We start from the raw sequence: 72,089 nt of genomic DNA on the forward strand, positions 1-72,089 counted from the left end.
GATAGAATAATCCAACGCTAAGTCGAGAGAGAGAGAGAGAGAGAGAGAGAGAGAGAGTGAGCATTTTGTTTAAAAGGTCACCCACCTCATGAGGAGGACAAACCAGCGAGGTTCCCCCTGCTCCTGTAGCAGCATGGCAGCATCTTTCCTTCCTCGAAGATTCCACCAGAGACAGCAATGACAGAAAATCAGTAGCTTCCAGTAACAAGTCAGGAAAGCAGCACATTTATAAAATGGTTGCTTGTTCACTTCCCTCATTATTTTACCACTGAATGTCATACTCTCTTATTTGTGGATTCATCTTGTTTATAAAAGATCATTATGGTCAACCACTTTCTAATAGCAATAACAAATCTTTAGAAATATTACTAAACAGATTGGATGTTATTATACAATTTCACAGACAATATGAGAACAGTTTTAATATCCAAAATCATGTCTTAAATGTTTTATTTTACTATTATCATTATTATTGTACTACTGCAAGAATGCAAGCTGTGACACTGATGGAGGTTGACATTGATTTAATGTTGGTTCCTGATGACTTACATCTTGACTATGACCTTTAAGATAAGGATGTGTACCTGAATCTGTGGATTATACACACACGCAAAGTGCAGGCAGCAGTCTGAAACCAAGCTTTAATAACTGTCATCAATACTGATTTTCAGTATTCATTATCCCAGACAACACCATCATTACACCCACGCAGATTTAACTTGCGACACTACGGGGTAAATATTAAAATAGTATTACTGTGAGTGTGAGTCTGCTGTATAAATATACCATGTTTAACATGCTGAAGAAGTCAAGTCCTCCACAGGCCTCAAAGCACCGTCATTATCTCTCCTGAGATACGCGCTCGCATTTGAAATGTAACTTGCAGAGTAGCAATTATGTGTAGAGGAAGAGAGAAAGTGAGTGTGTTGTTGATGTAGCTGAAGGTGCTTCTACATTTGTTTGTTTGTGTTGTTTCTTGAGTTAATGATGAGTCACTCAGTGTGGGGATGAAGTGTCATTTATATAATCATTGTTTAAGGGTTGTCTTCCTCTCTTTCTCTCACTCTCTCTGTGAATGATTAATGAAAATGAGAGAATTTGGCTTTAAACGATAATGACATATTTATGAATAATTTTGTGCTGAATTTTTGATAAAAGCTGGGGGGACGTTTTTGCAAATTATCATTCGATGGTTTCATTTTGATGATGATAAAGATCTGTTGGAGCGAAGCGATGCAGCAGTGGAGAAAGCCGTCACTCATTACAAAGAGGGCTGTGATGGTAAAAATGTTGAAAAACTTAAGAAGTAGAAACCAGAAAAGGCAGATTTAGCTAGTAAACATGTCACTGATGCAACTTTTTGGAGCATGACTGTGAATCCTGTATACAGCCTGCATACTTATATAATTGCGGTTCTAATATACTGTTTACATTGAATAAATATTGAAATTCTTTAAGACTGTAGGGCGTTTTTGATTTGTGCGTACTCATGGTCTGAGGCAGTTATAAATTTGTTTGCAGAGTAAGAACAAATTCAGGTAACAGCAGTTTGATGAATCCCGGATTTGTGCTTAAAGTGTTGGAAGACACGGTTTAAGCACAGATTTGTGAAAGAGGCCTAATGGGACAGGATCTGAACTGATTAGATTTAGAGCACACCATAGTTAGAGCTTCTGAATAAAGTGCAGCAACATAAATCGTGCTGTTGTATTACTAAGACGATTCAGATCAAGACAAAAACAAATTCCAGTAATAGGTGAAGTTCACTAATGAGCGAGGACAGGATTGCTTTTTTTGGGGGTATGAAAATAATTGCCAGAGGGAATTCAAAGACAGGACTGGGCATGTTTAGTCTTTCACACCTTTTCATAGTTACTGTGCAGAGCTTTAGGTGGTCTGGCAGGGGAACACTGTAACCGAGAGGGTCACTGAGACCATCAGCAATACTGAACACACACAGCAAATTTAGAACTGCAGATAAAAATTCGGGTCTTACTTCTAATAGATGGAGGATTATTTTCTTTAGTTATAGTATTATTAAAGTGTACACTTCTTTATTACCCTGATTTCATTTGTACGCATATCAGTCTTGTCACTAATTGTAAAAACAATAGTAAGAATGCTAATATATAAAAAATAAGGCATGCTTATTTGTGTAATGTAGCACCTTTCAGCAACAAGACAGTTCAAAGTGCTTGACATTAAACATAATAGGTATTAAGTCAGGATGTAAAAGTAAGACTAGACATAAAAAGACACATTTATACAGGTTTTAAAAGAGTAAAAAAATTAATAGAAGAAGAAGAATATACATTACAATGATCAAATCAAACAAATTCAAAAACACAACAAGAAAAAACAATCAATGTACATGGAGAATAAAGAGGCCTAGTAGATTTATTGATTACCTGAGTAATATACATACATAAATACAATATAAAAGAAAAACAAAGTCACACTGTTAAGAAAAACTAATGGGATTCAACAGCAAAAATGTAAACCTTATTAAAATATGCTCAAAAGGACCAATACTCAAAGAAATTGTAACCCAATGAAAACGATAAATCTGAATCTGATTGAAGATGGACTGATTGAGTAAGAGGGAATTAGTGTTTGTCTCATGATGAGGGCTAAAATTATCTGGAATGAATAAATAATTTAATAAAAGGTAATGGACAGTCTTCAAACAGCATGAAAACACACCAATAATAACATACATGTCTTGTCATGGTACCGTACAGTTAGGAGATTCACTGAAATTCATCACCAGCATTACACCTAAAATCCCATCGTATCACTCAGCGAAAGCTCATATCAGTCATGTTGTGCATGCAGTTACTCATCCTCCATCTTTGTCTCATCACCATCACCATCACATATCCCAATGCTCTCAAGCTCTGGCATGCTTTCTTCACACGCACGGTGCCAGCTGGTCTCCCGCCCTGCTCCTCTTCCTCCTCCCCCGTTCACCGATCAGTATACGGACAGATCGGAGTGTGCACACATCTCCCCAGCATCAGACTCATCCCTGTTGTTACATAAGAGCCATGCAAAGGCTTACAAATCAGATTATAATAGCCACAGGCCACACACTCACAGAGGATAGAGGTCAGTGAAGCAACATGGCCAACCAGTGGACTGATGCTGGCATGAATCTGGACAGAGGAAACGCTGACATCCTGTCCTGTCTGGGTTCTCGACCGATCAGTCTGTGTTTGACACCTACCAGTCGTATAGGATGGAGCTGAGCAGCCAGTTTAAGTTTCCACTTTTAGGCTGTGTCGACTCCTGTCATTGGTTGTCTCTCAGTTGTTTTGTACCTTTGAAGTTTGTCCCTCCTAATTCTGCCCCAAGTCTTGATGCTGTGCAGGATTACTGTCATCCTGAAACAGCTGCAGTTGGAGCAGGAACCAACCACCACCCCCATGTTCACTCTGAATGCCAGGATTTAAGAATAACAAATGGTTTTCCTTGATTCCACCAGGTCGATTCTTAGGACAGGCAGGACGATTACAGGTTAGGTACTCGATAGGTGTTCACATCCATACACATTTTGGCCTTTGTGGTGCTACATTGTGTCCTTAGAAATCCTGGTCAGCCGAAGTCACGGTTTCCCAGTTGCAGTGAATGCAGTCAGGCATATCGTTGAGTCACAGTCCAGCAGTGAATGTACTTGCCACATGAAAAACGTGACAATGAGAACAGCAAAGCCCTGAGAGTATTTGGAGGTGAGAAGAGGAAATAAAAAAAGGGAGTCATGAAGACAAACAGGGAAGGGAAAAGCAGAAAACAAGCTGAAAAAGAAGACTAGACAAAAGACTTTTGGGCATTGTTATGCAATTGTTTTTGCCTTTTCAAGATTTGGCAGTTTACTGTCATATTCCCAACTGAGCCATTCTATTCCCTATACGTCTGTCCTCCTTTATCGTTCCTTTTCTTGTCTCACAACACACAAGGTAAAAATGAGAGCTGGAAGGGGGAAAATGTATCTGTAAAACCTGAGCACAGACTAAATGAGAGGGAGAACATGTTACCTCTCAGATCCTCCCCTACAGAGAGGGTAAAGGGCAGTTAAGGAGCAGATAGGTAGAGAAGGAAGTGTATTTTAATGCTGCCAGGAAGAGTCAGATCCTCCTGTTATTGTCCAGCAGCAGGGGCTGTCCTACTAATAGCCTCACTAATCACTCTTGTCATTTTTAATCTCCCTCTTCCACCCTGGGCGTATTTAAAGCAGGGGCCTCCATGTGCCCGTCCAGGATTAGACTAGTGAGCAGGAAAGGAGGGTGGATGTGTGGGAGGGCGGGGGCAGAGGGGAGCAGCAGCAGCAGCACGCTCACATTGGGCGCCATGTGACCAGTCCTAATGCTAACAGTACAGTTGTGAAAGCTAACAGTGCTGGATAGTACAAAGATACACCCACTGATGATGTACTGAAGAGGTGCAAACAAGCTGAGAAATTGTCTCTCAGCAGTAAAGGAAAACTGTGCTTCATTATTACAGTGTGGACAGTGTGGGTGATGTGTGGATGTACTTTGTTCATGCATGTATCCTGAACATATAAAACCATATTAAATTAGCAAATTAAAAACTATCCTGTTATTACGCTTTTTAAATCCCATTTAGTTTTGTCTTGTCATATCACAAAAAAACATTTAAACCATCATATTCTGTTACAAAATTCAATTTATAAACTACTTATTTGCATGTGAGAGAAAAGATAGAAATGTAATGCTGGTTGATGTTTTTATAAACACGCGGAGAATATGTTTTGAATGACCACAAAATTTTCATATTGAATGCGTCAATCAAACATTCAATGATAACATGTCTTATTTGTTTTCACTTCAGCTGCCACTCATCGCAAATAAAGCATAATTAAACAACATTATGTTTTAGCAACCGCAGTATTTACCCAAGGTTATGTCTGCCCACCCAAACCACCCGCCTACAAGATTTTAGAAAAAATCATTTAAAAGGTGCCAAGGGTGCCAAAGGTAATCAATTACACTTAGAGGGAATTAATACATTTACACTTAAATTAATAAATGAGGAAATTATTGATGGTGCACAGTCTATCCAAATGTTACTTAAAGGAACAGTGTGCAGGACTTAGCGCCATTGAGTGGTGAGGTCACAGATTACAACCCATCACCCCTACCCTGATCTTTCAACCTTGTCCCTGTGGTGGCTGCGAAACTTTCAAAAAATGCAAAAGGCCCTCCTAGAGCCAGTGTTTGGTGTATCTGTTGTGGACTACTGTAGAAACATGGTGGTGAAACATGGTGTTTCGCTAGATGGCCCTAAATCTTACATACTACACCTTTAAGACATTGCTTACTTAAAACAAATATACTTCTTGTGTTTGGGGAATAAGCCTGATAATCACTGGAGTTTTCAAAAATACAGCAAATGTACATGTGTGTCTACATATTTGGCATACAGATAACAAAAGGAGAAAATGTATAAAGTAAAGCCAAAATAACATTATATTAAAAGTGTTAAAGATGCTACTGTTTTATTTAGAAGTAATAAAAAATATATTAAGACACAGGTACTTTCAGTGGAGGAATTTAGAGTTCTGTTTTGTAGGGTTTGATTCAACCTGTCAACATGTATTTGTCTACTAAAATAATTCAGGGAAACACATGAAAACAGATAGACTAACAACCCCAGGATATCCATCATGGCGTGTGTGTGTGTATGTGCAGATACAATATTGTACAGTAAAATTGATCACACCATGTTCTGCAGCGAGTAGCGTAATCTAATCCCCAACTTCCGTTTAAAAGCAGCGGCAGGCGCTTTATTTGTCAGAGCATGTCTCAGGTTGGTTTCCTAGTTAACCATTTAATAGTATTAGCTCAGGGTGTCGTACACAGGTGTAAAACCCTGCTGTTTAAACTCTGCTACGCTGTTTGCCAGAAGTGTTTTCATTAATCTGTTTGGACAGCTCTCTTTATAGGAAACAAAATACCTTTGGCCTGCAGGCGAATTGTTTCTGCTGATTAAATATAGCAGAGAGGGATCCAATACCTGGTAATGGTTTGTTATTTTAGGAAGAGAAGGAGAAATTACAACATTTGGCAGTGTCAGATGAAACTAAAGAAGTTTGGGACAAGTAATTCTTCAAATCATTAGGCCATATACTTAATCATTTTCTATTAAAATCTATTGTATTTGAGTATTTCCTGATTTTATGAGTAAATACCGGGTTGAGAAATTTCATTGAGATCCATTTGGGTTCGCAGAAAAGCTGCATAAGTTGTTTGTTTGTTTTTTTTCTTCACCAAATGCATGTCAGCAAAATCCTTCTCAGCGGTAAATCCACTGTAAATTGACCTGTTATGTCATGCTGGTTTTCAGCTTTACTACACCTCACTTTTGTCACCTGAAGCCCTGTGAACACTGATGTACTCTCAGAGGCTCTGCTGTGAGAGCACGCCAGGACACACCACATTGTCTGACCTCTTGCAATGATGCAAGAGATTTTGGGACGATAGAGGGAGGGAGGACGCCCTGCCTGGAGCCTTTGGCAAGATTGCTGGGCTATTTTCCTCTAGCCGTTTAGCATATTTAATCTGGTCTGATGTGGTTGACATGGGTGCAGGTTGGAGAGAAATGCTGTCTGAGGAGAGAGACCTAAGGCTGTGAACTACACCTGAGGGTTTTTAGTTAGTACCCTGTTATGGCTGAAAGTTCCCTTTTTAAATTAATTTTCCACTTCACTTTAGTATAGATGGACATTTCTCAACATCTATTAAATGGATTATCATGAAATTTTGTACAGACATTTATTGTCTCCAGAGGATGAGTCTTACTGACTACTAGTAATCCTCTGACTTTTTCCTCTGGCACCACCACATTTGCCATTTTGAGCAAAATGTCTCAATAATTATTGGGTGGATTGTCATAAAAAATAGTTAATACATTCATACTTTCCTCAAGATGAGCTACAATCATTTTGGTGTTATCTTAACTGTTTGTTATGTTTTGTGCTAATTGGTATTCTTACACGCTAAACTAAGATGATGAACATGGTAAACATTATACCTGCGTTAGCTTGCTGCTCAAAGCCCTACTGTGACTATTGGATTTCTTACAACTGAATATCCTGTCACATATTTAACTAATGTTTGCCACTTCCCACTGTGTGAGTTTCATTCACACATTCACATTGTCATTATAAGCATGTTAACATGCTGATTTTAGCATTTAGCTCATAACCTTACAGAGCCGCTAGTGTGGTTGTAGGTTCTTCTTCATGTACTTATTTCACCTGGTCTTGATGTAGTCCACTGTATGTTAATGTCTACACTTGATTAAATTGATGAGGTTTGGGGGGTTTGAGACTGAGGAAGTGATGTGACTTATTTCCCCCGATGCACTTATCCATTTAGTTTTAGCATTGTTTGTCTTTTACAATGATTTAGAGCTGCAACGATCAGTCCATTAATCAATTAGTTGCTAAGTATTAAAATAATCACCTATCACCATTTTGAGGATTGATTAATCATTTTGAGAACAAATTTGTAAGAAGAAACATCAAATTCTCAAACGTGAATATTTCCTGGTTTCTTTAGTCCTCTGTGATAGTAATTAGACATCTGAGGGCTTCATCTTGGGCTCTGGGAAAAAGTGATCAATATTTTTCATCATTTTTTAACATTCTACAGACCAAACAATGAATCAAGCAATTGAGAAAATAATTGCCAGATTAATCAATTATGACAAAATAGTTAGTTGGAGCCATATAATATGCTAAATAATTGCCAGATTAATCAATTATGAAAAGATAGTTAGTTGTAGCCATATAATATGCTAAATGAAATGGTATCAAAGTAGAATAAAAAAGCTGCAGTGTCTTAGAAATAATGCAGCCCAAGTTCTGCAGTGAAACCTTATCCCTGCAATGCTTCTTTATCCAGAGGCATCACGACTCATACGTTTCTGTACGACAGTCTTCACTACTACTACAAGTGTGTGACGTCACAGGTTACATATCATCTACGCCAATGCTGTTATTTCCCCAAAGCCAACTACGCATTTTACTCAGCCATGTAAGGTTCACTTCACACTGCCGCTATTGCTGCTCAGTTCACCTTGTTGTGTCCTTTCCCTGCAGGGAGAACAGGGAAGTGGAGTGGGAGGGCTGAGAGAGTGACGGGTGATGAAAGAAAAAGATGAGATTGGTTGTTGAGAGAGGGACAGATTAAGGGGACAAAGAGAACAGTTATGTATGAAAGCACAGTGACATTGCTGGTTCTCAGAGGGGATTTTAGTTTGCCTGCTTCCTGGCCACTAGGTGAGATTGGTGGCTCGGCTCACATTTACATAGTGTGCAGAAAGTCACTGGAAGTTAAGGATCAATCATCAGTCCTGCGGTTATTATCGGTGACATGCTATATAGTCCTTTAGTGATTCCCAGCATGTCTACGTGTGCCTTCATGCATGTGAGGGCTTTCTGGCATTCGTCGCCTCTCCATCACTGCATTAAATCGCTGTCTCCTCAGCTTGCAGCCATCAAAGTACAACACAGTCCCCGTCTTTGCTCTCCACTTTGTAACTGTCTGGGGGTTGAACATGCGATGACAGCAGCACTGCTCCACTTACAGCCACTAACAGTTATTCATTCAGTTGCACTTCCTCTGCCTAGCTATACGCAGGTCCCCACAGGCACAGTTGTTTTTCATCCATCTAACCTAAGAAATAACTGACTTCTATTGACTCCCTCACTCCCTAACAACTAAGCCAATAACAAACCCAGATATGGTTGAATTTAGAGCTCTGTGTGTAGTGTTAGGTGAGTGTCTGCATCATCCAAACCTACCTTCAATGCCCTTAATACTTTCAAACTTGGTCCTCAAAACTCAAAGTAATGCTGGCGTTATCGTCAATCAGGGATCAGATGTGTAAACCAAGAGCTCACTGCTATGAAGTATCAGCACATTGCATTTCTGTTCAGCTGAGTGCCATCACTTATTACTCACCACTTCCCCTTTATAATGGATGTAAGTATTCGTTGTGTAGCTATTGTTCATGTTTCCTGCTGAAACAAGCCATGAGTGCAGTCAAAATGTGCAGCTGTGTGAGCCATAATAGGTGGTCTAATTTACACAGCCTGACAGGTATCAGGTGTAAAAAAAATTTAGGTTTTTTAACTCACCTAATTTATCACTTAAAGTACATTTTATTTCTTCATAGATAAAATATTGTTTTAGTTACCCTGAAATGAGTCATTCTAATGCACAGTTTATAATTCCAAGCAGGCTGCTTGTTTAAAGTGCTTGCACCTTTTCTATTTCAATGCAAGCACTTGTGTAAACGTCTCTGTATATTCAAGGCGATTATGGACTCAGAACTAAGAAAACATACTCTCCTCCTTTTATTAAACCGTCATAAACAAGGAATTGCTCTGTCTACCTTGAAGCAGTTGTTGCACATGAGCCTGTTAAACCTGGTTTGGACGTTAACACTGATCATCATCATGGGTCAGAATATCAAACAATATCAAATTGATGCTGTAGAGAAAAAACAATTGGCAGCATCCTCTGATAGCACCAAAACAGTGACTGCATCATGAAATCAGATTCCTTATTTGATGCTATCCTTTTCTGACAATTCAGGATATATGTATCTCAGCTCATTAAAGTATGTGTGTACTTGGTAGCCTCATTTTTTTTAAATACAAATTCCAGTTTCTATTTAAAAAGAGGCATGGGCTAATCTAAAACCAGGTAGTAGTTACATGTAACTGCCTTCTTACTGCAGCCCAGGTGTAAAACTGTACAGTGTGTGATTTGATTGCATGGATCAACACCAAAAGTGTCACTACGTACATTGCTTATGCTTGCACAGCTGTGGCTCACAAGCACATGAATCAACTCAAACATATACATATAAACATATGTGACACGCACACGCTTCCATTTTAGCAGCTCGGTTCATCATCGTCTCCCTAATGGCGATGAATCATGAAGTAGGCGTCCCCATTAGTCTTTGATCAGAGCAAAAGTAGCGAGAAATAACAGGAGGTTAACGATATACATACACACACACATACACCATACCTGATAAGCCTGGTGCGGGCAGGTACTTGTTTCCATGGCAACCACCTCAAGGGGGATTTGAAGACATTGTAGTGATGTGCAGGTGAAGCTAGTGACAGGAAATGTGGCTCGCTGCTAGACTTTCCACTCTTTGTGTGTGTGTGTGTGCGTGTGTGTGTGCGCGCGTGTGCGTGCGTGTTTTGCATTGCTGAATATTGAGCTGTTTCACAAGTGGGATCAGTGGAGACTTTGCCGAGATGAATCATAGAGCACCAATCCTCAGAAAGTCCTACACTGCATGAACTGCTGTCACAGGCTTAGTGCTATTACACCCCCCATCCCCTCATCGTGTCTGTCACAGATAACCCCTGTGCGTTTTACCCCAGGAAGTATATGTTTTTACTTTTATTCTCACTCTTTTCTAGTTACATTTCCTGGGGCTTGGTTAAAACAGCTGTGCTAAGAACAGAGCTTGAAAAATACATTTGTCTCTTCCCGTAAAAAAGTTGGGATCTATAAAAACAAACTTGACAGGAGAATGTGCGCACCTGTACGGAAACTCTGACCCGTGCGAACAGACATTAGTAATCATCTCACACATTTAATTTTACTTCATATAAAACCTTAATCATAGATCCACTTTAACATAAACATTCAGCCAGCAGTGTTACTTGTGCTTGTAGTGAGCCATAAATATTCCATAAGCACCTTTCAATTTTAAAAGATAAAAGCCAACTCAAATCTTAACCAATTATATCTGTGATTTATTACTGAAATATTAAATAAAAATGTTGTTTTTCTCACCTTCACATTCCTACCCTCCAGAGCTCAGAGGAGAGGGCCGAGCTATATGGTGCTCACACTAAAAATGCCAGAATATAAAGTGTGAATATACTGATTCCTTTTACCTAAACCACGTCAAGTAACTCTTGAATTTATCAACACCAATTGTGGAAGTCCAAGATGACATCAAATAACTTTAAAGAGCTGCAGAACAGAGCGCTAAGGGATTTTTAATAATATCATCTAATACATTGCATATATCACCAGGCATGATTTTAGTTTTCATGTAGTTTTTGTGTGTAAAATTGCTGCAGTGAACACACCACTGTGCTGTAAAGGCACACAGAGCGTACTGGAGACAGTGGCTGCTACACACTCTGCCTTCTCCAGTAATTTCATTAGCACAGCTGCACCACCTGCACTCATATATGGACTGTGTAAATTAGAGAAACACCTGTAAGCTGTATTTTGGATTTAATATAAATGAGAACAGTATTAATTGTGTTTTTGATATTGCATATGTGTGGTCTCATCAGTCATGCATTTATCTATATGCAGTAGATTATGAACAAATATCAAACAGTGAGCATGGTGTTCCCAGTGCCTCCACTAGTCCATACACTGACAGTGTGCAGCAATGTGATTCTTGGCACCTCCATGTCTGACCACTTTGTTTAATTTCAGGAATTGTTTCATTTGTTGCATTGACTGCATAAACAGCTGCTGCAGCCATCAGCCTCTCAAACATTCTTCTGTTACTGATGCCGTTCTCCACAGGAACAACATGTACATCGATATTCACTCAAGCTTTTGCATTGACTTTTTATGGTTGATTGCGGGAGTGTAGGGGTGGGATATAAGGTTCCTCCACATTTATAAAGGGAAAAATGCATGCAGTTGTGTGTGTATATAGATTTGATCATTTTTGGCGCACGCCCTTTTCGTCTTTCATGCACATGTGCACTTGGTATGGATCCTACACACTGTTTTAAGAATCAAGACTTCCATTCAGCCCATCTCCTACTACAGAATGAACATTTAAAAACCAGATTCACTAATTCTGTCAAAAAACAAACATACACTACACACAGTGAGATTTGTCTTTTCTTTTACTCGAGGAAAGTGTTCATCCGCTGACCTTAGCGTTCATGTTTTCTTTAGTCACGCAATGTGTCGTTCCCTGAAAGCCTATTTTCCTCCCTCCATCCATCCTCTGAGGGCCGTGTCTGGCCTCGTTGTGTCACATTTCTGGCCCCTCAAGGTGTCTGGTTACATCACAGACAGGAGCTGCGTGGTGGCAGAGCTGGAAATATTATCAGCAGACAGACACAGACAGGGAAACAGAGAGCGAGAGGGAGCTCCTAGGAGTTATTTCTGTGTTTATGTCTGTGCACGTTGATCCGTGCCATGCCTGAAGCTTTGAGGTCCATGCCGGCAGCTTGTTGCTGCCCATACTTTATATCCTTCCTGCCTATTTCTTATCTTATCTACGTCTCTACTGCTAGACCTGTCTCCAGCAGTGATGGAGAGTCTCTGCTATGGTGATCAGTGATTCATCATTATCATGTCAAAGGCACAAACTAATACACTGCCTTTTGTTTGGCTAAATTAAGAGGGGTGTGTTATGGCTATATTAACAGTATGGTTATATTTGCTGTAAACTATACGTCAGTGTGAGCGTGACAGTGACAGTATTATTTATGTGCATATTCTGGCAGTAGTGCTCCCAATATATGGGTTGCTGAGTCTGAGAGGTCCAGAAATAAACACTGGATTAACAGGATTACGAAAGAAGTAACAACATATTTCTGATACACATGTTTATTTTTTGCTATTTTTCTTGTGAAATTTGACTTATTTGTACTTATTTATGCCCCTAAAATGTCAGTGATGTTCTTCATGCTGTGAAATGAAAGGCTTACTCTTATATCAAGCACAAGGTCAAGCTGATATGGTATTACTTGTTGTTTGACATTATCCTAATTGGAATGGAGAGGTTGTGGCCCAAGGATGATAAAGCAGAAAGAGGCTGCTCATGCTGACAGGGCAAATGACTCTCATTACAACATGTACGTTAAGATACCATGTTAATTAAACTGTCATTTAATGAATAATTTACTATAGAACAGCATGATCTCACTGTCTTTTATTTTTAGTCTTGTTGGTTAAGATTTGGCAGAAGGGATGTAGTTTTAAATGAATACATACAAATATAATCTGAACAACAAATCTTACATTTCTGAATTTGTTAAATCAAATATAATTTGAGTTATCCTGTGTAACACTTCAAATGACAAACAATTATAATAATAATAATAATGATGATGCATTTTATTTAAAGGCACCTTTCAAAGCACTCAAGGACACCTTACAAGGCACACAACAACAACAGTAGTATTATTATTATTATTATTATTATTATTAATAAAAGGTTTATTTTACAGATTCTTCTTTTTTCCTCATGTCACTTAAACGATGACTTTAATTTCTCTAATGAGGATTGCTGAAATAGATTTGACCTATCTGGAATCTGCAGTATTTCATGTTTTGTCACTGCTGCATCATTTACTGTATGAAACTTACAAAAGCTTAAAGTTTAACATGCTTGTCTGTTTGTTTGTTTGTTTGTTTTGCAGAAAGTGAGTGAGAAAGTTGGAGGTGCAGAGGGAACGAAGCTCGATGTGGACTTCACCGAAATGGAAAAGGCAAGACTTTACTCTTTTCATTGTCCCATTATCAGCTTGTTAGGGACTAATACTAGAGATTATTACTAGATTTTTTTTCTTTTGCTATATAGAAAAATCAAATTCTGTGAAGCATCTTTAATCATTACATCGACTATTTCCGGCGTCAAAAATGACTGTCATGTTATAAGAGGTCTACCAGTGTTGTCCTGCATTATTAAACACATTCAACATGCTCAGTCTTAATGAAACAAACTTTTGTCAGCAGTTTAAACTTTTGTCATTAAATTCAGGAAAAATTGTCTGAATGCACACCAAAATATAAGTGCTGGTCATGGTAATGTTGTGTATCAAAGTCAATAGTCATACTTGATTTGACTTGACTTGTTTCTTCCCAAAACTGTTAAGTCATAGTTTACTTCAACATTACCAGCTGAAACATGTTCCTCAAATCATTACATTGAAATTAAATTTAAACTCAAATGATGCAAGATAACTTGGTTGAAAATGTCAAATTACCTGTTTATCTTGAACACTTTAATAGTGTTCCATGAACTATTTCACAAGGCGAAAGCTTTTACAGTGTGTCTGCACACTGCAACCTTCACATGCTGGAGGGCCAGCCATCACAGATCCTTTCTGTGTGGAGTTTGCATGTTCTCTCTGTGTTTGTGTGGGTTTCCGCCAGGTGCTCCATTTTCCTCCCAACATCAAAGACATGACGTATGTTAGTGTTAAGACTCCTGTCAGTGCACCTGATCGAGGCACTGGCAAAAGAACTGGAGTCGGTCCCTGGGTGCTGCACTGTGGCTTCTCACTGCTTCTAGTGTGTCTGTGTTTATAGGATGGGTCAAATGCAGAGGATACTTGTCAAATCTGGACAATTTCAGTAAAAATGTCTTTTTAACTCACAATATGGCTGCTGGGCTTTTGTAGGAAGAGTATTTATTACAAAATCAGAATTACTCTTGTATCTTTGAGTATGTAATTGTTTGTATGTGTGTGCTCATAGACAACATCAATGCCTCAATATTGCATGCCTTTATCAGTAAAAATACAGTGCTTACATTTTTTAACATCACTGTATTTGTGTGTTTACTTTTGTGTGTGTTTATATGTTAGTGGTGGGAAAATAGTGAGAAGCTGAGTGATGCAGAGCTGAGGGAGCTGGCGTGTCTCATCACACAGAAACAAGAACACAAAAAAGATCCTGGCCAGCTCTCAGCTCTGCAGGTCACGATCTCACCAGCATGGTGCACAACAAAGCAACACGTTCTTCTACCTTTTTTTATTCTCTTTGCTAGATGGCAGGTTTATAGATCAATACAAAATCGATACAAAATTAATTTGGCCGCTGTTTTTATATTTTTATATTTCTCTCATCCTTTCCCACAACACATTAGCCATTACATATTTCCATTACTATCCACATCTTCATCTTAACTGTTGTTTCTGTACCTTCTTCTCTCCTTTCACATGTTGGTTTATGTTGTGGGTTACAGAAGATGGACACCACCGCTCGGGCCGTGCTGGAGATCATGACCAAGACCACTGAGTATCTGCAGCCAAACCCAGGTGATATAAACCAAATGGACAAGACAATAATAAGTGCATGTGATGTCCCCTATAAGAACATGCACCATTTCATTTTTGCCTATACTAGTACACACATACTACCAAGGCAATAATGCACTGATGCATAAAAATGTATAAACAGCAGTACAGCTGTTGTATTATTCATTTTAAAAGTTAATTGTTGTTATAGTTCAATAATTGAATTATCCTGTAAATTAGAGTGCGCCTTCCAGTCCCATTATTACATATCAGCGTGGTGAGTTCCTCCACTTCGGTCCATACTTAAGTATCTCAACAACTACTGAAATGATTTCCATAAAAATGTTCTTGACATTCATGGTGCCAAGAGGATGTACTCTGCTGACGTTGCTTGGTTTATGACGAATTCCCAGCCTCAACTGTCCTTTTTGTTTAGTGCTAATTAGCACATGTTAGCATACTAACATGTTATACAAGGTGAACCCATGCAGTCATTGGGTGAACCAGGCAGAAATTATTCCAGTTTAGCATCACCATGTTAGTGTTGTCATTGTGAGCATTGTTGTGATTCATTGTTTTCTCATTACATTCAGCTCAAAGCACTGCTGTGCCAAATACAACCTTAAAGAGATGCTTACATGGCTGTAGACTTTACTCCTTATATTGACTCAATGTTTATGTCTTCAGTATCCTGGATACTACTTGAACTTTAATATTGCAACTAAATAGTATCTCATTTGTTCTACTGCCAACTTGTGCATGCGACTCAGAATGAAAATAACCTCCAAATTACAGGTAAACAATAAATTACTGGAAGTGTTTAATTGTATTGCCTTATCTCTTCAGCCACCAGAGCCAAGATGAGCATGATGAACTCCATGTCACGTATGCGAGGCCAGGAGAATCGACCATGCTACACACAGACTGAGACCACCCTGGGAGAGGCCATGCAGCGGTTTGGCAGGGAGCTCGGAGAGGAGTCTAATTTCGGTGAGCTGAAGCACATTAAAAGCACTTTGCATAAAAAGTCTTGCCTCAAACTGTATGAGGAGCACAAACACTTTTTATAGGCTTCACAAGAACAAAGTGGCATAATTTTATTCCCTGAAGGACGCAATAACAATGTTATGAAAAATGTATGAGCTTATTTTCCAGACAAAATGCCTGCAGTTTGCTTTATTTAGTTCATAAGTGAAGACATTCAAATATTTAAAGAGAAATACCTGTCTTCAAAATCTGTTGTAGATTTCAATCAGAGTGTTTAGGAAATGGAAAGCCTTATTATCAAATTTGGAGATTTTCTGTACTTTATGCTGACATTGAACTATTTTATTGGCCATTTTTAAAAGGAGGTTAAAAACTTTTCTTTTTATGACAGTGTTTGATTAGGTGTGTGTGTGTGTGTGTGTGTGTGTGTGTGTGTGTGTGTGTGTGTGTGTGTGTGTGTGTGTGTGTGTGTGTGTGTGTGTGTGTGTGTGTGTGTGTGTGTGTGTGTGTGTGTGTGTGTGTGTGCGTGTGTGTGTGTTCGTGTGTGTATAGGTGTGTGCACATGTGTGTTTGTGAGTGTTTGATTGGACTTGTTTATCTTGTTTTACATTTGCACTGTGTTGTTAGTTATTTTATTATGATTATTTGTTGTGAAGCACATTGAGTTTACCTTGTGTATGAAATGCGCTTTATAAATAAAATTTGATTGATTGATTGATTGATTATTGAGTCGTTCTCTAAGCCTAAATGTGTCTTTTTTTAGGCCTTGCTTTGATTGATTCTGGGGAAGCCATGCGTGAGCTGGGAGAGGTGAAGGACGCTCTGGACATGGAAGTGAAACAGAACTTCATTGATCCACTGCAGAACCTCCACGAGAAAGACCTCAAGGAGATTCAGGTACGACTACAGAGCTTACAGGTGTAGTCAGCCAGTTCTCAACACCCATTCATCTAGGAACACTGATAGGCTACAAAAACACAAAATAAATGATTAGTTTTGTCAGTGGTTCAGATTTATTGTGTGGTCTTTTGCAGCATCACCTGAAGAAAATGCAGGGCCGTCGCTTGGACTTTGATTACAAGAAAAAGCGCCAGGCCAAGACAACGGATGATGAGCTCAAACAAGCACTAGAGAAATTTGACGAATCCAAGGACATTGCTGAGCAGAGCATGTTCAACCTGCTGGAGAGTGATGTAAGGATCATTTCACCCTCAACACTTGTCTGCTAACTTGGTTAATAGCGCTTATAATTAACATAGCCAGTCTCCAAATGAAAATGAAATATGTCGCTGTGTGTCTGCTGGATATGTAAATATGCATTTGTTGCAAACACCTTTTTTTTGTAATTTACTTTTTATTTGTTTTTCTTTCCGTATACAAAACAACATACATGCGCCAACTGGGCACAAAACACATAACATGGGGAGGATGTAAGTGTTAAGTAAGACAGCAGAATCAACATAAATACTGTATGCATACATAGACACATGTACCCACACCCTTACTTATCTCGACAGCTCAGTCAGTTCACACATAGTAGTCACGTATAGATACATATTCATACATATATACACACCATAACCACTCCTACTTATACAGCATGCATCTTTGTATACTACATCTTTGTTTGTACATGGGCATGTACCTCTAAACTGAAAAACATAAAGATTGGGAAAAGGGAAATCCTTTTAAATTTGGAGGGTATGACCATACTAATGGTAGACCAATTATACAAAATCAGGTCTTATACTTGACACACAGGTGAGCCATTTTGCAAATACCTTTTAATAATGATAATAATAATAATTATTATTATAATTATTATTATTATAAAATAATACATTTTATTTGTGATGCACTTTACATTTGAAGCAAATATCAATGTGCTAAGCAATCTCTTCACCATGGTAATTTTATAAAGTGATAATTCTGTATGTTTGAGTCAGCAGGTGCATTTCCATCCACTAGTTTTTATTTCACATTTTTAATTTGGTCATAAAAAAGAAAAGAAGAAGTTGAGTGGAAACAGCGAAAATTCTGAAAAATCTTGAAATATTGCAAAAAGGTTTTACGTTTGGTTATGTGGAAAAGCAAAATGTAGCAATGGAAAATAAAAACAAATTCAGCGATTAAATCATGATGTACATGAAAAATGTGACTTAAATGTCCATTTAGGTTTCTGCTTTACTGTCGAGACGCTTCTTAAATTAATACATGAAATGGTTTAATGGCCCCAACTCGAAAATTGTGCCACCAGCTGTTTATCTGGATGAACTAAGTTCATGAATGGATGAACTAAGTCTAATATTTGGAAACAGCAGTGGATACACATAAATCTTTTTTTTTCCTAATGACTAAAAGAAAAAAACATAAAAATGAATGTACCTTTAACAATATCAATTATGTTTGTCATACCAGCCAAATGTGCTGCTGCATATATGTAATACTAAATCACCTAAAACATACCAACTAACCATGAGGTTGTAATATGACTGACTTTGACTCCAATTAACAGTAACAAAACCTTGTTACCTTCTGTAATGTCTGCCGGCGGCCATCTTTTCGAAATGTAACATTCGACTCTGTGCATCAACAGATTGAACAGGTGAGCCAGGTCGCCGCGCTGGTCCACGCTCAGATGGAGTATCACAGACGGGCTGCGGATATCCTCACACAGCTCAACAGTAAGATCGACGAACGGTCAGTATCAACACTTTTCTATTCCACCTAGGACTATCTAGGACTTCAGCTCTCGTTTTACTGTAGATTCATAGATGTATTTCCAACAATGTAGAATTTCAGTGTTGTCAAACACTTTTTTGGACCTTTCACCAGCGCAACAAATTGCTAGAAATTTGCACATTTCTGCATCAAAACTTTGATGAGTTCTGTTTTTTCCGCTTCCACTGCAGGATAAGGGATGCTTCTAACAAACCAAGGAAAGAGTACCTTCCTAAACCACGTACGTCTCTGGACTTCTCCATCAGTGAGAACCACAATGGAGGCATGCACAGCGCTCGCTCTCCAGGTGAGTCCAGTAATACAAACCTTGTAGTCCAGAAACATGTCCAGAAACAAGCCTGAGTGGACACACTTCAGATCATGTCATTGGGAAATCTCACAAATTTGTGTCTAATGTATATTTGGATCGTTTCTGGGCTAGTCTCTATTTATCTATGATTTTCTTTCCTTTAACCCTCTCTATGTTTTTATTTGTACTGTAAATTCTCAAATGAAAGCCAGTACTGAAGTGATAGCTAAGTCTCAAACAAATACAGACCATTAAAAAAAAGGATAATCCGATATCCAATAGATGTCCAAAATGCTTTCAGTAAGTAAATTTAGCCTACATCTCTACAGCAAGTTTAATTCGTAAAATTACACACTTATATCATATTTACAACATACCTGCATTGATTTCTTTTTTTTTTGAATGAAAGTCCCATTTCTGCAGATGTTTTGAAATAGTAGCCTTTCGGTGGGTTAAAGATAATCAAAGGTACCAAGTGGGGTTTTCTTGTAAACAAGCAACATTAGAGTGTGTTAATATTCAATGTTTCCTATCAAAATGCATTCTGTGTATGCTTAAGGCCTATTAAACAAGTGGAATGCTTATCTTTACATTTCCAAAGCGGAATTTAAATCCTGCATTACATTCATGTTTACTGGCTTGCAGTCTTCTTTTTCCTCCCTGCCTTTGATGCAGCAAAGGAAGCATATAAGAAAACAGAAAGGCTTTTTAACAAAGCTTACACAGAAAAATCTGCGACAAAAGTGTTTCAAATAAAAGCAGAGTTCTCTACTCAATTGGGACCAAGGCCACAATTTGAGAATTTACGGTATATTTATTGTTTGCTAATTTTATCTTTCTTTTTCCCAGCTCTTTTCCCAAAATTTCAGTTTTTACCTGTACTGAACAGAATGTCCTTCAGTCCAGAATAAATAGATTCAACTCTGCACTCTTCTCTTTCCCCTTATGATTTTTGTTTGTTCTTCTAGGGGCAAGGTCTCCAGGTGAGCGTAGGTCACGCTTGTCAATATGTTTTTCCGTCTGTGCACTCATGAATTCATTTTTTTCCCTTTTACATCATTTTCATTTACACTGCAGTCTTTTACAAAAACTCAACCTTCACTGCTGTCTTCCTCCCTCCCCCTCTCCCTTGTGTTGTGTCCTCTTTGCAGCAAGGTCTCCAGGTGAGACAAAAGTGAATCCTGGAGAGATACAACAATATCTCTTTATAATCACTTCCATCATCTTTTTGTTTTTGTTCATCTCTCCTTTCTGTTTGTCTCTTTTTTTGTATGAAAAATTGTTGCATTCAATTGAAAAACAGAAAAAAAAACAAGTGCAGTCCGCTCGCAGTATAAAGAGAAGCAGATCTACAATAACAACGAAAAGACTGGCAGCAGACGAGCATTTGCTATTTCTGTTTTGTTCTCTTGTCAATCCTCTGATCGGTATTATCCTCCTGTTTCTTTGTCTGTCTGTCTCCCCGCCTTTCTTTCAATTTGTTATCCAACTTCTTGCTTTGTTGTTTACTGACCTCTTCATTGCTGACATCATTAATTGATCATTTATCCATCTAAAAAATAAATACTATTGTTGAAGTACTCTTGTTTCATCTGTGTTTTCTCCTCTCCCCTTTGCAGCAAGATCTCCAGGTGAGCAAGAGTGACTTGGGAAGAGATGCGAAATGTCTCTATCACTCTCTTTTTTTAAATCTTTTTTTCTTAAGTGGATTGTATTTTTTTTGTCTGTCTTTTTTTTGCAGTGCAGCTCGTCTGCAGTGCCGTTTCTGTCTAACCCCTGGTTTCTCTTTTGTCCCTGTATTTTATGAAATGACTCATCTTTTTTTTGCTGTTAAAGCTACAGTGTAACATTTTTGGAAATACATGTATTCCTTTAATGGTGGAGAGTTAGATGAGAAGCTTGATATCAATGTCATGTTTGTCCAATAAATATGAGGTTACATCCAACAGCTGGTTAGCTTAGTTTGGTTTTATTTCTGTAACAAATGAAGTATAAAAGTGACAATACGCCATTTTACGGGGGGTTACTTGGCTGGGAGTTTCGCTGACTGCTCAGAGCCAAGAAATGGTCCATTTCCTAACCTCCAAACCTCATAAAAGAATTAAACAAATGACATATAAGATGTTAATAAGTGAGATTTTGAAGTTGCTGGTTGGTGAATTTTGTAATCTTTGGACAAAAACAGACTAGCTGTTTCCAGTCTTTATGCTAAGCTAACTGGCTTCTGATTGTAGCTTCATATTTAGTGTACAGACATGAAAGCTGTATCAATGTTTTCATTTAACTCTTTGCCAGGAGGCAATTAAGCATATTTCCCAAAACGTTGAACTATTCCTTTAAAGATTGTACACCTACTTATTGTTTTCCAGTCACTGATGTTTTGTGTCTTTTGCTTTGTCTTCCCCTCTCTGCTGTTTTCTCTTCTCTCTCCCCCCCTTATAGCCAGGTCTCCAGGTGAGGCTTTCATGAGCATTTTGAAATCTAATCTATATGCAGCATCTTATCTCCACCTCTTACTTCTCTTCTAACTCCCCTTTTTCTCTTATCTCTCCAACCGGCTTCCTTCTTCTGCAGCCCCCATGGACCAGCCATGCTGTCGTTCACTGTACGATTTTGACCCTGAGAACGAAGGTGAGCTAGGCTTCAAGGAAGGCGATATCATCACCTTGACCAATAAAATCGATGACAACTGGTACGAGGGGATGTTGCACGGCAACTCCGGCTTCTTCCCCATCAACTACGTGGATATCCTGGTGCCACTGCCCCAGTAGGACGGCAGGTTGTCCAGCACCAGCTGAGTCTACAACAAATCCTGGTCTCCAATTCCTTCTTGTGTATTCCCAGTTATCGTTCCTAAACATTCCTACCAACCACCTGTACTCCGCTTTAAAGGAGTCAAAACAGCAGCAACACAATAAACATAAGAACGAGATTGACGAAGACTAATAAAAGCAAGAATGCACCAATTGAGCGTAAAAACTTTAAAAGTAGAGGAATATTAATCTGTATTGATGTTGTTGCTTCACCCCACCTCCAATAGGAGGTGCATTCAGGCTTCCATAGTCATTTTGACCATTTCTGTCCCGGCTTTTGTCCCGGTTTAGGTTGGCTGTCAGTCTCTCATGAGTTTACCAGAACATCTTCGCAAAAAAATCACACTTTATCTCATTCACTGTACTTTGTGGAAAACCTCTACAGTAGATAGAACTTTTTTCTCACATACTAGAAAAAAATCCACATGCTTCATGTTTGTTAGAGACTGTAGATCAAGCATGGTTTCAAGTGTTAGATTATCTTATACAAAATACATTGAGCTGATTAGTTTTGTTTTAAATCTTCCTCTTTTGAATAGTAGTCGTCTCTTGGCATGCTCGGGCAGTTTCTAGAGAAACCGCGTCCCTGTCATGCTCTAAAAAAATCAGTCCAAAGGATTTCCGCACATTTAGAAAAAAGCTGTAGACTGATTAATCTAGTTGATAACTAATAACCAAGATTACCCACAGTTATTTTTTAACATATCAACATGTGTGTGTGATCATATGATGTAGATACCAAAGTTACCTGCAGAAACGTGAATCAACAAGACAGCAAGGTGTCAACAAATCTGATGCAACAGTTCTAGTTCTTTGGTATTTTTATCAGTGGGGGGCAAAATTGTATTCTTCAGTATGTGACATTACATGTCTGAGCCAGTGATTAGTGAAGTGATGACATGATTTGAAAAAAAACAAACAAAAAAAACACAAGTTGTGCAGTTTAAACCGTTTGAAGTGATGTAAGAAAACTATGGTGCATTTTGCTCAGTATGAAATAAGTTACAATTCTCTGACGTGTATTTTATCAGCAACTTGTGTGACAAATGGTCGAAGTATTGTGATATAATAACTTATAGGACTTTACTGCTCGTCGAGGCACCTGTTTCTTTCTGCAGCAGAAGGTGTAGCTCTTTTTGCTGCATCCCTACTACTGTAGACCAATTAGTATCCTGTAGATTAGCTGTCTATAAGCCATTAAGATGAAACTAGACGTAGCCAACAATCCTCTCTTTGAAATGCTTTCTAAGGAGGAAAAAGGAGTGCACAAATGTCTGAATGGAATGAGAAATCTTTTCTTTTTGTCTTGATGGAAATGTTCTTTCAATTGAAATAATGCAACGTACACTTAAATCCCCTTTCGCCATGATAATACATACAAAAAGCTGCTGGTATTCCTTTTCCATGTCATGTCAGACCTCTGAAAAAGTGTTAGATATTCTACTATTTTGTTTCATTTTCTCTAACCAGCTACATGCTTGTATGGAGTATTGTGTGGGATGTTAATGATGTACTGATAATGTAGAAATCAAACCAAAACATGTTTTAGTCAGCTGAGCAGTTAGGAGCTGTAGTGCACACGGTCTCCCTGAGGTTTTACTCTCTGCAATGTCGACAACGTATTACCCTTCTGCAAAATAATCTGTGCAGCAGTAACACTGTTTCTTTTTACCCATCTTGTAATGATGTTGTGAGTGTATTCGGGGTGGGGTATTTGGGTTTGCATACTGTTCATGTTATGCACAGGGACAGGGTTGCAGAGGACCTCTGATGTTGAGGTATTTAAGATATACTGTCTCTGACAGTGTTCAGCATTAAAACAGACATGGATGTCTCTTTGATCAAAGGGCCGACTCATTATATTCAGTAGATGACAATAAATGATGCTAAATCGAATGGTAACCCATATCAAGTGTTTCTTTTTAAGGGAAGCACATCTTTAAACCGTCAGTATACTCTGTTGGCTGGTGATGAATAACGTTACAGTTTGAAGAGGTCATGTATTTATTTTTTTTAAAGGCGATAAAAATTCCTTCCCTGATTTTTCTTTCACTTTTTTTTTAAACAATCGTGTGTATCTTTGCCCTCAATGAGGACTGTACAGCTTTTCTGTGTTTTGTTTTCACCTTGTGTGTATAGTCGCTCATCAACAGTAACGTATTATACTTATTTTTGTAACTGTGACAAAAGTATACACATATAGATGTATATATACAGTATATTATCCAGAAGCAATGTGAAAAGAGGGATTCTCTGTGCTGCACATGATTGTCTTTGGATTGTTTTTTCTTCTTCTCTGTTTTCTGATTTATTTTATTCTTGCACTGGATTCTAAGACTGTATGCTTGATGTAAAGAAAAAAATGTGATAAGTAAATGTAATTTCTTCAAATAAATACCGACAAATGGTTATTACCCTAATGACCTTCTGTTTATAGATACTCACACCTTGGAAATCTCCTGCACGTTGAAATCTTTTATGAAAAACGAAGACTTTTCAGATTTAATTTGGACCGAAGCTGAACGTGAAATTATTTGGTATTTCTCTAAGCATTTTACGTTTTACGCCTCTCTATCTGTTGTTCTCAGAACATGGAGAGCACACAGCAGGGACTTGGCTCAGCAAATAGATGAAGATAGATGCATTATTCATTTGCCTGGTGGATTCTTTCATGTCCTCTCGCAAGAATCCAAACGGAAAAAAATAGGTCAGGTAAGAAAGAAAATCTGCAAGACAGCTGAGATGTCTTAATAATCCTGTTAGTGTGACATTATCAAAGTCGTGACAACAGCTTGAAGGCTCCAAAGGATATGCATTTTATGCATGTCGAACCTATAATGTAAACATTGTACATCCTTCACAAATGAAGAATTAATGTAGAACTGTAGTTTTCACTATAAATCGACTACCATCAGGAATAAATCCACTAACAAATATGCAGCAATAGTATGAGACACACAATAAAACAGTAAAAATGATCACAAATTGGGAGCCACAGACAGAGTTAATCTCTGTAGGATTTTGGGGAATATCAGCAAAACTATATTTTGGGAACGAAACTGCTTTTAGCCTACTTCAAGTCAAGATTTGTGCGGTTGATTTTCAGTATTTTGCATTTACTTTCTATTTCTATGAATTAAACCTCTAATGCAAAGAGCCCAATTGGCTGAATTCCCACCTTTTAACACACAATGGTTTCTTTATATACAGAGTGCAAAACCCTAAACACACACACTCACGTTATATTAGCACTGATTTCATAATCATCACTCTACGGATAACATAATCAATTCAGTGTGTGTTTGCAAACATGCCTCTCTATTTTAAAATCACCCAAATGAGCATAATTGCTCATCACTTCACCTGTACTGCAATATTTTCATTTGTGTGTTTTCTTAAAATGTATTTTATGATTGCTCTGGCTCAGTTTTCACAGAGTTTCAGCGTAGAAAAGTCTAAAAGCTAAAAGGCAAAATGATTTTATAAATTATTAACTTCAAATATAAAATTCTTGTCCTGCATACATTAAATTCACATGCTCACTCCTCAGGATAAAGCCACAGCACAAGATTTGTTGAAAATTACCATTTTGTGCTTTAAAGAAAATTGGTTCTAGTTTGACATAGTGCTTCATATTATATATATATGAAAGTTTAAAAATTATAATTTAGAAACTTGGTGATTGCTATGATGATTACTTTTATTGTGTGTGCTTTATGAAAATGTGAGTCCAACATGAGAAGCCTAATTTTTTGTTTTTCACTTTGAAACTGTTGTGAAATCAACTCAACGCGATCATAAAATAGTCCAATATGAACTGTTTTTTGTGCTTTAGACAGGTGGGTCTTCAGCATCCACGACAATCTGATAAGTCATTTCAGGTTGTAACTGAATGACAGTTAACATCAGGCGTGGGATGACACCTTTTGCATCCCCACCCATCATCTGTCACCACCAGTCAATCTAGCTACACCCTCCTACAGATGAACTCTGACTGTCCTGCTGCTACCGTGCTGGACACACACACACACCTTAACACACTCCTCTGCCGCACTGACATGGGTCCAGTACTGGGGGTCTGCTGTAACATCCTGCACATCTTTTGAAGAGCATTAGAGCATGTCACCCTCACAGTCACACACCCTGTGGCCTGTCGCTCTGCTGATCACTGCAAATATAGACACAGCCTGCACTTTGTTTGACATGGTGCAGGTGAGATAAACCCACAAACGCTTAGGCCAACCACAAGTTACAGTAACTGGTATTGTCATATTTGTACAGGTGGATATTGTGGATATAGGGCGTCTCCTATCCAAAGTTGTTTATGAATCCATGCCAGCTCCCTGCATGACTCCCACTCCCTCTGCTGTTTGCTAAAACTGAAACTATATAGAAGTAAAGCATCCTCTAGTGGTGGCAAACTCACGGTGCCCAACATGGAGGCTCTCACATGTTGTTGATGATAACTGTTATGCTTGTCTTTACTTTACGTATCTGTAATTACACATTACTTACAAATTATAATTACTTGCTTTCTTTCTCAGTTACTTTTTACATCTCACTTTCTATTTTCACCAAGGCGAATTTCTTCTATTGTAGGCTATGTGCAAACGCAGCACCAGCCTGTGGCATAGGCCACATAGAAGTTCACCTATAGGGCACTATATTAGTGGAAAGTATGGCGTTTTTATCTTATATAAATACATACATCTCCCTTCTTGATGTTTTTCCTGTCTTTTTCCCCAGTAACGTGGCATTTTTTTGTTTGTTTTTTTAAATCTAGTTTGATTTTCAAAGCTTTAAGTGCCACCCAAGGTAAGAATGATAACTATAATGATAACTATATATACTCCTACTATACTATGTATATATAGTTTTAAAAATCATTCTAACTCAAGTCGATGGCAGAGACAACACATAGTTATTGTTATAGTTAAAGTTCTTGGTGTGAACAGCCCTTTACTGTTTAGTCTTTTTTTGAATGACAGCCACTAAACTTCATGTGCTACCTCAGATGAATGGCACCTTGACCCTGTCTTGTCTTTTTGTCACAGTATAATTAGAAAAGAAATTAGTTTTATGTGTTTTGAAATAACTGACTTTACCATTTGTGCTTTATAATCATATTGAGTGTATCTATGGAAAACAGAGCATGGCCAGGATTTGGAAATGGTTGTTAGAGATTTCATCTGTGTCACTGCAAGGCTAATGGTCAAAGCCAAACTAGATATTTTGGGGCTTCAATCTCACCTAAGGCACCAACATAGTCAGTGCCGGCTCTGTGCAAATACTTGGAAATAAACCTGTTTCTGATTCTGAACAGTGCTCAACACATCAATATCAAGCATCATAGTCCTGAACCATAAAAGGCTGAAGAAGAGAAAAAAGGTGCTTTACACAGAAAAATAAAACACATTTTACACATGTATTCACTGTCCCTCAATTTGTAGAAGCAAATTCACTTGTAATATGTACGACATAGAAATGTCAGGAGCCTGTCCAACTTGCTCTTTCTCTTTGTATTATGTACGTAGATTACTGTGAAAGTGATTAATCAAATGCTACAAAGATCCTTTGTTTTCCACTTGATTGTTGGTTGGCTAAAACAAGCTATTTGAAGATGTTGCTTTGCTCTTTGGGATATTTAAACAGGCATATTTCACTATTTTCTGACATTTCATAGACAAAAAGATGAATCCATTAATCAGAAATAATCACAAATAATTAGCAGATTGATCAGTAATGAAAATGATTATTAGTTGCAGGCGCATTCTTCATACTCTATGTTTACTCTGTGCACTTTATTGGATTTGATACTGTAATTTGTTTGACAGACACAGTGACATCAGTGCTCTCTTCATTCAGGCCTATAGGATGTCTTATACAGGCTCACAATCAAAATTGTGAATAGTGCTGCAACTAGATTATTCTCATCATCGATTAATCTTTTGCTGTATAAAAATGTCTGAAAAAAGAGGAAAAACTCAATTTGACATGTGCAAAATGCTTGTTTTGTTGAACAAACAAATGTGCAAAGGTCTTTAGTTTACCATCATAGAATATTTAATTTTTGGAATTGTTTAAAAAAAACAACACATAATTAAAATGATTAATTGATTATCAGAATTGTTGCTATTCATTTTCTATCTATCATTTCAGCTCTAACTTCTGAGAAAAAGACAAAGCTTTCTTGTTTACACTTTCCTTCAGCGAGGTGGATAAAAAAAGAAACAAGTGACTGAAAACCGCAACACTGGTGGTCACAGTGCAATCCATGTCCAGGCAAAACAAACACACCCTGCTACACGCACAAATACCCCTCACATGCACACACTCTCTCCTCCTTATATACATTACCTTTCCAGGTAATGTATATAATAGCACTTGTGACACATGCCCACACACACACTGTAGGTCTGAGGAGGTAGAAGTGTGGTGGAGGGGGGTGGGTTTGGGGGGTGGGGGGGTAAAGACAAGCAATCCAGTAAAAAGCATTCCTCAGACCCTCTCTCCTGGTGGGTGGCCTGCTTGGACAGCACCTCCATTTTCCAAAAATCCCTCACAGTCATTGTGTCTGCCCACGCCAAGACACTGAACATTTCAAACAACCGATGGCAGATGACTGAGCTGATTTCAACAGGTGTTATGAAACACATATTGCCCCAATGATTGTTTACTACATGCTTTTATGTATTTGTTTTTTTCCATGAAAGCAGCCGTTCTGATCTAAATTAAGGAAGAAAATCGAGCTGAACAAGCACATCTGCAGCATTTGGACTCCACAATTCACTTAGTGTGCGTGTAAAGAGGAGTGATGCTGCACACTCAGTGAGCCGTTCAGCTAGTTTAAACTGGCAAGCTAGTCAGCCACTCAATCACCTTGACACTTGAATCAGCCGCCGCTCTTAATGCATGAATGGCAGGCTGCATCTGTTTTCTGGCCAACCCAAAACCACAGCAGACCACAGGTTGCACACCAGTTACAGGCATGTTTCACTCTTACACTGAAGCAGAGGGAACAAACAGTGTATACCTCACACAACGTACAGTAAATTAAAACTGGTTCTACTACTTAATCACACAGTATGTATAAGATATTGTATATAATGTATATATTACTGCATGTATTCTTAAAAAAGAATTGAATTTGAAGAAAAGCACTCGTTAAACTCTTAAAACTCTACAAACTCTACAAAAAATACTATTTTTTCCAACACTGTTTCAACACACTTGCATTACAAGCAATGAAAATTTCTTCAAAATAAACTCAACATTTCAAGGTTTCCAAACATACAAAAGCTAAAACTAAAACGTATACAACAGCCTGCAATAAATCCTTCATAACAGTTATAATGTTGAGTTTTCGTTAAAAATTTAACTTCATGGTCATTTTGAAGGGTGCAGTTGGCGCTGTTGAATTGTATTGTGTTACACTGACACTCTTCCTAATATTTAGTCTGTCCTCTTTGATCAAATAAATTGGCCGGACAAACTTTTTGAAACACTACATTGGGTCGGGATTTATTGCAGGGTTGTGTGAGTCTGAATTTATTTTAAAGCCATGTATCTAAAAAGATCTGATCCTTTACGTAAGTAATAGTAGTAACACCAGAATAAATAAATAAAAAGTACCTGTACTGTGTCAACTAAATATACATAAAAGTTTCAAAAGTAACTAATATTTTACATATAAATCATGTGATGAACTCATAGATAAAAATGCATTGTTACAGAAGAATCTGCCCAAAAGTATGTAAAAAAAATAAAAAATAAAAAAAAAGTTAAAATTAGCTAAACTTTGACAGCCTACAACTTTAAAATACATGTTAATGCATTAGTATTCATTATTCAATAATATAGTATAACACTGATAGTGGTATTGCTATGTAAAGGATCTGAGAACGTCTTCCACCTCTGGTTTCTACATTGCTCTCCTCCTCTTACACATATTTAACAATACATACCAGAGAAGTAAAGTTTAAAAAATGTAAATAAAATGCAATTAAAGGCCAACCAACCAATGAGTTCACACACTCACACACACATTCACATACATACAAACTCTAAGGAGCAGCTGTTGGTGGGAGTGTGCCAGTGTGTGTCATTACATGTTTTCCTGTGGTGTTCATACATAGTTTCTCTATTCAACAGGAAAGCCCAGCTCTCAACACCAGACAGAGGCAGCTAATACCCCTGTCTGTCAGAGCTGCTCAAAGAGCGAGTGATTGGAGATGACAAACGAGGCAGTAAGACAGGTCAGGCAGCTCCACGGCAGCAGCGAGGGAGCAGAAAAGGAGGCAGGGACTGTAAGATGCATGTAACTGCCAACAGGGGAGGCGTATTCTGTGTGTATGTATGTGTGTGTGTGTGTGTGTGTGTGTGTGTGTGTGTGTGTGTGTGTGTGTGTGTGTGTGTGTGTGTGTGTGTGTGTGTGTGTGTGTGTGTGTGTGTGTGTGTGTGTTTGTGTGTGTGTGTGTGTGTGTGTGTGTGAGTTTTTGAGTATTTGTTAATCATACTGTGAGGGTCTCTGGGGGTCTGACGCCACACTTGTCTGTCACATCTGCAGGACTGTGAAGTTTGTTTCCGGCTTTGGATTCACTTCCAACACCAGCTCTGTCACTCAGGCTTATACACAGGAATCCAGAGGAGAGAAAACAGCTGTGAGTGTGTGTATATGTGTGTGAAAGTACATCCACAAAATCCCTACATTTTGAACCCCAAATAATCTAAAGATATTGTGACAATCAGCATCATTCGTCAACACAAGCGTGGCAGTGAGGCGTGTGTGTCAGGACTCACCTCTGTTCATAACTGTAGGCCTCGATCTTGGTATCAATCAGTCCTCGAAGGGTGGATGTTGAATTAAAAAAGGGTGAAGGCAGAGGTGAAGAGCTGAGCAGGCTCCACAAGGACAGGAGGTGGCCCTAATGACATTATCATGGTACATTTTTGGTAGCTTTTTCACAGCAGATATTTTGGCTCACCATAACAGGAAAAGCACAGATGTTATTAAAACATCAAGTGTCACAGTGAGTCAGCATGCAGGTAAATATAATTCAACAGCCAAACATGCTGATAGTAAATATTTTGCGCCAGTAGAAAATGTATTTACATTAGCCAATTTCCACAACAAAACTATAAAGCCATTAAAGGTCTCCATTAACCCTCTGGGGTCCAGGTTAATTTTGTCTGACTTCTGACAACTTTCTATTCTGTTTTTTTAGCAGCTTTAAAACTATAATCACCCCAAATTTTCTCAGCACAAACGAAGTCTAACTTTGTTCATGCCATGTAATAATAGCAAAAAATAATATTATAGGACAGTTCAGAGTTGTAAAAAATATTGTATTTCTACTTAAAATGAAAAAAAACAACAACTATTACAGTCTACTTAATCTATTTATCTCAACTTGTTTTTGTGCCTTTTTCATTGAAGTTAACATGCATGCCACTGTAAACTACTGTCAATAATAATAACATTATTCAGTCATATCATTGTTATGGTCTACAGACATGAGATACTGCGTGAAACACATCACATCAACACTTTCAACTGGTTTTCTCAGCTTGTTTCTAATCATATATAAACATAAATATGCTCAGTATTCACAGATCAATACACAGACTCCAGAGGGTTTTAAAAGCCAAAAAAAATCAATTTTTAGGCAAGGTAGCAGTCCTTCAAGGATGATAAGACAAGTTATGTTTAATAATTGATTTAATTACATAACTTAATTGGTACATAATGTGCATTCACATCACCTGGATAGGATTTGACAGTAAATTAACAACTAAAGCCCTATACCTCTTTCCCTTTCAGACTATGTTTATACTTTTTTTTTTTAATTCTTGCATAATTATTTACAGATGACAGCAACAATCTACAGTTACTCTGCTGATTTGTGCCTCTCTGTTCACGGTTTGTCACTCTAGACAGGAGCATCAGATAAACAATGTGAAGATGCACAGTAAATACAAGAGTTCCCAAAAACATAACATTATGTGTGTCAAATGCTAAAAATACATACATTTCATTCGAGGTAATAAAAAAGAAACAACAGAGCAGCAATAAACATAGTACAATTACTGACTGAAATTGTGAGATTGGTAAAAATAGATACAGATTTCTTAGAAATACTCAAAAACAGGGAGCAGACATATCAAAACAATACCCAAGATTGACTGTAATAATTGACATACAATAATAACATTATAATAAAGATTTTATGTATAATAATACATCATTTGAGGCTGAATTAGAACATAATATGTAATGTCTTTAATAGCATTATCTCCAGAAAACACATGATTTAACACCTGCAGGCAGGATACTGTAGTTCAGTTGTTGAGGACAAAAGTCAACATCGGAGACACTGAGCTCACCCTCCACACCAGGCTATTTATGAAAAACTAGGTTTCGAGCCAACACTATTTGGCACCACTGGGCACATTTATTTCAGCATTGCTTATTCATGGTCATAAATTCTCCACAGTGGTTTAGTTTGTAAAAAGGTTTTTAAGTGTGAGCCAACAGTGAGCCAGACAGAAGGGCTCTCATGACAAATAGTGCCAGGTTAAGGGCCAGCCGCACAGCATGCAAAACACCACAATGGGACATTTGGTGTGCAAATCCATCAGTCCATTCAAATGGTGTCCCAAACAAAAAGTTGATACACAAACAAATCAATTAACTTGAGCAAGAAATAAATCAGTTTTGCAAAGGGTGAACATGGACAAATCTGGCACCTTCAAAAGTATCAATGAATTACTCAAACACAATAAATGTTATTATCTTCTAACACTTCAGATACTGTGGTACTAAAAGAGTAAACAACCAATTCTGCATTTTACTTTTTTAACATTTTCAGACTCATGTAAGTTTTAAAAAAGTTGATAAAAGTTGATGCAGCAGAATGTGTTCTTTATCCTGGTCAAAACCTGGCGCCTACATTACCCACAATGCAGCTTGACCACCAACAGTTTTGGATATTTGGTGCTGTAGCCTTTAGATGCTAGCCTCAAGCAGAGACGAGGAGAGGGCTTCAAATGTCTGATAACCTCACGTCTTTCTAACTCCACACCTGCACACTCATTTTCAAATTTGTAGTCTTCAAAACCGACCAAATAGATGTAGTTTACAGATTTTCAAAAGGCTTTGGTTTTTACACATGCAGCCCCCAAAACCTTTAAACTGACACTGAGGTACAAAATCAGTGGAGTTCCCCTTTAAGAGTGTCAGGATTTCCCCCGCTCGGTGTTGAGTAGTTTCAATGAGCCGCTGCAGAGTGAGCCAGGCAGTGGAACCTGTCTGTTTCTGTATCTATTCTCCTACTTTAATCCCGGAGACAGTCACACCCATCACACTGCCATTGTGCAGCTGAAGCCTCTCTATGCATGACAGAGTGCGGGTGCCCGAGTTTACTAACCTACGAGCGCAGCCAATATCTCGCAGACACATACATGCACCCAGCCGTGCAAACTCAATGACACTCAGACACATGCAACTAGATGTATTTTAGTTATTTAGTTATTCCATTTGTATATTTTTACTATATAAATGCAGCTTTAGGCCCCAGACTTGCATCCAAGTGTTGAAAGAGCACTGTTAGGACTGTCTCTCTCGCTCTCTCTCTGACTGTGGTGGCTTAGCTGGGTATTTAAGACACCCACACATAAAAATAAGGTCTATTATTTTCTGTTAGAATCCAGAATAACTTGTCCAACAGCAAAGTTTCATCTGACTGAGCAACACCTTTTAGAAAAGTCTACGTACAAAGATTAAGCAACCAAATTATACCAGATTAAATCTTGATCTTTCAAGTTTGATCATGCAATATGTTGTCCATCATTGTTCAATCTTTCCCCGCACTCCATCAGCTCTGCTTTCAGTGCTGCACCTGCTCTTATAATTATACTTTTTCACAATATGGGATTTGTTATTATAGTTGTGGTCATCAGTTTCATTTATCTAAACCACATTATTTAGAGGTAAAATTGAAACAACATGTGAAAAGTGTGGATCTGTACACTTTAACGGATGTTTGGAAAATGTCAAACGTCCCACATTATTATCAAAAGGAATGGTGGCAAGCTATGAAATAAGACTCAAGTTTTAATAAAACAGAATTATTCTTTTACATGCAGAGCAGCTGATGAAATTGCTGATTGATGTTTGTAACAATTGCTTTGGCTTTAAATTAAATTGATTTGTTGATATTCGAATTACAGATCATGCTTTTAATCTCTTTGAAAACAAAACCTGCACGAACCTTTTCAACGACCCACTGGCCTCTAAATTACTGTATACTATATATGAATGATAATCGACATATGTCACGTAGTTAATATAAATCCCTTGACAGCATAGACTGTGAATAGATCATGACAACACCCAAGAAAGCTAAACAAAGAAAAGGACATCATCTGCTTTGGGGCAGACTTCCTCCTGCACCTGCACGGAGAAAAAATCCAGGAGTTTGTTTCTGATTAGGGAGATTATATATTGTTCAACCGTATTTCTTATTTTCTCTCCGTCTTTGGCTCATTCACTCACTTTTAGTGTTTCCTCAACATTTGACCTACCTTTGACCGGAGCTTGCACCTGAGTTTGGCTATCTTTGCCAAGTACAAGCCCAGGGCACCTTATGACAAAACCACAAAAGACCACTTATCACCCGCCAAGCGCCAAGGGAATAAATCCAGAATTATGCCACATATGGCATCAATCTAACACAGATTTTAAGACAATACTGCCTCAGGGACCTATGTGTGTTTTTAAAAAAAATGTATTAAATTCACAATTGGGTAGCATTACACTGAAAAAACATTTTTTTTTAGGCCTAATTACCGCAATTATACTGGTAGCAGATCTTTAGAAGATTCTATCCACAAAGGGAAAGATATGTTGTGTTTGAGTGCCTGATTGCTTGCACACAAGATGTGGCTTGTATTGGCTTTTTGCCTTAAGTACAGATAATCCACATGTGTCAGTGATTGAGGAGGTACAAATCCAACAGTAACAGACACACAGGTGGCACTGGAAAGAAACAGCATACCAGGCTAGATATCTCTGTGTGTGTGTCTCTCTCTCTCTCTCTCTCTCTCTCTCTCTCTCTCTCTCACTTGGCCAATAACCATGCAAGGCTGAGTCAGAGCAGCAGCCTCCCTCTGCATGGCCCAGATACAGGTATGCGTGAGACCTGTAACACCCAACACACAGCTACCTCTCTTTCCAACACACACCACATCCTGTTTGAGTGGCAATGTCTCAATTAAGTAATGCATGATGTGTGTCATTATTACCGTTGAACGCTCTCAAGTGGAAAGAGCTTTAATTACCGTGTCATGTAACTCAATAACGTAACCTGAAACCAAAAACAACTAACTGAAGATTTATAGCATAATGACTCACAAATACATGCCACTATGCCAACAAGATGTATGTGGGTATGCATGCAGGTATGTACGTACAGGGGTGTGTATGTATGTATATGAGTATGTATGTAGGTATCTATGTATTTATGGAATGTTGTTTTTGTTTTTATAATGCACATTCCTACATTGTTGTAACTACCTATTTATTATATGTTTTCTTTATATTATTATATGTAGCACTGCCCTGTGTCCAAGACAAATTTATCCCACAGGAGAGCAAATAAAGAAACCTAAACCGAAGAAAGTAGGAAAATTTATTTTCAACGCTTTGCCAAGTAGGTTAAGGTTCCTTACTTAGGGTGTGGGACCCCTCAAGAAGTTGCAAGATAAATCTGGGGGGTTGGAATATTGTTATGGTAATAGTTTGAAATTTTTTAGGAGATATTCTTATTCCATTTGCTGCAGTTAGGTGAGAATGTTGATACCAGTCTCATGTTTTTGTGGTAAATGTGTAGCCAGTTAGCTTAGCTTAAAACAAAGAATGAAAACAGGAAACAGGAAACAGGTGGACCAGCTCTGTCCAAAGTTTACAAAACTGCAGACCAGCGCCTCTAAAGTTCACAAATTAGCCTAATGCATACAAAACCAAGGTGTGAAAATGACAATTCAATGTCATATGTGAGGGTTATGTGCTGGACTATTTGTTGGCCAATAACTGCCTTGAGTTTCTGTTGGCTTCCTGGCAAGTGGTCACAACTAGGCTAGCTGTTTCCCTGTGTTTTCAGCCTTTATGCTAAGCTAAGAGGCCACTGGCTCTAGCTCTACATTTAGCATACAAACATGACAGTGGTATCAGCCTTCTTATTTAACTCCTAGCAAGTGTATTACCCAAAAAAGGACTATTCCTTTAACAAAATAGGGAAGAAGAAAAAAAGAAAGTTTTTGTTGCAAAAAAAATATGAAAATTCTTTATTTTTCCTCAAATATCTTCTTGTTTTAGGCCTCTAAGAACTATTAAAATCCAAAGAAATTTTCGTGGCACTCAGCACGACTTTCAAACTAGTATATTTCAGTTGGAGGAAGCGGGTTGGGTGGATAGCTAAATAGATAAGTGGCAAAAGATGGACCTTGCTGCAGGAGAGCGCTGTTCACATCCTGTTTTCAAGTGTCATGATTTCAGTTGCAAGCGGGGACTTTTTGTTGTTGTGGTGTTTATGTTGCCATGATGACGAAGGTTGCCTCACTTTAAGGAAGTATCATTCAACCCAAACAATAATCTTTCCCTAACCCTGACCAAGTGTTTTTTTATGTCTTAACCTAACCAGACCTTAACCACAGCATTGTTACACTATAAAACATCATTATTTTTTAGCATTGATGTGTAACAGTTTCCGAGTCGCAGCTGACAGAAAAAAAATGTGGAGGCGTGAATGATACTTCCAATTGAGATACATTAGTTTGAAAGTCGAAAAAAATGGAAAATTTGTGTCCATGTACATGAATTTATAGATTAAATTTCATGACTATTTAATGTAGATAGATCTTTGTGTCTTCATATAAAATCAGTTGAGTGGTGGTGATGATGGATGGGTGGATGCACTCCAAGTTTTGTCTTGATGGACATTGTTTTATGTGAACTTGTGCGGTGGGTTTTAGCATTTGTTTTATATACAGTATCTTTATTATATGCTTTATGTACTTTATCATGTATATCTGATGTTTAACTGTGTTTTATCTGGCTGCTATTTTCCACTCAGGGACAAAAAGTTAAGTTGAAGGGTCACAAGGGTAAAAGGAGGGGAACTAAAGCACAGTGTGAACGTTATCATTTAAGCAGTAAAAGTCAAATATTCCCTTTTCTCTACAAAACCTACTCACTGTTTACAATTGATTTATATAAAAATCAATCATCCCTCGGTATAGAAAAATTTAACAGGTTCAACATCGTTTAATGACAAACATGCATTTTCAGAGCCAAGGCCCTTTCCACAAGTGCTTCATCTGCCAAGCTTAAAAAGACATGTCAGGAGTTTGACAGCTGGGAAAACACAACAATGTGCTCAAGGATATCAGTGGAAGCTGGATGAATACCTGTATCTTCCTGCTTAGGAATCAGAGGATTTGGGTGGCGGTGAAAGCTTGTCAGAGATGACATACAAAAGCCTTGTTGTGCACCACTGAACAATTGCAATGCCTTCAACTAAAGCAGCAATTATGATCAAGTTAAGACTGATGATTTAAAAATGGATCGCTTATTAATGCTGGAAAAAATGCAGATATGTTACTTGCAGGGTGCCAAGCTCACACAGATAATCAAGATAAGAGAAAACATGTAATACATCTGTCAAGTTAATCCTTATACCTATTAGTAAACACTGGGGTATTATGATTGTCCTTCCAAATCATTGCTGTATAAATACCACCCCCATGTCTGAACAGTAGATAAAAAGCCACAACCAGAAGCCTGTTAGCTTAGCTTAGCACAAAGGCTAGAAACTGACTTTGCTATGTCTAAAGGTAACAAAATCCGCCCACAATCATCTCTAAACTCACTAATTAACACGTTATAACTTGTATTTTTAAATCAATAATCTCTTGTTGAACTTTTCCCTTAAAAGCATTTTCTAAGAACTGAGTTCAAAATAACCTGTTTTTAAATTACATCACTTTTGAGTTTTTTGCAGACTGAATTGCGTGCCATTACGTGCCCACACACAGAATGCACCGTACCGCACATCTCACAAGAAAAGACAGCTAAAGCTTTACTTCATGGGAAATACTTTGCCAAAGCCGCAAGAGCTCTTGTGTGGTAACAACACAGCTCCTCTGACTCTCCCTCCCCTCCCGTCCTCCCATCTGCCTCCCTGTCAGACAGCAGACACGCGGAGAGAAAGAAATGAATCCGCGTTAATGAAGTAGAACAAAATAAGGAGGATAGTGCTCAACTTCTAAAAACCATTCTAACGTGAGATCCTATTGTGCAACTGAGGCTCCTTTTCAGGTGCAGGCACGGGTAAAAATGCTCATGTGCGGCGGCCTTGGCTCTGGCAGGCTGAGACATCTATGAGGTGTTGACACATAGATCCTAACAGAACCCAACTGGCATGATGCACTGACATTTGCACCCAGGCATGACTATAATTGTGAGCTCTGTTACAGCGCAGGAGAGAGGTACTGTTTCTATTGGGTAAGGGGTGAGTCAGACTGTGTGTGAGTCATACAAAAGAAAACCTGATCCACAACTGACTGAATATACATGTGGAGTCCAAAAGTTGATTTTTCAGTGAAAATTGGTCTACGTTTAACCGTTTGTAATTGACTCTGATGGGTGTGGAGTCTGGACATAAATGCATATAGTATAGTATAGTTTGGTGTGTTGTGGTTTTAAACTGTTTGCTGTGCATGAATGTTACAGTAGGTTTAATCAAAGCACTGTTGAATTTGAATTATGGCTGAATTATTAGAAGTCTGCACATTCAGTAAAATAATCATGGCTACATTTAAGCAACTATTGAATATGTACCAATGTGCTTTCTTTATTGTTTGTCTATTGATCGATTTACTTTACTTCAGTTTATTTTGTTTCTCATATGTAATTATGTCCATACTACATCCATATGTCCCCAAGGACTAAAGTCAAATCAGCATAGCCTATAAACAAAATAAACCTACTCTGTAGACATATCTTGAACAAGATGTACGGCACAAGCTTTATTTCAACGTAAAGTCAAAATCTATGCTTCCACATATTCATAGGGAGATAGGACCCCTGTCATCCAGTTTGCCACATATTTCCTCTTTTAAAACTTACACAAACTATTTGTCCTCTCTGTCTTGGATTGGCACAGTTGGTTCCTGATTGCTGTAGTTGTGCAGTAAATGAATAAACACCAGTGAGTGCTGCTTGCTCTTCCATGCTGTGTCATGCATTTGTTGAGGGATTGTTCCTTTCAACAGTCCTGACACATATACTCCTCACTGCACCTCAGTGCAAAAATCTTTTAGACTATCAGTTACTCAAAGTGTCACCCTTACACCCCCTATTCAGATAGTTTTGCAGCAGTTCACATTAATTACTCTCCAGTGATGGTCGTGTAACCCACAGATGTTTAAATACCACAGTTGCCACAGTTCGGTAGCATGAAAGAAAAGTCTTGGACGAGTTGTGAAACATCTTCAGTCCAGTACAAAGGTTTAATTTGCATGTAGACATATTGCACATACTCACATTTATTCTTTTGCGTCAGTGTGAATACGGGAGGTGCACACACTCACACACACACATACAGTGATTTAACGGCAGGCTCCCCGGGCAGTGCAGCGCTTCAGTTATGTAAACTGGCCCAGGTTTGGAGCAAGTCAACCGTCAGGACTTTGCATCCTCACCAATCCCCTGCAGCTGCTAATGCAAACACGAAGCCCTCACTCACTGCACAGAGGCCTGACATACACACATACACACACACAAACACAGCTGTAGACTTGAATTCAAATAGGAATGAAAAACGTGATCCAACAACACGATTATCCAGTGCTTCAAAAGAGTCAAACTTTTTCTAATAAAATAATCAATAGTATGCAATTAAAAAGGAATGATGGTGTCTTTTAAGGAATGTTTTTTAGGATTACACAAAATTAAATATTTTAAATTTAATGTAATTTTTTCAAAAAACTTGAAAAACAAAACGCACGATTCGTTTAAACATAAATAATATAAATATTTCTAAATAAGCTGCCTACAAGATGGAATCTGAAAAACTAAATGTCTGATGCAAGAAACCCTTAACATTTATTTAAAACTATACACAATGATATTTTTTTGCCAAGTGAAAATTTAAAAAAACATATCTAAGCACATGCCATGATCCTGAGCCAGGTGATATTGGCAACAGTACCAATAAATAACAATGTACTAAACAGAGCATTGCTACCACTTCTAATCTACCATTTTCTAATTAATCAGTTTCAACCCAGATGTAGCTTCATTTGCATTTATTCATGACTAATTGGTTTAAAGCCACAAATACACTTTTGAGTTTTTCACGTTTGTCAAGTTTGTTAGAATAAAAGTATTTTCCACTTTTCACTGTTTGTACCTATCAATACATAACTTATTAAATCAAATCAAGTCTATGATTCCCATCTGTGTACCGCAGCTACTGTTCAACACCTTGTATTATCTGCTCTTTGAACGTTGCCACATGTGACCTGATGTCGTGATTGCAAAATTTGTCCGCCACCTGTATACGGCCATCAAATGGTTAAAGTAAAGTGTTCAAATTCAAATGGCTAATTTGTTTGTCTTTGTTTGGAGAGAGCCGTTTCTCTCTGGCACAACCAAAAGTGGTGTATGTGAGACACAAAGTGAAGAGCTCTTCATTTGCCTTGGCTGCAGCTCTGCTCTCCTGTGCAGCTGTCTCAGCCTCCAGCCGTAGTTTGTGTCTCTGCACGGTGCTGTGATGGATAGGTGGAGGCCTCTCACAGCGGCATCAATGCATGGCTCCAGGGCTCTTAGATGTGGAGGCCCTAAAATATACTCAATGATGCTAAACCCAAGTACACTTCAACGGTAGGACTTGGGGCTCTGTTTGCAGCTAAAGCTTCACTAGATTTAAAAATCCCACAGATACAAATTTAGGACTTGAAATTGCTCAGGCGAGTACAAAGAGTATACAAAATAACACAAAACTCATAAAGAAATGCACTTTAACTTCAAGATAACTAAATCACAGTTTAAAGCACTGCAATGATAACTGGTTATATTAATGCATCCATTCAGTTTTTCACTTATTTTTCTTTCCTTCTTTAAACCAATGCACTGATAAAAGCAGTTTGTGTGACAAATGTTTTCATCCTTTCTTAGATAAAAATAATGATTATGCGGCTTATTGAGGAAAAAAAGCAAGCATAGAATAATTTTTGTATTTATAGATTTGTGTTCATTGTCACTCAGTCAAAAAATATTGTTTTTGAAAAAAGCTAACATTTGTTTTCTCTTCAAATGAGAACTCTTTTCAAGTGCCACACCATCCTTTTGGCATGAACTGAGAATCATTAAAGTCACCGAAGCACATCAACAGGCTATAAATGAGCCTTGATCACGAATGTTGACAGAAGAGTCACCTTTCAGCAGCATAACTCATATTTTTAATCCACCAGCACAAACACTGAGATAAAAGGCTTATGAGCAAATATTAACAGTAAATGCTGAAGCGCCAAATCATGATGCATAAGCAAACTATGGCAGCGATGAGCCTTAGCTCTAGTAACGACGAGTACCTGAGAATTTACTCATTGCCAGAAAGCATAAGTAGCTGTTTTAGACAAAGGGTGAGGTCCATTGCAAACTTCAATACATGTCCATCATATCTGTCAAGCGTTGAAGTAACTACATGTTACATTTACACAGTGTCTTAAACAGACAACATAAATATACTGTTTAAAAAAACATTTACGCCAACAGGTTCTTTAATTGCAGTTATTTTTACTGCACAGACAGTTTATTTTTGTGTGCATGGTATATTTGACTCATTCTAAGTTTTTTATTATTTTGTTTTTAGAATGTGTTGCTGCTAAAAAAAATCCTGATTGGGGATTTTTGGGGGGGATCTGAATGAATTGAACTAAGTTACAGAGAAAGCAAAAGGATGGGTGAAAAGATCCAAAACCACAGATCCAGAAATTACACGCTGCAACGACTGTTTTCATTTTTATATAAACTTTTACATCAGCTACATAACTATTAATGTGATTTTGTTTATGATTCATATAGCAGCCACATGAGCGTAACATTTTCAATAACAGTCTATGATAGTATTTACATCATGGCTGCAACTAACAATTCTTTCTTTATCGATTAATCTGATGATTATTCTTTCAATTCATTGTTTAGTCTGTATATTAAGTAAAAACTTGCTTGTTTTGTTCAACAAGTCAAAAAAATTACGTTTTCAATTCAAAAACATAAAAAATCTAAATCCTCACATTTATGAGTCAGAAATGAGTGAATCTTTGGCACTTTTACCCGATAAATGACCTAAAAGAATACTGAATTATCAAGATAGCTGGCAAAAACTAATTAGACAATTAATAAACTAATTTACAAATTTACACAAATTTACATTCATGTTGTAAATGCTCACATCAACAAATAATTATATTCAGTGTGATCCAGCTGCTTGTGTATTGTATTTTTCCTAATATCCTTTTCACTAGAGGACCTGCTCAGGCTGACAGGTGTCGGGTAGCGTTGGAGGATCAACCGACCCACCCACACACACACACACGCGCACACAGATGCCTCAAGCAAATCATAGTAATGGCTAACAAACAAATGCAAAATTAAACAGTTGCCACCCAGTAACACATTCCATGTTAGACTATAAGTCAAGCAGCAAACAGCAAATAGATAAAAATAAACATTTTGAGCTGATCAAATTGAAAAGTTTTTTCAGTATGTATGATGAGGATTCACTGGAAATGCTGGTCAGCTCAAGCAGTAGAAAAGTAGTGAATCACCGGTTAAAAACTCACATAAACTTCAAACCACTGAAATGTCTCAATTTTAATGATTTTTCAAGGTGTTTTTCTAAGTTGTGTGTATTGTATTACTATAAGTGTTCATACTGTTTGTGTTGTTATGTGGTGTATGTTTTAATGAAGTGGCTTAAGATAACTTTCTACCTTGGTATTGTATTCTCTTCAACAAATGAAAATAGTGTCTGTGTCACATCTGTGATGGCATAATATTGCACCAGTAAATTTCCTGTTGATGTCTCCCTCATCATCTGGGGCTTTCCAAAATACCAAAACACACCAAGTAGGCTTAAAACGCTGAGGATAGCTCTACAAAGCTCTGAGGTTTACCTAACAGCTTGCAGGAATGTGCACCCAGAGCAGCTCCTAACCATCGCTGACGCACCGTCATACAACAGGTTGACTCCAGTTCCAGCCCAGGAGAGCCACAGGGAGGGAGCCAACCTTTCATCAGGCTGTTGTCTGAGCAAAACTGCGCTCTCTCGCCATGCTCTCGCTCTGTCACATGCCCGCAGTGTTAACCCAGCCTGGTGTTGAGTGGTGGTAGTGTGCAGTCCTGTTTTCCTCTATGTTTGTTTAAGAGATTAAGGTGGGGTCCCCAGACCTCATACCAGTAGAGCTCCTCAGAGCATCAGTATTGTCTGCATCACTGGTGCCGGTGAAATTTAATAGTGGTCAAAGTCAGCTTAAAAGCCAAGCTCCTACCCATTAGTGAAGCCACGAAAGAGTTTGATTACTTAAAATCAAATCTGTACTACAGAAATGGACTGGGAAAAAAACTGACATTGCACTTTAAAACACATCTGAGAATATTATCTCCAATTCCTTGAAACATTCACAAACAAAACCAACTTCAATGAACAATTTCCATGTCGCAAGAGTTGGTTATTCTTGTCTCTCGGGTTGCGTATAAGCATTATTATTATTTTGCATGCTGAAATCACAGGACGGCCTTTGTCTGGAAAACATTTACATCTCTTAACACAGCTGGCTTGTCCAACCACTGGCACAAAACAAACAAGGAAGCAAGGTAGAAAAACAACACACAGGTTAAGTTACCACTAAAGAGGTCTTTTAGTGTTAAACGCCAAAACAACATGGACCATTTTGGACTTTTTTAAATAAACTGAGGTCGACTTCAGACTTGAATTTGAATATTAAGAGGAAACAATGTTTGTTTTGACAGTTTCTGGTCACTGAAACTGAAAATGTTCTACATAAAATAAATCTGAGAGTTGCAAGTACAAAACACTATGAATACAATGTGGAATAACTTTTTTTATAAAAACAGGAAAAAACATTTCTAAAACTTATAATTAGAAAAGTAGACTGATCAAAATAGTTAATATTTAAACATATAGAGTTAATATGTATTAGATATTGACATTTATATAACAAATATTTATTGCATCTACACTTAAAAACATGTCAAAACACTTGAAATAAAAATTTCCACCAAGTATGGAGACTTTGTAAAACATGAACAATAGACCCTTATAAAGAAGAGGTATGTCTAGAGCATGTGATGCTTGGGGAGGTGTGGCTGTTCAGGTAGAGGTAATACACTCTGCAGGTAACACTCAGTGACTCATTCTCTCACACACCTTAAACACGACGGATGGCACTCTCACACTTTAACACTTGAACTTTACCTGACAACATACTGTGGGAATAAGCTGAATAAGTGGTGCATTTAATGCAACAGGATCTCTCGGGAAAAACACACCTACCTTCCACCTTACATGCTTCCACTGCTTTTGAAGAACTGCTGGATTTGGACTCAAAGACATTGAATTGCTGAAAAACAAATGCAGGATTTAATTTGGTTTTCTCAGACAGAGGGAATTTCTTTGAGACTGTGCAAGGACTAGTATTGTGTAACATCTACAGTACCTACCTTACTTTTTGGAGACGTTTTTGAACCGTCCATATTAACAATGCCAGTGGTCAAAGTGGAGAAAGATTCTTCAGCAGACACTTCCTTGGCTGCCTCCAACCCTCCGGCACAGACGGAGGAGCAGCCAAGAGGTCGGAGGAGGAAGAGGCCCCTTCAGCGAGGGAAGCCCCCCTACAGCTACATCGCACTCATTTCCATGGCAATAGCCAACTCCCCTGACCGAAAGCTGACTCTGGGGGGCATCTACAAATTCATAATAGAGCGCTTCCCCTTCTACAGAGACAATTCAAAGAAATGGCAGAACTCCATCCGACATAACTTGACTCTCAATGACTGTTTCATCAAGATCCCTCGAGAGCCGGGGAGGCCAGGGAAGGGCAATTACTGGGCCTTGGACCCCAATGCTGAGGACATGTTTGAGAGCGGCAGTTTCCTGAGGCGCAGGAAGAGGTTCAAGCGCTGTGACCTTAGCACCTACACCTCATATGTGCATGAGACACCAGTGTTCTCTCCTGTCCAGATTGCCAGATCTGCATATACCAACTCTGTCTACTCTAACATGACAGTCAGTCCACCCTATGGGCAGCAGCTCTCCTCTGCCTACTACCCCTCCTCATCTCCTCCTGGATTCGGACCTGCTCAGGCCCGAATGTTCAGTATCAATAACCTCATAGGACACCCAACTTCGGCCAGCATGCTGGGAGGCCAAGGGCCAGAGGTGCTGCAGCCCAACCGGAGCTTCAGTCCAGAGGGGCTTCCGAACGGATCCAGTCCCTGCAGTCTGGGAGCTGCAGGTTTCCAGAGCCAACCATGCGGAGGGGCCGTGACGTCCCACTCAACCACACATGCAGGGTTCTCTTATTCTGGACCAAACGGCCACCCACACCATCATGCCCCCCAGGGCTCGTATGGACAGGGCCACACCCAGGCGTATGGAGCGACAGGTCGCCTCCATTCATCAGGTCACGGGTCTGCAGAGACCCTGGACCACTATGGCAGGATATCACCAGCACAGCTGGGCTCTTTCTCCCAGTATAACAGTGCTGCAGGTCCCATCACCAACACTGGGGGCTACCTGAGACACCCCACATACCCAGGGAATATGGACAGGTTTGTGTCTGCTATCTGAAGTGCTGAGACTTTGGAGCAAACTGCATTTGAGCATCTCATGATCGTGTTACCACATCAGAGACTTGAGATGGCACAAAGTGAGCCAGAAATTTCTGCACACAAACACTGTAATTTTTTTTTCTTTGTTTGTGACATTTATTAAGGACAAAACTGAGCAGATTTATTAAGAACACCTCTCCTGACACAACTGTGATTTACTACATTGACCGTGCAACCTATTTTCCATATCGAAGTTAATTTACTTCTATATAGACACTATAAATCTGAATTTAAATGTCAAGGCCTCTTCTCAGCATGTGAGTGTAAATTTCATCCAATGTCGTGTGTGTGGTTGGTTTTTTTCCCTCTCTTTTTGGTCATGAATTGAAAGTGCACGTTTAATATTTACATTACTGGTGAGTTTAAATAATAGACTTTGAAATGTTATAAATTATTGTGCTTCATGGTCTTTGCAATAAATGGCTTGTATGAAGAACATCAGCTTTAGTACATTTGCATGTATTTTATTGCCAAATGAAAATGCGTAGTATAGATTGCCTTTTTGGAAATAAACAGAATTATAGAGCTTTTGTTCAAGAATAAAATATTTAAATGATTAATGCATAATTGGTATTACAATTTAAGTAATGTGTAAAAATATTACATCATTGTTGTTTGCATCTTCCTCGTCTTCAAGAGGGAAATTTGATTTGCGGCCAGGTGACATCAGTTAAGTATCAGATATTTGTAATAGTAATAACTCAACTTGAAATTTTCTAAGACACTATAATATCACAAAATAACAAGACCCAACATATCCAGACATACATCATCCGGAAAAATTCCCTCAGTCATTGCTTTTTCTTTAGTGTTTGTGTTGCTCTCTGTACTGTTTCAGCTCAGCTGGTCTGAAGTGTTGTCTGGAGCCACAGTATTACCAGTCAGCATGACCGGCCTCAATTATCATGCCCAGACATCGACACGGCACTTAGACAGACGCACAGTTAATCTACCGCACAAATGCCCTAATCAAGAAAATGAATTGACTTGTAACTCGATATTTCAGCTTATAAAGTTAAGTAGTGCACGTCCTTTATCTCAACATTAGAACCTCGTCCACACAAAGTCTGCATATCTGACAAGATGAGACTTGTAAAGAAACACTTCATTATGGTGAAGATGTTTGATTTTGCTATCAGAAAAGCTTTGGTGACATATACGGCTTGATGTGGCTGGCTGAAAAGGTCCTAGTTCTCCTTGAATGCTACTGAATCTTAAAATCTATATGGATTAAATAACAGTAATGTGCAGATTATAAAAATTTAAAAAAGCGCAAATATTTAATTATTATAAAGAGAAATAATAAAACGTAATACTCAAAGGGATTAAAGTAAGAAAAGATTTGTGAGTCTTAAAGTTATCCAGGAGAAAAAGTGCAAGTATTATATGAATTTAAACTGCTCTACGCCTGCAACCTTAAAGCTCTGCACTCAAGATCAGTGACACAGATGAAGATTTAGCCTTCAATAAACACCAGTTTGGATCTAATGATGGTGGCTATATGTTAGTTATATTAAAAGAATTAGGCTTTTTTTTTTTGGTAATTCTTTTGATATACTGCATTATTATAATATCATGAACCTAGACAAGCAAGATGTAAAACAAGGACGTCTACAGTGGCAAACCTCATTGACCCAAACAGTTCACAGCTACAGAAAATAGCTGTGTACACATAATAAACTTTAGTTTTACAAAGAGGAAAAAAAATCTAAATTAAATTGTTTTGCACAGTCAGTGCTAGTGCCGTCCCCACATGTGTACAAGTGTGACTTCACCTTGTTGAACTGTGCAGTGACAACACAAAGCATCTACGGAGGAACAATGTTTATTTACATTTTCAAAGGAAGATTTAAACAAAAGCCGGTAGAAACTTTCTAAATTAGATATTTTTATGTTGTGTATTTTTTACGTCCACGTTAAAATCTATAGTGTGGTGAAGTATAATTAGTTCTTTTTAACACTTTATTTTTTAATTTTTTTAATTGGCATCATTAACACCACATTAGAATCAATGTATATAATGTCAAAATATATACTATCAAACTCAGTATTGGACCAAGATGTGGAATTACTTCAACAAAAACACAAAGAAAAGTAAAACATACATACATACAATGTCATCTAGTAGGGGCAACACTCATTTATGTATTCAAAGACATGAGTGCTCGACAGAAAAATGGTGTTTGCTGATACAAAGAACGAGCTAATATATTTAATACACAAATTACAACAAACAGACTGAAATTTTTCAGCCAATGTATTCAAGAAGCCGCTGGAGGTGTTCACAATTCTTCACACCATCTGGCAAAGACAGCAACGTCTGCGTGGAGAAAATGAAAACATGAATTGTATTAAATATCTATATCCTCTCTGTATACTTCTGACAGTAAACCCAAGGTAAAAGAAAGCACACAAAAAAAACAAAAAAAACAAAAAAAACAAACAGCTCTCACCTCTCGGACTTTATTGATCAAGCTGTTTAACAGGTGAAGCTCATTCTCACTTTTCTTTTGGTTGGTCTGGTAAATGATTTGCTGTAGAAATGTTACAAAATATTGAACACACTGTATTATTTACCCGTAAAGTCAATCTAATCTTATTTTAAAAGGATACATGAAGTTGATGGTATGTAGTCAGGAGTTTGTGTATAACGGTTGTACTTACGTGTCTTTTTGCTCTTTCGAGGAGTTTAACTCTGGCCTGCTCCCCCTCCTGAAGACTCACCTTCAGTCTCTCCACCTATGGATGAAATCACAGAAATATTTGTTAAAGAAAAACACAAATTAAATCCTTAAGTGTTTGCATAGGGAATAGGCAGAAATATATTATAATAAACCCCAAATAGATGCATATTGTCAATGATGATTTATTTAACATTTCCTACATGTTGTGGCATTTCTTAAATGATGACATCATACCTCTTTCAATAACTGGATCTTCTCCTCCATGAAATGCGCTGGCTTAGCTGATTGGCCACCAGCTATCTTCAACTCCTCCCGCAGGAACTGAGACTCCACCTGTGCCTCCTGGAGAGATCGACGAAGCTCACCCACATCTTTCCGTAATTCCTGTGAAAAATGAACACAGGTTAAGAAAAAACTGTGACTCTGCCAGTAGCACACAATAATTGGTGCATAAAATATTTATGATCAGTAGTTATTCAAATGTGCCTCACATTACTGTCAGTCTTGTGTTTAGTTAGAAACTCCTGGGCCTCATTTATGTCTGCCATCAACTTCATTATTGTTTTTTCATCCTGTGAAGAGAGAAAACTTTTTTAAATAACTTTTCAGAGCTCTTCTCCAGCCATTTGAACCGTTGTTGTTGTTGTTGTTGTCGTTGGGTATTACAAATGAAGTCAACACCGCATGGATGTAGAGTACCTGTGTTTTCTGCTGCAGGGCCTGATTGCCCTTCTCAACCAGTTTGTTAAGACGGCTGAGTTGCTGTTTTAATTCGAACACCTCGGCCTCATGTCTCGTGTTTGCAGCCTGCTGCTCCACCTGCAGGCCACAGCTGGAACAGAGATTATACAACATTGGAGAGGACGCAAATATTTTGCATTACGCTTGTGTGAACAATGCAATTTTGTCTCTACATGACACAATACTAATTAATTTCACTCAGAGGCTTCAAAATCCATTAAATGTACTCAATATTTATTGATCGAGGCTCTATGCTGCAACAATTTGATTTTAAACTTTCAGTGAATCTGTAGATGTTCTGAAGTGTCTGTCAAAATTTCATTTTGTTATCACTTGAGCACCAATTTGAAAAGGTGAAGCAATAAACTTTACATAACACAAATTCAACTACTACTGAAATAGTTTTTATTCACTTCATTGATGGAGATTAATATATTACCCATCAGATTAATTTCAGTCATTCAATTAGTTAAAAAAAACACCACATTTGCTGGTTACAGCTTCAAGAGGATTTGCTGCTTTTTTAATAGCACTGAAAACGTGAAAATGCCACTTTGGTTCTGGACACCTATGATGGATTGAATATATTTGATTTTTTTTTTTTTCAAAATATTTTATAGACTAGATGGTTAATCAGTAAATCTAAAAAATGTGCTTAATCAATTTTGAAAATAATCAGTCCTACACATGAGACAAAAACTCAGGAAAGAATTGCAAATAAAAAAGGACATTTTTATTTCACCTACACACACACATTTCCCATCACTTACATGGTGTTATGCAGCTCCTCCAGCTGAGCCTTCTTGCGCTGCTGCAACAACTTCAGGGTGCTGACGAGCTCTGTGACGGTGCCGCCCAGGTCAGCCAGCAGCTCCGCCACATTGCTCTGCTCCTGTTCTGGTTCAAACTCTACTGCGTTCAAATTCTTTTTCGGGGTGATGGCTGCAATTCGGGTGAAGGCACTCGTCTCACTGAACAAAGTGTCACACTGGGGCTCGGCCACATCTGAGGGGACTGAAGAGACGGTGAACTAAAACTTAGACTTTAAAAAAAAATTGCTCTAAGCCATTAGATTTGATGACATTTAATCCCTTTCTGAAATGGGTGTGCATTACAGAGCCGGTGGTAATTCAAATTTGCAAAAGTTATGGTCCGTGTAATCCAGACACAAACTGTGAAAAATCAATAACTGCTTCAAACACCGCGTGTCAATTATGATGGGATTAAAATGGTTCTGAAACATGCGTTAATTTAAAATAAAGTGGACAATTTCAGCTGTTAGTTATACCAGGTAAGGCAGAAAATGACTGCAATGTTTGTTATCCTTGGGGGGAAAATGTGGATATTGCAACAGAAGATGGAAATATTGAAGAAAACACGTCTAACTGTCACCTCTAGTTTACAGAGGAACATTTTGAGTTCTCTTTGGGAAATTATCTGATCAGCTTAATTCACAGAATGATGTCTATATCCTGTCTCATGAAGTAGATGCAGTTATGCTCTCCCCCTTTAAAATATTATGTTTTCTTAAAATATAGCTATAAGCAGTAAGCAGGTAAGGACATTGTGTTTGTTAATTAAATGTATTTGTCTGCAATTATTTAATCTATGAAGACTTTATATCATTACAACTGTTTTTACTATATTGTCATTCGTAATCTGTACCAATGAGAGGTTTTATAGTTGACAAATGAGCATTTCCCACCCCTGTTTGAGTCATCAATATCAAACAGGTGTCACAGGTAAATCTCTAGGAGTCACCGTTCAGGACACTGGGTTCTATTTCAGCTGAAGAGTGCTGAAGTTGAGCTGAAGAAGAGTTCTTAATGGTGTTTAAACGTTGTATTAAATTCTCATCCCCAAAAGAGACAGCTGTACAACATAATCATCAAAGTGTCCAACCTGAGTTTAACCAAATTTGGAAGGAGGATCATGAAGCAAGGTTGGATGACGCACCCTGTCTCTTTCAGACTGATCGCCAGTCTGAGTTTAACCAGCATCAAAATTACTCTTTGTGTCAAGGTTTAGATTTTGGAAACAAACAAACAAAAAAAGGCTAAACCGATATTAGGTTTTGTCACTCCAATTCATATCTGGGGTGAGCTACAGTACCTGGTTCAGCAGTTGTCCCTTTATTCAAGTCTTCTTCCTTCTCTGCAGTTAATGCAACCATGATGCTGTCTATAAAGGAGCTGGAGGGATGACGTTGCTCCGTGTTGTGAACTGGTAGAGACTCTTTATCTCTCTGTGGTTCTGATTTCTAAAAAGAAGGATATAAAAGCCGACATGAAAAAATAATATCTTCCCTAAAATATTATAGTCCACGTACTAGCTTTTCCTTTCGGTAATGCTGTCTGTCATTGAAGGTTGAGACCACATGTAGAGGGAATTTAAGCATCTTTCGTAACACTCAATGAGTGGAAAAATATTCAGTTTTAACCACAACTCGTAACACATTCCTGTTATAGTCTAGCTTGCTGCACATGTGAATAGTCCACGTGGTGAAATCTGATTGTGTTTAGCAGATCCTGTATATTACCTCCTCATTAAGAGCTGCATTTAGCGTATTGGTCAGTCCTCGCAGTGTGTGATGCAGCAAAGTGATTTCTGTGACTGCTTGGGCGAGCTTCTCTTCGAGCTCCAGCTGGGTTGTTCTGGCTCTGGTTCTTGCCGTTTCCAGCTCTTCCTGCAAACTTGTGTTCTCAATCCTGCACAAAGATAAACACAGATAAAATATCACCAAGCATTCAGGAGACTACATGTTACACATTGTTAGAAAAAGTTAGCAAAGTCAGTTGTAAGATTAGCACCAGATGTGTTAATTTTCAAATAAAACTGTGTACAGCATCAAGCAGGGAACTCAACACACAGGAAAACTGAGGACTTATCTCCCTCCTGAGCATTTTTGATTTGGGTTAAATATAAAGTTACTGGAGATATATTTGTTTGTTTTTTCTTTTATTTATTCAAACTGCAAAACAAATTTGGTTTATTCAGTATATATTGTTAAATATGGTGGCAAAACTTGGTAGTTGAAGCCAAAAAATATAGCAGAGGATGATGGCAAATATGTAATTTACTTAAATAATGAAGACAACACTATGTTGTCAAGCAGGCAGGTGCAACAAATGCAATTAATCTAATCAATAGAGCCTCAACCACAGTAAATGCACTGTACCATTACACTAAAATACATACAATAATGCAATTGTCAAATTAAGGGGGAAAGAATAGGACTAAGATCACTCCAAGTCAAACAAAAGGAGTGTTTAGAGTAAAGACTTACTGAAGTTGACCAAGTTCTCCTTTTAGGTCTTCACACTGGATGTTCCTCTCCCGGAGGCTCTGCAGGTTGGACTTCAGCATTTGTTCACTATCAGTCATTTGCTCCCTCACCAAATCGTTCTCCATCTGTAAGAACTGACACAAAAACAGGAAATGAAACCAGAAATTCCCCATAAAAATGTATATGTTGTCCTAATTAAGGCTGGAAATTAGAATAATTATGCTTAAGGTAATCATCTCAGAAAATACAAGCCTTAGACAACATACAGTACATGGAAAACCATACAAAGAAAAAAATGGAGTCTAAATCTCAGAAATATTTCAAGCAAAGAATCCAAAAAGTAACACAAATACAGCACATTTTATAAACTAACCTCGTTCATTTCCTGCAGCTGGCCGAACTGCTCCTCACTCTGAGCCAGAGCCCAACTCAATTCACACACGCGCTGCTCCGACTGCTCCAGTGACGTCTCCAACCTGGATACACGGAGAGATACAGGTAAAGAAGCTGCTGTGTTTCCTGTGACATTTGTCCTATTCACAGTCATAATTTAAGTAGTTAATACTCTTTTTAAGAATTTGAGTCTTCATATACAGTTTGTGGACTGTTTTAACTGATAATTATTAATAAGATGTTTTTAGATTTTCTTCACTTATTTTGTCTGTATTGTGAATTGATTCAAAATGTCTCTTCAAACCATGAACCCACAGCAATTTGAAACATTTGCAGAAGTTATTGTTTCATCCCCAATGAGAAGATTAGAATTGTCAGTACTTACTCAGCGATCCTCTCCTTGGATTGCTGGATGTCCTTCCATGACTCCTGCAACCTAAAAACAACATTCCTCAGTGAGCATTTTTGTTTGCGTTTTTAAATTCTCCTTTTATAAAAATGCTTCAGCACAGTATTTATTTCCTTTTTTTTTTTTTATTCCTGAGCTGTTAGTGTTGTTGTGGGGATCTTACTTGGTGGTCTCGGCTGCAAGGGCTTGCTCCAGGAAGGTGTAGGAGGCCAGTGTGGAGGAAACCGTGGTAGACAGCTCAGTCACCTTCCTCTCCAGTTGAACCCCGTCTTCCTCTCGTTCTGTTAGCTTCTGACGCAGCACACCCATCTCTGCCATGCAATACCAAGAAAGGAAAGTCTATGTTTTTATATGTCAGCAAAATAATCTTAACTCAAGGTCCACTTACTTGCTTGAGATTTACTTTGTCAAGCTGCCATTGCACCAAGGTCACAAATTAATTTTCACAGATAGAAAACTAATTTAAACAAGTATAAAACTGTCTGGAATAAAATGTCATAACAAAGCAATCTTAACATCTTTATTTGCATACCTGAAGTCAGAATTGTCACTTGCAGATTTAAATCACCAATCTCTTCTCTGGCAGTTTGGAGGATCAAATTAGTTTGGTTCAACTCCTCTTCAATCTGTTGAATAAAAATTAATTTCAGTGGCAATCATCATCGTCGTTGTCATGATTTGCAGTCATCACTATTCTTACAAGACAAGTGAATAGAGATCCGTGAGAAGTCTGACCTGCTCTCTCTCTTCAACAGTTTGGTCTTTTTCAGAGATGCATTCATCCCTTTCTCTCAAAGCATACGCTGCCTTTTCTTTCAGCTTCAGGAGGATGGGAGTAGTCTTCTGCAGGAGACTCCTGACTCTGCAGAGCTGTGAAAACATGACCACACACAAAAAAAATAATTCAGCATTGTGAGCATTATTACTTCAAATGGAACAAAGTTGTCATGATGTTACTGAACTTAAGATATCAAACTACAATTGATATACAACATATGTAATAAAACTACTGATTTTTTTGGTTAGTGTTCTGTCATATCTGACTAACTAATCTCTAGCTTTTATCTCGTCTCACTTTGTTATCTCTCCTCACTCCTTTTTATGAGCTGGTAGAAATGTACAAAACATTCATGTAGCAGTTAGCCAGCACTGACAATCACTGTCAGCAGATTGCATCAGCTATAGCTACTTATGTTAAATCCATTACAGCTAAAATGAAATGTTTAGCTGTTCTCTGGTTAATGTGTCTCTGCTGCTGATGTCTGTTTTCAGCCAAAGACTGTGAATTAAAGATCACAAGTGGAGAAATTATCAGCTGATATACATAATTGTGTGTGTAATTTTTTGTATCAGCTGCAATAAAACATTTTTAGTAGTTGTAAAATATTTCCATTTTTGTATATTCTGGGCCGCATGAAGACAAGTTGTAAAATTTCTGGCTAAAAGAAAATTTTTCAATGTTTTTTTCTTCTTCTCTCAAATGTATAAAAATGGGTCAAATTAGACCCTGAACAGTATGTACGGGTTAAAAGTCTCCCAGTTACACTTTGATTCATATTATACCCACTCATATCATATTCACTACTAAATTCAATAAAATGTTATCAAACTTCATCTCTACCTACAGTACTAAGCCTCTTTTCTAAAACAAAGTACACTGAACATACTTCTTTCATCAAACTGGAGTGCTCCTCCACAGTTTGGGACAATTGATCAGAGGAAGAGTCTAGCACCTCGGTGTAGGCCTTGTTTAATGCAACCTGCATTTAAAAAAAAGGAAAAATAAACAGAAATTAGAAACACTGATGTGAGATGTATTAGATGATGTTAAATACATTACAATACTGATGTATTTGTTTTTTTTGTACCTGTTCTGGGTGGGCTGTCTTTAAGGCAGCTAGGAGTTCTTGCTGAGACCCCAGACTCTTCTGCAGCTCTGAGATTTCTGTGGCACAGTGTGTCCTCAGCTGCTCCATCGTACTCAAGGTCTGGAAACAGACAAGCAGACACACACTTAAGGCTCCAGAAATGAAGATAAGCATTACACAACTTGAGAAAGCAAGATTATCAACAATAATAATAATAATAAACACATTAATATTTGATACATGTATTCAGGTCTGTCAGAGCAGGAAACTCCTGATTAATAAACTTTTAAATCGTCAGAGGACTGATTTTTTATAATTCTCACTATATCTGTTTAAATGCCTCAATTTATTAGTAAACCATCATCATTAATCATGTCAGCAATAACTAAAATCATCTGGTTATTTTTCAACAACAGCAAAAGAGTATCCACAGTATCCTTTAAACTACTAAAGCACATAACAATTACAGATTAGTCACTGTGCTTACCGCCTCCTTTACTGTGAAGGCCTCCTCCATCTGTGTCCGCATGCCATCTCTTTGTTGAAGAGCATCTTTGACCTTCTGCATCATTCGTGTCTGCGTCTCCTTTGACCTCTCAAATAAAGATTTCATCTCTCGGTACTAAACACAGGGAGAATATACATCAATATGCACAGCACACACTCAACATATTATGCTTCAAAAATGTATCATATAAGAATAATTAGAATACATGTTAACATACATTTGAAACAAGGCTTTGATGGTCTTCTCTGACAATGTCCCCCATTTGCTTCATGTTAGAGAGAGCAGCATCCGTGTCACAAGACAAAGAAGTCTGATGGGACAGATACAGACAGAGGATGTGAATCATTAAAGTTAAAACTGAAATGTTTTATGGTGAAATAAAGGTGTGAGAAGTGACATGCCAGTTTTTTTGCTTTTTTTTGGGGGGGGGGGGGGGGGGGGGGGGTTTACAATAAAGTTTAAACCATTGCGTTAGAGAGCATGTGTTGTGTCATTGGGTTCTCACCATGGTGACCCTCGTGTCCTGCATACACTGGGTGAGGTTCTGTAGTGAACTTCTATCGAGCTCCACATCATCAATCCGTCTCAAAGCCTCTATATATAGGTCTCTGTATATTGTGGTCTATATACCCACAATACAAAAGAAAGAAAATGAATTTTTCTTTGAGAAAAAACTGAAATAAATATACAAGTGCCAACTCAAAATGCTTCAAATCTCCATCTGTCAGCTCGTTAAAGTTGTCTAAATGTACCCTTACCTGGCTGAGTTCAGTGTGGTCTGTCTGCACTAGCTTCTCCCTGAGCTCTGAAGGCGCTGGACCACCAGAAGGAGATCCATGTGCTCTAGTGACAGCCAACTGCAGCACCAAGGCCTCCACCATGATCATGCTAGATCTTAATCTCTGCTCCAGCTCCTCTCGGGGTAGACACTCCAGACTGCCTGCAGGTACACTGACAGGACACAAGAAACAGTGTGACGCAGAAAACAGTCTCAATCACCCTAATAACAAATTGTCAATGGAAATGCTTGCTAGGTTTTATTTAATAAACACATTCAGAAACAACGCTTACTTCCACAGGAGAGGGTCAGTAAGAGTGCAGGCATCAGCCACAGAGAAATCCCTCTCTCTCTCAAACTGGCCAGATGTATTCAAGCTGTGGTCTACCAGTTTTACAGGACTGGTGCCCACGCAGATGCTGTGGGTTTCTGCAGGAGTAGCTCTTGCTGATGTGACCGTGGGGGCAGCGGTAGGTGGGACAGGCGCAGAGATGGGAGCAGAGATGCCAGCAAGGTCCATCTTCCCTGATGCCAGGAGGAGGAGCTCTGCAATCTGCCGCAGCTGCTGCTGCAGAGGACCATCTACAGGCATAGGCATATCCAGAGCCGGCTTCACTGCTTCCGGCTGAGGAGCTGCACAGAGTTTCTCGTACAAATCCTCAGCTGCCTCTGTGACTGTGTCTGGCTGGGGCTTGTAACCTAAAGCAGTAGAGTTGAAGAGAGGACGAGGAATGGGGCTATCTAAGTGTTCTGTCCGAAGCATGGGGCTATACAAGTGTTCTGCCCATAAGCTTCTGGGGTCGAGATTAGCAGGAGGCGAAAAGCTCTTCTCACCATCAAGAGCAGAATCATCAGCCAAAAACTGGTTGAGAGAAAGATCTCTTTGAGCCTTTAACACACATAGAGAAGCTCGCCTGATAACAGGACTGAGGAACGGAAAAGCTGATGTTACTGAGGGACATTCAGACAGCACTCTCAAAATGTCAGGGAGGGTCCCTGCATGAGGTTTTTCTGCAGAGCTACAAGGAAGTGGTCCATTTCCAGATAACCCAAGAGCACGGTCTTTTGTCTCACTGGATTCAGAGGGTCCACTGCTGGACTGCACATGAGAATCACATTCTGGATGCTGCTGCACTTCCACAGGTGTGGGAGTCTCTGTTGAAGCCACGAGATGGCTGCAGTCAGAAGACACTGTTTTATGAAGCAAAGATGGCAACACACTGTCATCAGCCTGTATGGAGTGCTGTTCTGATGTTTGTTGGACTTCTAATTTAATAGATTCATTATCTAAAGCCTTTAAAGGGGTGTTCATCAGTGAAAATGCAGCTGGTGGGTGAGTATCTGAGACATCTTCATCATTGTCCACATGGCTATTAGAATGTTCATAGTTATCTTTGATGTGATCCTGTGTGAAGTGGGTAGTTATATTGTTGTCATCCAGGAGTTGGCAGATCACTGACTGGTCATTCAGTAGAGGGGACATCTTCTCAGACAACTGGATAACACCTGATAGTTCACCTTCACCATGTGCGCTGATGAAAGAGTCAAATGCGGCACCCTGTTGTCTGGCAGTCTGCTCATCAGGTACGACTAAGCTACTCGGCTCAACCTCATCCAGCACATGAAGGCTGCATGCTTCCTGGGCAGCGGGGAGGTTGTCACTTAAAGTTGGTGGAGATTCTTCAGTATTACAGTATGGGTGATCTAATTGATCTTTACCATCATGATCATCAGCTAACTTGTTTTGATCTATACCATGATTGCATGACTCACTGTTTGTCACAGTTTGGTCAGCTGGTAGAGGAACCGTAGTCTCATCTGCCATTTTGGTACCATCTGAAACTTCAATTTCACCCCCAGTGCAGTTAAATGATTTGAAGGTTACTTCACTTAGTCCGGGCTTTTCGCTACTGGAGTAGGGATGTTCAGCATGTTCTGCTTGACCCAACTGGCTACAGTCAAAGATGTTGCTTGAATTTACGCTGTCTTGTAAATGCTCTCCAAACTCTCCTTTCGGCAGAGGAATGGTCTCATCTTGTAATCTGGTGACATCTGAAACTTCCACCTCACCTCCATCACAGGCGAAGGATTTCCAAGTGACACTGTTCTCTCTGTTGCAATCCTGAAAAACGCTTAATTCTTGTGTGGTCTGTGTACCATCCAACTCTCCAGAGGTCGGTGAAATGTTTTGGATGTCAGAGAGACGTTCTGCATCAATGTCAACCCAAGAAGCATCACTCCTCTCAGGATTGTAGTAAGGATGTTCTCTGTGGTCACCGCATGACTGCACTATCATACTGTCAGATATGACTGTATCCTCGGTTTCACAGGCGTTATTCATAGTCTGGTCCTTTAGCAAAACAATGCTCTCTTCTGCACATACTGAAGTGCATGAAATCTCAACCTCACCACCAGGACAGATAAAGGATTTAAATGTTACATCTCCAATTCCACAGGCTGTCTTATCAATACTGGGAACATTGGTCTGTATCACTTTGGCTGGAGGAGGAACATCAACCTGTTGATGAGAATGACCGGAGGGTTAGAAAGTTACAGAAACGTGGAGAACAATGTGAGCATTTCCAAATATTAGTATCACCGAACCTTTGCTGTTTTCACAAAATCAGTATTGATCCGTGATTTGAATCTTGATGATGGAGCTAAGAGATGCAGTCTTTCGTTCTCCAGACTTCTCATAGGGGTACGCTCTCCGGATCTGCTTGAAGGCTAACATCAACAGAAGTCAAATTAAATATTAGTAGCTTGCTCAGTCGTTACTTAACAATGTGCATTATGCAGTGTAGAGCACACAAATCTTACCAATTCTTTCCCGCTGGACCATGACTTCCTGGAGGACATGACTGCTGGGAAACAACCTGTACACTGCAAATGAGAACAAATATTTCCTGTTTATTTGTTTTTTCAAAAGTTAACTGATAATGGCCACACAGTCATTTTGTGAAAATATTTATTTAAAAGTTTTATCTGAAGCTTCAGCAGTCTAAATTAGTCATATTAAGTGGGTATATGCCACATTTACAGTCTTTCTGACATGAAATTCCCTCTTTGTGTTTCCCTGTTGAGATGTGGAGGAAGTATAGTAACACAAAGAGGGGCTTTGGCATTACAAAGATTGTAACGCTTAAAGATATCTACTATGTTTGATAATATGGACGGCAGAAGCTTCATATTAGAATGAGGTGTGTTTATATCGTCACCCCTCACTGTCAGTGCATAATGAAGGGATGGTCTATTGGCCAGAATGAACAGGAGGTATTAATATGGCGAGAAAAAAACATTTCAGTTTTCACTTATGCACCTGACTGTTATTTTGAGACAGACTTGAACAATTGTGAACCTTTCCTTTAGACTGCTGGACTATTAACTATTAAGAGTTAGCTAAGTCTACTGACGCTAACGTCAACGCAACTTAACCACATTTTACAGCAGCAGCTAACGAGTCTTTCTTCAAACCAAACTGTGAACTTAACGCTAGTATGTGAAATACTGTAAATTCATGTTACCTTCCGAGTGTTTGTCCACTTTAATCCGAAAAGATGATGAAAGAAAGAAATCTACTGCTCAGCGTCGCGTCCATCAACCGCCTCTCATTCAAATCACACACGTCAGCTCTGTTATTGGTCCGTTTCTCTTCTTCTCTTCTACGTCTGTTTGCGTGACTCCGTGTGACGTACTTAGCACGACTACGTACTGCTGCCCCCACAGGACGTTTATGTAACTGCACTAATGGATCCTGTCACATCCTATATACAGTCTATGGTCACATCTCATATTAATACCCTGATAAGACTGACAAACTCACTGTTTTTCACAATTGTCTGATTGCCATTAAGGACTGGATGTGTACACAGGTTATTTTTTTCTTTTTTCTTAGGTACTGCAGTGCACTTTTACTGGCACTTTTTGCACACCAAGTAGTTTATTATTACTTATTGCACATATATACATATATTTGTGTTATTAGTACAACTTTTGGGTATTTTTAGTAATAAGATTTTTAGTTTTTTTTTCCATTGGATAGTCTGTCTTAAATGTGGATGTAGCTGCTGTGAACTAATAACCCATAAACCAATGCACCCATAAGAATAAAATAAGAATAAGAATAGTCTTTATTGTCATTACATGTACAATGAAATTGAAATCATAAGTAAAAGAAGAAATAAGGTGCTTGTAAAAGAATACAATAAATAAGTAATTAGTACTTGTCACAGCCCCAGCTGTGACCTCCTGAGTTTCCTGGTTTGTCTGTCTTGTCTCCTCCCCTGTTTGTATTTCCTTTGGTAGAGGCAGGGCTCAGTGGTGGAGGTTTAGCACACCTGTAATCAATCCCAATCAACAGCTGCAGTATAAAGACCTGGTTCACCCTTCCATCCCCTGCCAGATAGTTCCGCTACTCATGTAGTAACGCTGGGCCGTACTTCTCGTGTGTTCTTGGGGTGTTTTGTTTAAGATTATTGTTGTTGTAACCGCTCTCTCCTGTCCCCTCCACAGTTTTTGCCTTCCCCACCTGCTGGTGCCCTGCCTCTGTCCCCTGGATCCCTCTCCTCGTGCACTGCCTTCCCCTCGTGGACATTTACTCACCAACCTTCCCTGGAACCCTACCCCAGACCCAGCCACTGCTCCCTCACTACCCCCACTCTCCCTGTTATTAAAACCCTGCTTTTTTGAGTTACCTCTTGTTTGTTTGCTCGTCTCTGGTCTCCTCTGGGGTTCTATTGTTTCTGGCCGTGACAGTACTAAAACTAATCAAGTACTAAACTAACTAAAACACATAATACACACACAAGACATTCCACTCACTGCCATCAGTACAGCACAATTCCCCTAAATATTAAACACTAGCTGTTGCAGTTAAAACAGGATCAGGTTTTTTGAGCATTTAGAGTAGTTATTGCTCTAGGATAAAAAACTGTTTTTTAACCTGCTTGTCCGTGTTTTAAATGTCCTGTCTGCCTGAGCGCAGCAGTTCAGAGTGTGACCCGGGTGGGATGTAGGCCTTTTTGAGACAGTGGGAGCTATCTTTCTATCTATCTTTATTGGCATGAATGTCACCAAAACAATGTTGACAAAGCATCAAGAGTCAATGAAATAACATAAAATTAACATAACATTAGGATTGATATATATTAATCATATATAGTATATCTATGTATTTATGTAAAATATATACACACAAACATCAAACTGATGACCCATACATGTTCTTTCCATTTAAGAAACATTGCCAAACTCAAGTCTGTTACAGGTATAGTCTTTTATATCATCCCGACTGGACTACTGCAATTCCCATTTCCCTTTTGACAATCCTGGAGTATCTACAAATAATCTAGAACACTGCTGCAAGGCTGTTGACCAGATCCAGCAGGATGAATCACATCACATTTGATCATCTTTACATTGGCTTCCCATCAAGTTAAGGATTCATTTTAAGGTTCTTGTATTCACATAAAGCAGTTGGGGAGGTGTGGGGAGAAGTGGATGTGGAGTGGGGGTAGGGGAGTCTGTCTAACCTGTAGGAGAGCAGTTGAAGATTTCTGGCAGGCCTTTCCAAACCAAAGATGAGTCGTTGGCTGTGAATCTATCCCTCAGCTTCTCAGTGTGCCTTCCTGCCTGTAGAGGTCCTTATCTCCACCCCTGTAGGCCTCATCCATGCCTGAGCTCTGAAGTAACCATGACTCGATGTCGTTGTACTTGTACTGTACAGGTAGGGATGCAGTTGTCCTCACAAAGGCTGATGTAAGAGGATATGAAATGTCTGCACACGCATCAAGATCAGATGTTTTCTCTCTGAAAACATCCCAGTCAGTGGAGTCAAGGCAGTTATGTAGATTTTAAATGCCCTCCCTCATCTATCTTTTCACAGTTCTCCCCACAGGCACATTTAAGCTTCTCTCCCTGTAGGTCGGGATTAGTTCAATTAAACAGTGACCAGAAAGAAAGACCCAGGGCTGCATGGGGAGAAAAGTGATATGGATCATTAATGGTTGACATATTCAGACATGCTGCCTGAATTTTGGGAGTTCAAGCTGAGGTTGGTCTTTTTAAAATCTCCTAAAAGTACAGCACAGTTAAATGTTTGAGCTTCACCGTGCAGAATGATGTTATGTGCAGTTTGACAGTTTCTTTGTGCTCACTGAAATTCAGATTTAAATGGGCGAGCCTACGAGTGGGATTTGTGATATCCCAACTAGTTTGGAAGCCAATTCTGGTCCAGTATTCAACTTACACAAACGTGATGTGGAAACTTCAAGCCTCCAGTGCACAAACAAGTGTTTCTATATGTCTTAATACATGTCTGTAGGGGTCAAGGTTGGTTTCGAAGATGTCAACACATGCATACGTTTTATTGTGTCCAATTTGTCTTCACCACCTTTCCTGACATAAACACACAATTGTAAACTGTAGCTGCAGTCATTTATTGACTGCTGTTTGAGAATGTTTTTGTAAAATCATAAAAAAAACACAGAAAGGTCTACTCATACATGATCATTCAGTTTATTTTTCACAGAGGATACAGAGCCAATTTCTCCTGGCAAATTTTTTAAAAAAAGCCACAAGATACATTAAAATATTAACATATTGTGATATATCAACAATAAATTCTGTAATTGCTACCTGGGTATCAATAGTAGAGAACAAGCCATGACACAATTCTTCAATTTAACAATAACTTGGATGAATGGGTTTAAGACTGCATACTTAACATATTGCTCAGCAAGTGGAGAAGCCTTTAATTTTTCATCAGCACTTTAATGAGCTTAATTTCTTTAAAATAATTAACATTTGATTTTTAAAAATAAGATTAACTTAAAATAAGCTCATCGTGTAACTTTTCTACACAACTAAAGCATCCTGTCAGTAATCGTGTTTGTCGAGAGGCCAAAAAACTTTAAAGACTTTTATTTTAAGCTTTTATTTGTCTTGTCTAACAACATTGTGTGTTTGTTTCTTTACACACAGAGAGTAAGACTCTCACATCGAAGCAATGTGGCGCTCAACAGGTCGGACCTGCAGCACCTCAGCAAAGCCTTGTCCAAACCAGCAGGTGATGTCAGCTGTGTCCAGAGTGAAGAAGAAGAGCCGGTCTTTGCAGCGAGTCCTCCTGTATACTGACCGTGGGTCTGCTGAAAGCACCCCTCTGATGGCGGCAGCAGCCTCGTCTGAACTGCTTAGAAACTTGAACCTGGGTCTGTCGCTTTCAGAGGGTCCTGTGAGGCATGCAGGTTTGTTTTATTAAGTGGTGGCACACTGTCCTGCTATGAATGGCTGCTTTCATATTAACCTGTCACAATAGCACCCTCTTGTGGAGAAAAACACCACATCACTTTTTTCTCAAAATGACAAAAAAGCTCCTGGAAACACTCAATTACAGTAAAATCACAGGTGAGCCTTCTCTGTCACACATTTATAGCAGACAAATCACACAGAAAGCTACATTTATCATATCAAATCCAGACAATAATCTCTTTAAGGTATTTGACACCCACCCATCTGGTTAGACATGCAGCTTTCCAAAAAAGTAGGCGCAACAGGTTCAAGGTTTCATTTGTCCAATGTATGCAGTAAGTGCTCTTATATCTAACACAGTATAAACTGCCTCTTGCTAAGAACCTTATTTCTCTCATCTTTATTCTCCTGCTTATCTTTGTTTTCATTGATTTTAACATGAATCCTTTATTTTATCCTGAATGGTATGCATAGTGACAGCATTTATATTGTATTCACTTGCCTTATTGGGATTTTATCGTTTATGTTTCAGGTTTTTGCGGATTCTCCCATACTGCAAAAGGAGTTTCCTCATGTCGGAAAATAATGGTCTGAAGTTAAGTGCATGATTCAAAATGACTTACCTGACAGGTGTGTGGGAAGGAATTCTGCTAACTCCCTCTTAGCATGAGGAGTGAAGCGGACCTCGAGACTGGCAACGGGAGGTTCTCTGATCCAGCCAGCAATGGTGCTGTACGTTTCCTCCCCATAGAAAGGCCGGTCTGCTGTCGACTCTGTTGGCTTGGTTTTCAGTGAATCTAAAACTGGCTTGCTCTCACAATCTATCTGGTCTCTTCGGCTCACATAGCCCTTAACCCCATCCAGCACACTGCAAAGGTCTTCAGGCAGAAGTAACTGAGTACGGACTCTGGATGAGTCTTCTGAGAGTTGACTCCCAAAGTTGTCTTCAGTTCTTTCAGCTTTTGGGTTTGACTGAGCATCTGTTTCAGAGTCGTAATCGAGGTTCAAAATATCTGGTGTTTCATTTAGTGACACGGCAGATGCCTTCGACTGGTATGTGTTTGATTGATAAGGCTCAGAGTCCATGCCCACCCTGGTTTGGGGGGAGTCGTACTCTGGGATGTAGGGTTTGATATCCAGGACAGGGGTGCCAGCAATCATGTCAATGTCTGTGAGATGTATTCTATCACCTGGAAATTAAAGACGGGAATGTATTGATTTTCATCAAGCAGAGTAAATTATTTCTGTGATGTGACTAGAGTTCAATTTGACAGCTTAACATTTAGAGGTGCAGTTTAATCTAATTAACTACATGCGGGGGAAAAAACAAAATCTCTGTAGTCAGGTTTAATCTAAACACATTGAAATGTATACACGTGACACATTTCACTCAACAATACTTACCCACAATTTTATCCAGCTTAGCCAAAGTTAAGCCCAAGACATTTGGTCGGTGTGGACTGCGAGTCGAGTATACACCAACCCTTTGACCGTTCAGTCTGGGAGGCTTCACTTTGGCTTTGTAATTCAGGTGCCCATTTTTGTGAAAGAGGAAGATAATCCTGTAGAGACCAAACAGTGAAAATAAGCACTGATGACAGTTAACAATAAGTCTGAATGTGTACAGAGGCGGGTTTGTTGATAGGGACTGTATTATGTCAAAAAAAAAGAAATAGAAGAAAGGAGTTCATATTCATAAGTTTTCAGCATACAAGTTCTAGATAGATCTTAACCTAATATATTTAAAACTATTATCATGACTGCACTTACATAGCACTTTTTTAGTCTTATCAACTCCTCAAAATGCTTTAAAAGATATGCCAATATTAACTCATTCACACCCCCACTCTGATGAGCACACTGGGAACAATTTGGGGTTCAGTATCCTGCCCGAGGACACTTCAACATGCAGACTGGAGGAGCCAGGGCTGTGGCTCAGACGTAGAGCCACACTCAGTTTAACATGTCCCTCTTGATTTGAAATGAAATTATTGCAAATCTTAACACATATTCACTCAAACCTCCAGCACTTCAACAGGCTGATTATCTCTATATTATGAGTCACAGCAGACTGTAAAACACTTAATTTTAATTAAAACAGCCAACAGTGGTAATATTTCCCGTTCAGCATCAAATTATCAACTGTAAAAGAGAATATGCAGAGAATAAATTTAATCATGGAGTGTGTGTTTCTTACCAGACATGGGAGTATTGCTCCAGCCCCACCAGAGCGTGCTCGGGGTTATTGAAGACGCTCTGCTGGATGCGCAGTTCTGCTCTTGACGGGACACAAATGGTGGGCTGTCTGGGTGTCCCGTTCTTCACGGAGAAACAGGAACTAATGTAACCAACTGGGACTGTCTGGATGTTTCCTGTAACGTTAAATAGTTAGTAACATCATTGTGTGCAGTGTTTTCATTGCTTGTAATTAAGAACTTAGTAACCAGTAACCTGCACTTTTCATTCATGTGTTGCACCATCACCTCCCTCAGTTTAACATGTCCCTCTTTTTTTCTACTTTTACTTCACTATGATCACATTTGCCACAACAAATCCTGTATAATGAGTAGAGCTGCAACATTTAGCTGGTTAATCAATTCATTGGTCAACAGAAAATTCATCAGCCTCTATTTTGTTAATACATTTCTTATTTTTTCTTTTCTTAATTTTATAAGCAAACAAGTCAGACAGAGTTGAGGATTCGACATTTGTAAGTTTAGACCTTTTGATCAGACAAATCTAAATGAGGTAATTCTGCAACAATTAGTCAATTTAATCAATTAGTCGATGGAGGGAAAATTTATCAGCAACTATGTTGATAATCAATTAATCACTTCAGTCATTTTTTAATCAAGAAAGCTAAAAAAAAAAATGCTGACATTTTATATTCAAAATTATTAATCAAGAAAATAATTGTACTCTATTTCTAATATTTAATAAACTAAATGATTAATGGATTCATTGAGAAAATAAATGTTAGTTGCAGCCCTAAGTACTGCATTCATATGAAAAGCAACAACTTTCATTGGACATTCTCACAAAACATCAGTTGTTGGTGCTCTAATGGTAATTACCTTGCTCCAGTGCAGCCTGTGGTGATACTGGTGAAGCTGCTGAGGGAGGCTGGTGTTTGCCAGGTTCACTGAGTTCAATCTTTGACACAGCAGACTGAATGGATATTATATGTTTACGATTAGCTCTGACTGCACTGTCCAACATCTGCCTGTTGGAGAAGGACAAATAAAAATGAATACCAATTATTGATAAAGTATTATGAATGGCTTGTCTACAGAAGAACAATTAAACTTTTGTTAAGGCCACATCTAAAGAGGGAAATATACCGTGCTATAATTATCTCCAGAGCTTACCTCAGGTTTTTTATTTCTTTTCGCATCACAGAAACCTGCTGATTCAGATTATTAATGTGTTCACCGCAGCACTCACACAGAGGACTCATCTTCTTCTTACTTTCTTTTTTATAACAAAAGAAAAAACACCTTTAGCTAAGTCAGCTTTTTGGCTAGCTGCTAAACAGAAACAAACAGCACGCTGAAGAAACACGTGGGAGTCCCTCAACGCGGAAGTAGCCTGTTTTTCGTTGGCCAATCAGGAGCGTTTCACGCGAACAGCTGATAACCGACAGCTCACCTGATAGGTGGAGCTTTCTGTCTATTTGTCATATTCATCATATTATGTTTATATGATTATATAAACATTAAGCAGCACATCGTAAATCTTCTATGTAAAAAGGACAAGCATGTTGACAAAGTCATTGATACATTTACACTACTAGCACAGTTACGTCAGCAGAGGGCAGCCATGAGTTTCAAACAAGCTTTATTTATAAATACAGTGTGTACGTTTAGACAAATGCTCCTTTCGTAAAACTGAAAAAGAGGATGTTATTCATTAATTTTGTAATTGCTCATTTTGTGTTGTATTTTGGATTTTGTTGTATTTTTTTTTTTAACCAAAACTTCACATAAGATTTGTATTGGGAAAAAAGGTATTATTTCCTGTTTTGTGTATCAAAATATCAACATTTCTAACATTGTAGACCTTTTTATTTTGTCAGGTAGGCTAAGTTTCATATCCACAAAGCCAAAATATCAAAAACAACCCCATTATTAAAGTAATTTTAATTGGAAAAAAATATTATTTTGAGTCTTTACACAGTATAAAAAATCAGAAAAGTTGATCTGTTATCAAAATCTATTCAAAATGCTTTAATTGAAGATGTCTCTCACTTATACCTTTACTTTTTTATTTATTAAGTTATTTATTTTTCTTTTTTTCAATTGGAATTATTATATTTTATTTATCCTTTATTTATGAACTGGAATGACTGGTTGCTTGTATATTCTCTGTTTATAGTATTGTATATTCTGATCAACAAAGAGTAAAGATCTTAATTTTTTTTAAAGCTTTTTTATAAATATCGTAAGTAGGCCTACATAAAGATGTATATCTAGTATAAAGTTAAGAGATTCAGTGTTGATCACAATAACTGCAGCATTTGTGATTCTGAAACTGAAACTACTGATCTTTCTCCTGTGAATGAATTATGTGATATTCTGGGAGGATTTTCAGGACTGTCAACAAAAATCCAACATCTATTCCTTTCGCAAGAGAAAATATTGTGTATGGTATGAACATAATGGGCAAAAAACACTTTTATTCTGTTTTTAAAGGGAGCTAGTGGACAATATTTGATTAACTCTAGAGAAACTATGGAAGACTACAGACTTATTATCATTATGTATTATTTATTTATTTTCTATTATTTTTATCATGTTATTATACATAAGCTACATACAATACATATACAGAGCCATGAATAAATAAAACAATAACTACATAAAAAGTACTATATTGTGTTTTGTTTTTACAGTATTTCTGTTTAGTCTGTAAGCAATAATGGAAATATAGTTTTTAATTTCATTAATCAGAGTAGGACACATGGTTTATTGTTAGAATATATCTATGTATGCATATAAATTGTGCCCTTTATAATTTATTAGACAGAATTTGTCACCCAACAATACATTTGGTGAGAAAAAAGTGACAATTACTGTATTTTGTAAAAGCTTACAGAGCACTGACATCTCCAAAATAACTAAAAACGTTTTTGTAAAACAGTGATTAAAGGATGCAAATCTATGAAATAGCATCTCTTTTATTTATTCTTGGTCATGTATTTGTCACATATACTGCTGATGCTGGTTATTATGGCACTGTTAATAATGACTAAGACTGCAATTAATGACTATTTTCATTATATATTAATAAGTTGATCATTTTCTTGAATAATCAGTTAGTTGTATTGTCTATAAAATGTCAGAAAAAATAGTGAAAAATATCAATTACATCTTCCCAAAGCAGTAAGCTAATCGACTACATAACTAATCGTTGCACCTCTAATAATAATGACCAGTTATGATGACGTTAGCAGTTTATTTTATTAAGTGAAAAACAACTTTTACAAAATCCATCGAAATAAATCCACAATTAAAAATATATTTTTTGTACCAATGATTATTATCATTTATTTTTAAATAAAAGCAGGCAAAAGTTGCTGTGTATTCAATTCAAAATACAAAATTCACAAGTGTCGCAGCAAGGCACAAACCAACAATAAATAAGCATATAGGTTTAATTTGAATTCATTCATTTTTCAAACAAGCAATGCATACACTCATCATTTCTGTTCTCTTATGGCCAGAAGGCTGAACACTGATCAATGCAACAATCAGATACAAATTGTGACCAAAATGAGAAGCAATCTGAGCTGAGGCAGTATCTAAAAAGTGTGCTTTAGAAAATTAGGATCAATTTCCTGAGAGATAGTCTTGTGGCGGAGGCGGTGAGGAATAGAGTGGAATTCTCAACAATTTATTTTGTTCGGGCACATTGATCAACGGTGTCTCACTCAGATCTAAAAAAGAAGACAGACAGTTTATAGTTAATAGTAAAATAAATGCATATTTTGGCAGAGATTAATTGCCAGAACTGTTCAAGCAGGCAATGCTTAAAGGTCTGAATCCCTTTAAATTAATACCTTCATCAGCTCTTTTGTCTTGAGTTGGAGGGATGTCATCCTCCTCATCTGAGCCCAAGTCTTCAATCAGGACCTGGTCAAGGGCCACCCTGTCTTGTGACTCTGTGTAAAGAGTCTCCACTTGAGCTACAGCTGGAACAGGGTCTCGGGACACAGCTGGGACGGGAACAGCATCTGGAGCTGGAGATGAATCTTGGGCAGGAACTGAAGCCGTATCTAGAACTTTGGCGGGAGCAAGAACTGAGGGTGAAACAAGGGCTGGAATCGGGTTCACTGGAGCTGGAGCACGAGAAATCAGAGTGGGAGCAAAGAGGGGGCTTTGCAGAGACCCAAACAGCATAGGAGCTGGGGCAGCAATGACAGGTGCTGGCGGGGATTCAAACATGTCACTGCCCACAGCAAGTAAAGGGGTCAAAGAGCCTGATGCTTGAGCTGGGATCAAATCCACAGGTTCAGGCACCACCACTACAGCAGGAGCATCCTGAGCTGGTGCTGTTTCCTCCTGAAGGAAAGGGATCTCTGGTGTGACCTCACTCTTTCTGGGCCTCCCTCTCTTCCTTGAGCCACCCTTCTGCTCAGCTCTTGGTCTTTTCCTCTGGCTCTCCAGCCTGAGAGAGTACAACAATCATAATCAACTTCAGCAACAGTGGACATCGATACAGCTCTTTGTGATTCTTTTGCAAAGCTAATAGTACAAAGTCCTTGACCTGAATCTGGGGCGTCAATAGAAACAACAGAGCAACCTTTGGCTGCTCTTGCCCCATTCAATATAAACTAAAGGAGCGATAAGCAACCGGACTGCTGATAATGTTTTCACCACACACTGTAACATACAGAATCTTAAAATGCAATTTGTGTTAAAAAGCCTTGTTAAACCTTTCTAAAACATCAATTTCTACTCTCCATTGCACCAGAGCAATTATTTACAGTATCATTACACTGATATAAGCACTTGAATTTGTGAAGGTATGTGCTGCACTGCTGAACCAATGATGGTTGATCCACATAAACACAGCTGTAAATGTAGGTCACTGCACTGACATCGTCTGTGGTTTTATATAAATTTACCCCAAAACCCACTGGTTAGTTTCCTTCGCCTCTGCTTCAGCCTTCCTCTTTCTGAGGAGGTCCCTGTCCCGCAACCGGCGACGGATCCCACCTACAAAACACAGAAACCCAGAAAAACCAGACTAATTCAGCACAATAAAAAATATAACATAGATACTATAAAAAACACAGATGTGATAAACTTGTCTGTCATTTATAGTAATGCAGTTTAAAGGCTGATGAGAAAATTTCTCTGTCTCAGTTGATCAAAAGACACCACACAGTATGCAAATTAAAACTTGCTAAATCAACTTTCTGGTGTAGAATTAAAAGAAGAGTTTTAGTTTAGATTAAACTTACCTTGATCTTCATTCTCATTTTTATATTCCGACTCTGGTTTCTCTTGTTGCAACGTCTCCTCCATTCTGAGTCCTGCTATGAATGAATTCAACACATTGAAGGCGGGCAAGCGCCAAAAAAAAGAAGACGAAATAACTTCTGACTGTTTTCTATTCCCACCCCTAAATGAGTTATCTGGTTAACCATTACCATAGTGCTGGGAGAGTTCTTACAGCATTCGTCTTATCATATTTGTAAAGCTGGAGGAGCTGGCACAGCACTGACAGAAAAAAAAAAGTCTGCGGAAGGTTGTGTGCAGGCTCTGTGAGATAGGGATAAAATATGTACAGTATGTGGTAATGGAGGAAATACATATAAAACTTTGTACGCTTTCTAGACTGCTGTTTTTAAAGCAAAAAAGAGGCTTGTTTGTGAAATGCTGACTGAAATTAAACTGGTAAACAAACTGGAAAGTAAGAGAGGCTCTTGCATGCATGTTTGTGTAAGACTGCAGCTGATGTTAAAGTTTGCAACAGGAAAGGTGAGCTTTGACTGCCTTTGGACAAAAATTCTGAGACCAGATTTGCCAGAGAATAGAAGGAAATGTTTAATTTAGGTCTCAATGTGGTCTAAATAATGGACAGCTTCTTACTAAAGGCCTACAAATACATTTTTATGTGTCACTTTTTTTTCATTGTCTAAATATGCATCTTTTTCTGCAGTAGTACAGGAAAATTACATTGCAAAAGCCATTAGAAATCCTGTATTTGACTACAGTGTGGGCATACCCCTCTTATCTCACAGATGGAAGGGCAGCTCAGTTGGGGTGTGTTCTCAATCTTCTTGCAGCACATT

General features: G+C 38.4%; 5 protein-coding genes across 8 annotated transcripts in view; 2 read left to right on the top strand and 3 right to left on the bottom strand.

Moving 5' to 3' along the window:
* Positions 1 to 13,471: 13,471 nt before the first annotated feature.
* sh3gl2a (SH3 domain containing GRB2 like 2a, endophilin A1) lies at positions 13,472 to 21,856 on the top strand. The gene is made up of 12 exons (XM_062431129.1): positions 13,472 to 13,534; positions 15,016 to 15,088; positions 15,914 to 16,057; positions 16,818 to 16,951; positions 17,089 to 17,247; positions 18,651 to 18,754; positions 18,967 to 19,082; positions 20,054 to 20,068; positions 20,237 to 20,248; positions 20,705 to 20,716; positions 21,528 to 21,539; positions 21,660 to 21,856. The coding sequence occupies exons 1-12, from the start codon at positions 13,526 to 13,528 to the stop codon at positions 21,854 to 21,856; spliced, it is 987 nt and encodes a 328-aa protein (XP_062287113.1). The 5' UTR covers positions 13,472 to 13,525.
* Positions 21,857 to 44,745: 22,889 nt separating this feature from the next.
* foxe1 (forkhead box E1) lies at positions 44,746 to 45,834 on the top strand. The gene has a single exon (XM_062437894.1). The coding sequence runs from the start codon at positions 44,746 to 44,748 to the stop codon at positions 45,832 to 45,834; it is 1,089 nt and encodes a 362-aa protein (XP_062293878.1).
* Positions 45,835 to 48,861: 3,027 nt separating this feature from the next.
* LOC133986271 (uncharacterized) lies at positions 48,862 to 54,013 on the bottom strand. The gene is made up of 11 exons (XM_062426099.1): positions 53,921 to 54,013; positions 53,552 to 53,699; positions 53,365 to 53,415; positions 52,960 to 53,062; positions 52,587 to 52,720; positions 51,840 to 52,008; positions 51,413 to 51,560; positions 50,071 to 50,314; positions 49,259 to 49,391; positions 49,046 to 49,131; positions 48,862 to 48,943 (listed from the first exon to the last, which is right to left on the bottom strand). The coding sequence occupies exons 2-11, from the start codon at positions 53,695 to 53,697 to the stop codon at positions 48,862 to 48,864; spliced, it is 1,296 nt and encodes a 431-aa protein (XP_062282083.1). The 5' UTR covers positions 53,698 to 53,699; positions 53,921 to 54,013.
* Positions 54,014 to 63,052: 9,039 nt separating this feature from the next.
* trmo (tRNA methyltransferase O) lies at positions 63,053 to 67,327 on the bottom strand. The gene is made up of 6 exons (XM_062433970.1): positions 67,159 to 67,327; positions 66,865 to 67,013; positions 65,988 to 66,162; positions 65,195 to 65,352; positions 64,414 to 64,980; positions 63,053 to 63,771 (listed from the first exon to the last, which is right to left on the bottom strand). The coding sequence occupies exons 1-6, from the start codon at positions 67,245 to 67,247 to the stop codon at positions 63,536 to 63,538; spliced, it is 1,374 nt and encodes a 457-aa protein (XP_062289954.1). The 5' UTR covers positions 67,248 to 67,327; the 3' UTR covers positions 63,053 to 63,535.
* Positions 67,328 to 69,230: 1,903 nt separating this feature from the next.
* Positions 69,231 to 72,089, bottom strand: part of hemgn (hemogen) — a 3,384-nt gene continuing 525 nt past the window's right edge. For 2 of the 4 annotated variants that reach the window (XM_062431633.1, XM_062431625.1), the window contains exons 2-5: positions 71,256 to 71,327; positions 70,917 to 71,007; positions 69,849 to 70,456; positions 69,231 to 69,725 (exon numbers count right to left, since the gene is read on the bottom strand). In XM_062431633.1, the coding sequence (XP_062287617.1) occupies positions 69,619 to 69,725; positions 69,849 to 70,456; positions 70,917 to 71,007; positions 71,256 to 71,319 (870 nt within the window). In that variant the 5' untranslated portion in view covers positions 71,320 to 71,327 and the 3' untranslated portion in view covers positions 69,231 to 69,618. Of the gene's footprint in view, positions 69,726 to 69,848; positions 70,457 to 70,916; positions 71,008 to 71,255; positions 71,407 to 72,089 lie in introns of those variants that run through there. The other 2 variants (XM_062431616.1, XM_062431641.1) reach the window with 2 other exon arrangements.

This window comes from Scomber scombrus, chromosome 2 (assembly GCF_963691925.1).
Source record: "Scomber scombrus chromosome 2, fScoSco1.1, whole genome shotgun sequence".
Taxonomy (NCBI): domain Eukaryota; kingdom Metazoa; phylum Chordata; class Actinopteri; order Scombriformes; family Scombridae; genus Scomber; species Scomber scombrus.

Bases quoted from the DNA above. Each gene is read 5' to 3' on its own strand.
- sh3gl2a (XM_062431129.1), top strand. The intron at 15,089-15,913 runs GTGATATAAACC...TTATCTCTTCAG, and splicing joins GTATCTGCAGCCAAACCCAG to CCACCAGAGCCAAGATGAGC. The intron at 17,248-18,650 runs GTAAGGATCATT...GTGCATCAACAG, and splicing joins TCAACCTGCTGGAGAGTGAT to ATTGAACAGGTGAGCCAGGT.
- foxe1 (XM_062437894.1), top strand. From the start codon at position 44,746: ATGCCAGTGGTCAAAGTGGAGAAAGATTCTTCAGCAGACACTTCCTTG.
- LOC133986271 (XM_062426099.1), bottom strand. From the start codon at position 53,697: ATGGGTGTGCTGCGTCAGAAGCTAACAGAACGAGAGGAAGACGGGGTT. The intron at 53,416-53,551 runs GTAAGATCCCCA...TGTTGTTTTTAG, and splicing joins CTTGCAGCCGAGACCACCAA to GTTGCAGGAGTCATGGAAGG. The intron at 51,561-51,839 runs GTAATATACAGG...CCTTCTTTTTAG, and splicing joins ATGCAGCTCTTAATGAGGAG to AAATCAGAACCACAGAGAGA.
- trmo (XM_062433970.1), bottom strand. From the start codon at position 67,247: ATGAGTCCTCTGTGTGAGTGCTGCGGTGAACACATTAATAATCTGAAT. The intron at 66,163-66,864 runs GTAATTACCATT...TTAACGTTACAG, and splicing joins ACAGGCTGCACTGGAGCAAG to GAAACATCCAGACAGTCCCA. The intron at 64,981-65,194 runs GTAAGTATTGTT...TTTAATTTCCAG, and splicing joins TAAGCTGGATAAAATTGTGG to GTGATAGAATACATCTCACA.